We start from the raw sequence: 71,731 nt of genomic DNA, 5'->3' as shown, positions 1-71,731 counted from the left end.
ATCCAGAAACAGATCTAGATGTACCAAATCCAGCATTCCTTCAATGGACTAGGATAGACCAAACTGTGATTAGTTGGCTAAACACAACTCTCTCCCCATCAATCCTATGTCAAACTCCTGATTTCCAGACTTCAAAGGAGTTGTTCTCGTACCTCCAAGACACTTTCTCTGCTCAAAACAACGCAAGAAAGTCGCAGCTCATTCTTCAGTTGCAAACAATCCAGAAAAACAATTTAACCATGGCTGAGTATGTTGGAAAAATTAAAGAAACTTCCGATGCTATTTCAGCCTCTCATGCTCCAGTTCCAGACATTGAGCTTGTCCTTCATACCCTAAGAGGTCTAGGACCAGATTACTCGTCCTTCGTAACTGCAATTGAAACCCGTGAAAACCTTCCAACCTTCACCCAATTGCAGCCCCTTCTTTATACGCATGAAATGAACCTTATGCATCGACAGTCCCTCTCGTCTTCCTCTACTGCCTTGATTGCAAAATCTTCACCTCCGGTTAGTAACCCAAAACCTCAATATCGTCAGCAACGAGGTGGAGGTCGTGGCGGTGGTCGAGCAAATCAAAGGGGCCGAGGTCGTGGACGATCCCAAAATCAGTGGGGTTCTTCTACTCAAAATCAGTGGGGTTCTTCCACTCAAAGTCATTCTTCTCAGACCCCTTCTCTTCTTGGTCATCCGTCACAACAGAATTCTTCACAAGTGATTTGTCAAATATGTGGTAAATCGGGTCATATTGCTTATTATTGTTATCATAGGGACGATCAAGCCTATCAACCCAACGACATACCCCAATCTTTTGCAGCTTATCAACAGAACGAGATTCAATATGATCCACATTTTTATGCCGATTCAGGGGCATCAAATCACATGACTAATGACGCCTCCACCATGGTTACTAGAGGTCCATACCATGGCAATGATCAAGTGTCGATTGGTAATGGTTCTCTTCTTCCGGTTCATAATATTGGTAATATAACTATCGGTTCGCCCTCTGCCTCTGTCACTTTAAATAATGTTCTTCATGTTCCGTCACTTACCAAGAAGTTATTGTCTGTTTCTCAATTAACATCCGATCTTGATTGTTTTGTTATATTTGACAAAAGTCAATTCTTTGTGCAGGATCGACGAACGGGGAAGCTGGTCCTTCACGGTCTTAAGAAAGGCGGACTCTATCAATGTTCTGGGAAGGCACTTCATGATTTTAAGAATAGCTTTAGAGTTTTGAATTCATGTTTCTTAGGTACAAAAATAAAAAGTGATGTATGGCATATGCGCCTAGGACATCCCCATTTTCGTAGCTTTGATCAAATTGTTCGCAATAAATTAGTGTCCCTTTCTGATTCTTCTACAGTTACTAATTTATGTGAAAGTTGTGTTCTTGCGAAACACCATCGTCTCCCTTATTCGTCCTCTAAAAATCATTCTACATCTGCTTTATCTGTGATTCATTCGGACTTATGGGGTCCTTCCCCGATAGTCTCCAACTCAGGTTTTCGTTATTTTTTAATCTTGATTGATGAATATACCCGGTTTACATGGATTTACTTTCTACGTGAAAAATCTCAAGTTCTGAGTTGCTTCAAATCTTTCAAACTTTTAGTAGAAAATCAATTTCGAACAAAAAATCCAAATTTTCCAAAGTGATGGTGGGGGAGAATTTTCATCCACAGACTTCAAAGAATTTCTTTCAAATCAAGGTGTTTTTCATCAGTTTTCATGTCCCCACACACCCCAGCAAAATGGGATGGCGGAACGAAAAATACGTCATGTGGTCGAAACCGGGTTAGCTCTTCTTCACCAAAGCCATTTACCAAAATCATTTTGGCCTGATGCGTTTAACACTGCTACATATTTAATAAACCGTTTACCATCTCAAGTTTTGAAAAATCAGTCCCCATTTTCAATCCTATATAATCGGGTCCCCGATTATTCCTTCATGCGAGTCTTTGGTTGTCGTTGCTTTCCCCTTCTTACCCCTTATCGCAAAAACAAATTACAGTACAAGAGTCATCTTTGTGTTTTTATAGGTTACAGTGATAACCACAAGGGATATAAATGTTATGATCCAAAAAGCAAGCGAGTTTATTTGTCGCGTGATGTACTCTTTGATGAAAATCTGTTTCCTTTTGCTCTTCCCACTTTTCACGATGTTTCGCAAGAGATAACAGTACAAGAAGCTCCTCATTGGGTATTCCTTGATTTACCCGTCTCTACTCCACCTACACACATCCCTTCTTTGTCATCTACAACTAACCAATCCTCTTCCATCAATCCTTTGGTTTCACCTTCACCCTCTTTACCTACTGTACCTAGGACTCCCTTAGAAACTCAATCACTATCTTTAAATGAAAGTGCTACCAGACCAGATGATACTCCACCTGAGGTCGTATCGACTGATGCTTCCTCGCCGCCGATCCAGCAACAACATCAAATGGTCACCCGCTCCAAACTAGGTATCACAAAACCTAAAGTTCTTCCTTCCATGCTAGCTACAAGGTATGTTGTTCCCTCTTCTTTTCTTGCTTCAATTCCCTCTCTCCCACGAGAACCAAGTAACTTTACAGAAGCAAAGAAGGATCCACTTTGGTGTTCGGCAATGGCCGAAGAGTTTACTGCTCTTTTAAGAAACAAGACATGGTCTCTTGTTCCTATGAAACCGGGATTTAACTTGGTTGGGTGCAAATGGGTTTTCCGTATTAAGACAAAGGGTGACGGTAGTATTGACAGGTTTAAGGCTCGTTTGGTTGCCAAGGGCTATTCTCAAAAGCATGGCTTTGAATACGATGAAACATTCTCTCCGGTGGTAAAACCGGTGACCATTCGACTTGTTTTAAGTGTTGCCGTAACTAGTGGGTGGCCAATACGACAACTCGACGTTAAGAATGCATTTCTGCATGGTTTTCTTGACACAGAGGTGTATATGCAACAACCGATTGGGTTTGTAGACAAAAACTATCCGAATCATGTGTGTCGATTAAATAAGGCGATTTATGGTTTGAAACAAGCTCCTCGAGCTTGGTTTACTCGTTTTACAACTTTTCTTCAAGAATTGGGGTTTATTGGTTCAAAATCGGATAGTTCCTTGTTTACTTACCGTACTTCGTCCTCCATTACTATTTTACTCTTATATGTCGATGACATTCTTATAACAGGTTCGGATTCTTCGGTTCTATCGAGTATAATCTCTAGGCTAAATAATCAGTTTTCAATGAATGATCTCGGAGACGTTCATAATTTCTTAGGCATGGAACTCACAAGGAATGAATCTGGTCTCCTTATCACTCAATCGCGGTACACTCTGGATTTGCTTAATAAAGTGGACTTATTGAACTCTAAGCCGGTTTCAACACCCAGCCCTTCTGGCCAGAAGATGTCTCAAAATGATGGTGATCCTTTTCCGGATGTCAGTTTGTATCGGTCATTAGTGGGTGGGCTGCAATATCTTTCTCTCACTCGACCTGATATCACATACTCGGTTAATCAAATGTGCCAGTTCTTGCATTCTCCCACCACGACACATTTCGGCGCCGTCAAACGTATCTTTCGCTATTTGAAGGGCACACTGGGACGAGGACTTTATTACTCATCCAACTCAAATTTTCAGATTCAAGGCTTCGAGGCACATTTGTCGGCTTTTTCGGATGCCGATTGGGTTGGAGATCCGGACACTCGCCGATCTGTTACAGGTAGTTGTATTTATTTGGGAAGCCACCTACTCTCATGGGCCTCCAAGAAGCAGCCCACAGTGTCAAAAAGTAGCACTGAAGCAGAGTATAGGGCTATGGCCTACACAACGGCAGATATAGCATGGATACAATACCTCCTCCGTGATATTGGTGTCTTCCTGAAATCACCACCTACAATTTATTGTGATAATATTAGTGCTACTTACATGGCACACAACCCGGTTCTTCACTCTCGTACCAAACATATTGATCTAGATTATCACTTTGTACGAGAGAGAGTTCAACGTGGTGCATTAAAGGTGGTTTTTGTTCCAACTCAAGCTCAGATCGCTGACATTTTTACGAAAGGTCTCGTCAAAGCAAGACATAGATTACTATGTTCCAAGCTCTCACTCCAGGATCCTGCCGTTCAGCTTGAGGGGGGATGATAGAGATTAGGATAACCACCAACCCAGATTTGGTGGTCTGTTTGAATTTTTGAATTCTTTTGAATGTATATTTGATGTAATCTATATCTTGGATATGACCAAGTCATGTAACTGTATTCTTAAGTGATTATAAAACCTCTCAGGTCCTGGATCAAGTGGACTGAGAAAGATTTAAACTCTTTTAGGTAGTACGCACATGGGGTCTTGTGTTCGAATCCCTCCCATCAACTTTCTTTTTTATTTCAAATTTGAATGGGTAAAATTCTTTTTTCCCCTTACATTTTAATTGCCTATCATATTGGCCCTGAAATTCTTCTTTTGATCTTTTATTTTAAAATCACTTCTTTTAATTTGTCTTTTTTGTAAGTTTGATGTTGACCCCTATAACTTTGTTACAATTGTGTTTCTCCATACAAGTCTTTCCCTTTGTTTTAGGCCAATTTAGTATATATATATTTTCTGACTAATTCATCTAAAATTAGTACAGAGTTTTTTTTTCTCTCTCTCTCTTTCTTTATCTTCTTTAATAACGTAAATTATGACGACCACTTTACAAGATGTAAAGGTTTCGTTTATTTGAAAATAAAATTTACACATTATTTTTATATAATTTGAGCATGTATACGACTAATTATTTATATTGAGATACAGTCCATACAAGGCACAAGTTAGCGCTAGTCAAGTTAGTTGAGAATGTAACTATAAGATATAAGTCGCTCGCTTGAACATCATATCAAGATTTTTGAATGATTTACACCTACTTATTATAACTAAAAGTGCCCCCACAACAAAAATTTTCTGGGTCTGCCACTGAGAAGGAGCTGGGTCAAGTCGAAGGGCAAGAAATGAAGAAAATAAAAATAAAAAAAGGAAAAAAAATATTTTCCCTGACATTAGGACCTGCATCGAATTGTTTGGCAAGTTAGGATTTTTTTGAGTTTACCCCCAATTTTTGGACCCCTAGCTCAAAAATCCAAAAAAAAAATACTGAATTATATAAATTTTTTGTTGTTATATAACTAATGAAGCTAGAAAGACTTACAAAAAGAAAATTTGGAAAATAAAAAAAGTTACAAAAATAGTAAAGATTAAACTAAAGTAGTCATAACTCATAACTAATTAAACTCTTTCAAGTTTATCTCTTTTAACCATTGGATTAGCTTTTGCAATGGCCTCACGACCTATTATTTTGAAATCAAAACTACAACTATGTTTTTCTCAGGGTAACGGTGCACCGAACAAAAATTGTTTCCGCACCGACACGTAAATCCCAAAAGTCCGACCCGTTTTTTGGAACTACAACCGGTTATTCTCAATTTTATGATCTAATGATTCCAAATCAGAACTAACAAATGCGGGTTTTTCTTCGATTTTGAATTTTCAAAGGAATTCTGCAATTGTGATTCTTGTGAAGAACAACGATCTTTATAGCATTTGGAACAGAAATTCATGGTTGATTGAGAACCATAAAACCCACACCCATTGACACAAAGCTGTGGCTCTTCATTACTACTCCCTCCGTCCCATTTTGTTTGGTTGTTATTCCTTTTATGGATGTCCCAAAATGTTTGGTCACTTTCCTTTTATAACATTCATTTAATTATTAAAATGATGAAACTTCCAAGACTACCCTTTAGTTTGAATACCATTCAAAGGTTCTAATTGGTTCTACGCTTCTACCAATGTTGTATTTAATGAAATACTCTATACTAAATGAGGGTAGTTTAGAAAAAGTCTTTATATTTGTCAACACTAAAAACTATTCCTTAATAAGTTGAATTTCCCAAAACTACAAACAAAATAGGACGGAGGGAGTACTACTAGAAATCTTGGTCTGATTCTTGCTTATTGGATTCATCTTTGTTTGATTAGATTTTGGAATTCTTGAAGCTTTGAAAATTTGATACTTGAAAAGATCAACAAATTCCCTTTTTTTAGGGGTTTGGTGATTAGTTTTCTTATTGTAGTCTGTATTGATGTGCCGTTTGAGTTTCTAATTGACTTAGAAGTTAAAAGTTGAACAGATAAGGGTTATGGGAATTTGTTATTAATGTGGGATTTTGAGTTTCTAAAATTTTGAATAAATCTGGTCCAACTTTATTAGTGAAGTCCACTTTCTTGGAAGACTGGAAGTATACCAGGCTGATTCTTTTCTGGTTATAATATGGGAGAGAAAATGTCTTTTTTGTTATAATTTGGGAGAGCAAATTTTGACTCGGCGAACAAATTAATTTGGCAGGAAGACACACGTTTAGAGAGTCCAAAATTGATCTCGTTAAGGCCCTATATGATTTTATACAAAATTTGGCCCCCCAATTTATGTTAAGTCTGTCAATGAATATCTGAATATTCGACATCCGATCCGTATTCTCCGAAATTTCTGATATCAGATATGGATTCAGATACTCCTTATCGTATATTTGCTTATTGGATACGAATTCGAATATACAATTAATCATAATAAACAAAAAATCTCGACCGTCTATTTCATATATTAGTATTACGAGTAATAAAATTTATATTTTTATTATTTCTATCATGTCCTTGAGGAAGCGCAAAATCCAAAAGTTGGATGAAGAATTTATCACGTCCTTCGATTCCCGTAGAGATCTCGCTCACTAATTTGTGCCTTGCTCGCCTGGGTTGTTACCCATTATGTGTTAATATTATTTGGCCCCTAAACATAGCCAACTCACCACCTAAAGATAATCAACTCACCAAAACAGATCTGCAATGGTGATCAACTGCTAACATGACTTTCATTTATAAATTTCTATCATTCAACAATAGTTAATTTTAAAAGTTGATTTTTTATTTCACTTTTGTATCTTTATTTCATTAGTATTTCTCTTTTCTATCTTTTTCTTCGTCGGAGTATAGTCGCCAGACAGCTCGCTTTACAAGTTTTTTATCTTCTTCTTCTTCCTCTCTTCCCATCCTTTCTTTCCGCCACAACTACCAATATTGTTTGACCACCACTACCATCCTCGTTTCCTCATGTTTTTTTTATAAAAACCCCATCACACTTGACGGTGGTGGCGGCCAGACGGTAGTGGTGGCCAGATGGTAGTGGTGGTGTTGGTTATGGAAGGAGGAGAGAGATTGTCTAGGAAGAAAAAATATTTCTGTTGCTAAAGGGTCGTTAGCAAGTGATCAACTAGCTAATGGCGACCGTACTTCGACGAAGAAAAAGAGTGACAATTAGAGAGGCAAATGCTTTTGAAATTAAGGGTAAGAGACCAATTATTAATGTTACTAATGGTTGACTACCGAAAATTTACTGAAGAGGTCTATTTTGAAAGTTGATCACTTTTAAGAGATCATTTTGGTGAGCTAGTCATCTTTAGAGGGCCAAAATAGAACTAAATTAATTTTATCGAAGTGGAATGATTTTAGTTAAATGCATAGTAGGAACCAGACTTGTTTGAATCATCTTACTGAAGTAGACTAAAAGTTAGTGGAATCGGAGCCGATTTTGACTCGACCCGACTCATCAAACTCAGAAACGGAATGCGCCATTGCGTTCCTCTTGTCGAGTTCTTAAACTTAGAGCCAAAAATCACTCAAATCCGATTCCGGATGAATGAGAAATTTTTAAAGTTTGGGTGAAGATCGATTGAAATAGGGACTAAAGCGTCAAGTTGGATAAGTCAATTTGGGGGCCATTTGAAAGAAGCGAGCACGTCCAGAGCTGGACGACTCGCGTTCACTCCGCGAGATTTCGCGAGATCTGACGGTCGCGCTTTGAAATCCTCGGGACAGTGTTGGGACAAAGCCAGAAGCGTTGGATCAGCGAGACCCAACGGTGTGCGTCTTCTCCCTGTCGGGCCATCTTCGGGATTTCAACAGATCCCCCTCTAACGGTCACTTTCTTGGTCTGTTGGGACGAATTAGGGCTGCATCTTGCTTCATCCAATGGTGGGCGTTCCACCCGAGTAATCGAGCATAATCTAACGTCCCAGATTGCCACCGACTCAAATAATTAGTTATTTCAAGTTAGTCTGTCATTTTGGAGAGATATGTCCACTAACCCCAAAAGACACATGTATCTATACAATTCCTATATAAACAACCCAAACCCGTTCCAATTCTCATCCAATTCATTCTTTTCTTTTATTTTCTTCTAAACTTCAGTATTCTGGTGTGTCTGGAATATAAATCTGATTTTAGAAGTATATCTAGGATTTTGAAGAAAGAATTCTCTGAGTGAATTTCGTCTATTTTCTTCTTCTCTTCTCTTTTGGAATCAGTATTCTGGTGTGTCTGGAAAATAATTCTTAATTTAGGATTATTTTGGTGTGTTTGGATTCCAAATAGAGAAGTATCTGATTGAAGTTATAATAGTCAAGCGTCTAGAAGATCTATTCACATCAGTCCAAGAACTCATATTATTTACGAAGGTCCGTCCGCCTTCAGGATATAAAAGTACCATCTTAAATTCTTAAAGGATAGTCGTTGTATCCCGAATGCATACACCCTAACGATTGGTACTGTTACGGGGGTGTAAAATGTCTTAAGGAAAGAGATTTTAATCTCGCCTCGACTCCATTATCTTTTGTCTATCTCGGTTAATCAGAAAGAAGGAATTGATGATAAAGACGGTATTCACCTATCGTTTATCTCTCTATAACTTAGAGAAAGGAAGTTCCCTACTTCAATCCCGATTTTGTCTTAATCAAGACAAGACAGAGATAAAGTGAATTCAAACTGTAAGGGCAAAGCCAACGTGCATGGGCTGGGCTCCCAATTTGAATTTTGGGAGCCGTAGCTCAGCCCGTTGGCCGTCCAACCCGGGAGCCCCAGGCTTCCGGGCTCCCAACCCCAAAACATTACCGTTGGGAATCCCCAACGGCTGTAATAGGGGATCCACCCCAATACTAAATCTCACCTCTCTCTCAATTTTACTTCTTTCTCTCTCATTTTTTTATCTTTCTCTCTCAATTTCTTCCAAGTTAAATTCAAATTTTTCATCTTTCTTTCTCAATTTCTTCAATGGATAGTCCAAATCCCGATTTTAATAATTTTGGCTATGTAGAAATGTTAAACTCCGATTTCAATTATGATGAAGTTAATTTATCGAATGATGTGGTCGAAGAAAATTTTGATTGTAATGAAACGCCAACGTCGTCGGTAAAACCTAAGCGTTATACTTAAGTAGATGTTAGTGTGCTCGTTAATGCTTATTTACATATTGCCACCGATGCGATTATTGACAATGATCAAAGAGCGGGTACTCTTTGGAACAAGATTACCGAACACTTCAACGAGCGTACAAATCAAAATCGTGTAGCAAAGGGTCTTAAATGTTGTTGGAGCGAAATTAACAAGCAATGCGCGAAGTTTTGTGGGTATTTGTCATTGTTGCAAAGGAACCCAAAAGGCGGAGAAAATGATGATGATCGGTAATTACTATTATTACATTTTGACAACATTAAGATTTTTTTTACACAAATTTGAAATTAAAATTTTTATCTTTGCAGTTAAACTCCGCAAAACTATTGTTTAAACAAAACAATGGGAACAAAGATTTTAAGTTCGAACATTGTTATAAAATTTTGAAAGACCACCCCAAATGGTCATCAAACTTATCTCAAGCTTCGTCAAACAAAAGAAAAACTTCTTTGGACCAAGACGAAGGATCTCCCTCCACAATCCAATAAAGACCACTTGGAAGAAAAACAAGCAAGAAGGCTAGAGATAAATCCAGAAGTACTGAAACTTCTGCAACGATTGAGTTTTGGAAAGAGAGAAATGCGAATCAGAAGAGTAGAGATAAACTTCTCAATGACGCCATTAATTCGGAAAAAGAAAGTCGACTATTTCAAAACAAACAATTAGAAATGAAAGCAAAAGAATTAGTCGTGGAAGAAAAAAAATTAAACGCTAAAGTGATGCAAATGGGGATAGACTTGGTGGGCAAAGATACTTCTAACATGACTCCCGAACAACTTGTTATGCATAGGATATTGGTCTCAAATTGGATGAAGGCGAATGGAGAAACATTTTAGTTATTCTAATTAGATCCTTTTAATTATGTATGAATTTTAATTATTTATTAATTTTTAATGAGTTTAATTCTAATAATTTGAGTCTGCCACCACTATCTCTCTAACCGTCTCTCTCTCCCTTCTTTACCAGGTTCAGATCTAAGTTTTTTCCTCCGGCGAAGGGTCATCCCTTCGCCGGAACCCGTTTATCTTTCCCATGTAGTTTGTTTTTATCCATTAATAGTTTCTAGGGATTTCAATGTTGTAGAATTGTTCATTTTCACTCTTTATTCTCATCTTATTCCTCTTCCTCTTCCACATCTTCTTTTCCCCTTTCACCGAAAATTTATTTTCTTTCACCACCAATCATCAATGGAGAGATCACATTGAAGGAGTTGAAGGAGATGTCCTTCGACCAAGATGGCAATGCGAGCAATATGTCGGATAGGATAATTGATGTGGAAGATCATCAAGTCCGATTGATTTAGGGATCGTAGAGTTGTAGCTAGAGACCAACTACGATCGTCGAATTACGAAGTAATTCGCGGCTAACTTCGATCAGATCCTACAACGGGTTACACATAAGAGTGTCAAATTGATCTAGGATATGACTAGTGGGAGTGAGATATAATCATGGGAGTGTCCCATAAACATATCTCATAGGCCTAAAAAGGAATTAGGCAAAGATAGTACAAAAAGGCCAAAAACAGGGTTTTTGGGCCTTAGCCGATTCGGGCACTTTTAGGGCTCGGATTGGGCTGATTTTTGGAGGGACGTTTCCTTATGTTATGAAAATTAAATCTGCCAATTTTGGCTGGGTTTGGACGTCATCTACTTAGGGAATTGAGAAAATACCAATAGTTGCTATTTTCGACTATTTCCCTAAATCTTATTCTAAAGGGTGTTTTGGGAAACCTAAAAGGAGGTGGATTCTTATTAGGGTTCTATATAAACACTCTTAGGGCAGAGAATAAGGTGTGGAATTTCTCTCTAAGCTTTCTTACTCTACCACATCAAGTAGAGAGGAAAAAGTGAGCTAATTCCCATCAACTATCTATCTAGTCAAAGAAGGTGTTCTTCTATCCAACCACCATTGGTGTGCTAGCTATACAACAAGGTGGGAGATCAAATTGATTGCTCGTGTCCCAAGTAGAGGAGCTACACTTGAAGCTCTTGGTCTTCTTCAATCAATTCAACTAGTTCGAGGGAAAAGCGATTAAGGTAATCTACTATCTCCGTTAGTTTAATTACTAGTTTTGCATGTGATCCTGGGGATACTAGTGTAGACATTAGATGTCTTATTTCCGCTATAAACACTAGTAGAAGGGTGTAAATCCCTACACACATCCCTATTCCCTTCTTCATCATCATCTTCTTGTCTCATTTCTACTTCTCTTTATCAAGAAGAAATTCAACAGTTGAGGAGTTACAAATTGAAATTGGGATTTGGAATTTTTATTCTATTTGAATAGTTTGGGTATGTAGGGTTTGGATTGAAGAAATTGGTTTTTTTGAGTCTCATCAGTGGAGGATTTTGGATGAGTTTGAACAACATTATCAAGGTTTCTTTTGGTTCCAGAAAATGGAGATTTATAATAGGATCTGGGTATGTTCTTCTTTTCAAGTAGAAGCAATTCGGCTGAGTTAATTATGCTTTCCGATGATGACGGCGGATTTTTTCAATGGTGATGACGGTTTTCCGGCGATGGTTTCCGGCGACAATGGCGGTTTTCCGGCAAGAGCGACGGGGATTTATATTAGTTTTTTATTCTGTATTATTTAATATTTTGTATTATTATTTCTTTTTGTCGACCTTTAGGGTTTTATTCGCGACCTTTAGGGTCTTCTTATTCACGACCTTCAGGGTCTTTTCATTCTCGACCTTTAGGGTCATTTTATTGAGTTTGTGTCTAGTCCAATTTCTTTCTCTTCATGAGGCACTTTACATTTAAAGGTATGTAACTCTCATGAAGTTTTCATAGGAGAGAAATAAGAATGATGTATCATCCATGTAAACAATGTGATTTTGTCACTTTTAATGGAAATGGTTCCCTTGGTTTCAAAAAAAAAAAAAAAAATTCTAATAATTTAATGGGTGAAAATTAAAACACAAATCCCACATGCCGCACATACATATCATTTGGATTTGGGAGCCCCCACGTTGGAATTGAGACAAAGTCCCGGGGCTCCCAAAATTCAAGGGCTCCCAAAATTGGGAGCCCGAGCCCCACACTGGCTTTGCCCTAACCAGAGGAACAACAAAAATTAGTCAGACTTCAAACCTGACTTAAAAAAAAAAACAATTACCTTTCTAAAGACGGGTGAAATATTAGGAAAGCACCACGGATTCAAGTTTGTAGGCATTTTCCTTTTTCAGTTTTTTTTGTTTAAACATATAAGTTGGCTGCAGATGCTAAAAATTTTTGTTTAAACAACACAAATGTTTAGCAAAAGATAATATCAACCTTATAAAACTTACCTAATAGGCAGTGAGATTTTTCAAAAGAAGAATAGCAAGAAGAAGAGGAAGAGGGAGATGAAGTATAAGAGAGATATCGAGACTACAACTGACGACTACAACTGACAGTAAAATGACGAGTTTATTTTATTTTACCAACACTTGGTCAGTGTCCATTCTCCTTTCCAAAAGTAAAATAAAAGCGAAAGAAATAATGAATTCTATTACTACATCTTTGGAGTAACAACTTGTAAAACTAAAAGGAATTACAATAAAACTTAAACAATTATTCGATTATAATCTAAATTAACCATATCTAATTAAACTCTTTCGATTTTGTCTCTTTTGATCAACGGATTAGCCTCTGCAATTGCCTCACGACCCATTCTTTTGAAATCAAAACTACAACTATGTTTCTCCGGGTAACGGTGCACCGAACAGAAATTGTATCCGCATCGACATGTAAATCCCAAAAGTCCCACCTTTTTTCTACAACTACCACACCTGTTTTTCTCAAATTTGCGATCTAATGGTTCCAAATCAATACTAACACACACCGGTTCTTCATCGATTTTAAGTTTTTCAAAGGAATTCTGCAATTGTGATTCTTGTGAAGAACAATGATCTTTATAGCACTTAGAACAGAAATTCATGGTTGATTCAGAACCATAAAACCCACACCCATTAACACAAAGCTGAGGCTCTTCACTACTAATACTACTACTAGAATTCTTGCCTACTGGATTCATCTTTCCTTGATCAGATTTTGAAGTTCTTGACTCTTTGAATTTTTGATACTTGGGAAGATCAACTAATTCTCTTTTTATAGGGGTTCAGTGATTAATTTTCTTGTTGTATTAGGATTTGTTGTTACTAAATATTGGACAAATAAGGGTTTTAGGAAATTGTTATTCATGTGGGTTTTGAGTTTCTAAAATTTTGGATTGAAGTTAAAAGAGGAAACAGGATCTGACTTTATTAATGAAATCCGAAAGTAGGGGACTGATTCCTTTTGTTGATAACAAAAAGATTTGATGGTGGAAAACAAATTCATCTTCTCTTCGGCGGGAAAACACAATCTAGAGAGAGCCCTAAAGTTAATCTAGTTAAAGGCCTAATATGGAAGGATTAATTTGAATTTATCCCCAATTTTATGACCAACAAAAAAATTTGGCCTTCACTACCCTAACTTCGGTATTCAAACTTAACAGATAATATTTTACTTCAACTTTTACCTTTTGGTTTAAAACAAATTTACTTAGAATGGTTAATTTTTAATGGGTTATTTCCCTAATGGCCCCCTACTTTGTGACCAGCTTCCCGCCTGACCCCCTATTTTACGAGAAATACCCATATGGCCCCCTATTACCGTTAACTTTAACTTTCCGTCACTCTCTCTCCTCCATCTCTTTTTCTCTCTCTGCCATGTCACGCCACCTCATCTGTTAGGCCACCTCATCACCTTCTCCGGCAGAGGTCACCGGCCGGCGACCTTCAAACTTAAATTTTTTTTTTTTTTTTTTTATTTCTCTTCTCTCTCTCTCTCTAAGAACTCCGGCGAAGGGTTCCTTCGCCGAAGTTCTTAGAGAGAGAGAGAGGGGAGAGAGATAATCGCCAGAGTTCTTAGAGAGAGAGAGGGGAGAGAGATAAAAATTTTTTTTTTTTTTTTTTTTTTAGTTTGAAGGTCGCCGGCCGGCGACCTCTGCCGGAGAAGGTGATGAGGTGGCCTAACAGATGAGGTGGCGTGACATGGCAGAGAGAGAAAAAGAGATGGAGGAGAGAGAGTGACGGAAAGTTAAAGTTAACGGTAACAGGGGGCCATATGGGTATTTCTCGTAAAGTAGGGCGCCAGGCGGGAAACTGGTCACAAAGTAGGGGGCCATTAGGGAAATAACCCATTTTTAATGAATCAAAATAAAAGACAAATTCAAATAGAATCAATTTACCTTAGGCAAAAACCATCTGATTTCATGTTAAAAGATTAAAAATTCTGGTTATAACAAACTCAAGTCTGAGAATTTGAGAGGGTTTGGATCTTACTTCTCTACACTCATTGGTACATCTTTGCATTTATTATTTTCGAAACTACAAAGGTCATGTCTGGCATGTGGAAATAGATTTTAACTGACAAAACTGTACAACTTATAATATCATCAATATCAACATTACCCAATTTGGGTATGGAAGAGCTCACCATCAATCCTCCCATATTTTCTCCTCTCCTGCCCACATCAAACACCACCGTACTTAGTCCTTTCCCTATAATAACAATGCTCTTCCCAACTCCGGCAAGTCGACAAGGTGACTTATTCAGTAATGGCGAAAGTCTTCCAAGATCGTTTCGACAAAATGGGGTCCAACACATAAACCCAAGACTCGCCCAAACCAGTCAGTCTTATCTCTACACATCACATAGACCCAAGACTCGGACAAATTGTTTCATTCACTATAAGAGAACCATTCCGCGCTAGAAACTAGGTCTCTCCATCCCTTTGAGACACATCTAAGTATTGAATGGTACTTCCAGGGAGCCCGAGCCAAGCAGAAAAGAGCAATATCATCTGGAAGCTGCCCACGTATCAAGGGTTTATGAATTGGTTGTATTTGTGCAATGCTCTCTCAATGTGATTCCTAAAACAACTTGGAATAATAGATGCCTTGTATTTTGTTCTTTGCAACTTGAAAGACTTAATGCAGGGATTTCTGATGGTTATGATGATAAACTAGATAATGGAATCTTAACACTTCCGAAAATAGTTGGCTCTTTTCATATCATGAGAGATAGTTGGCTCGAAACCTTGGTGTTGATTCACAAAAGACTTAATAACAAGATTATTTTTGTTAATTTCATTATCTATATAATAAAACAGAAGGGAAAACGATGACTGGGACAAACATCCTTTTTTAATAAAGGATATTGTCTAGAAGCCTTTCTCAAAATTTAAAATTTAATCCTTCGTAGAGATAAAGTTACCTATTTAAAAAACAAATTGTCTAGAAGCCCTTCTCAAAATTTAAAATATAGTCCTTCGTAAAAATAAAGTTACCTATTTAAAAAACAATACTTCTTTCCTTCTTAGAAATAAAATAACTAATTTAAGAAAAAAAGAAACAAAATAAATTTCAAGGGTTAAAAAAAGAAATTAAAATCTATATCTCTCAATAAAATAATCTATATAATAAAACAGAAGGGAAAACGATGACTGGGACAAACATCCTTTTTTAATAAGAGATATTGTCTAGAAGCCCTTCTCAAAATTTAAAATATAGTCCTTCGTAGAAATAAAGTTACCTATTTAAAAAACAATAATCGTTTCCTTCTTAGAAATAAAAATTGTAATTCAAGAAAAAAGAAACAAAATAAATTTCAAGGGTTAAAATCTATTTAAAAAACAATAATCCTTTCCTTCTTAGATATAAAAATTTTTATTTAAGAAAAAAAGAAACAAAATAAATTTCAAGGGTTAAAAAAAGAAATTAAAATCTCTCCCTCTCAATAAAATAATAACTAATTTAAGAGAAAATAAACAAAAAAAGAGTCCATGGGTATATAGTCCAAAATAATGTTCAAAAAGGGTTTAGGATCCAATCTTCCCAAAAAATAGATTTTTAGTCCTTTTACCATATAGACATAAAAACCCTCACTTTCTAAAACATAGTCCCGTCAATGTCCCACCTTCATATTTCACGGGTTTTTTTATTTTGGGGGCAGAAAGAATCTGGAAAGGCAAGATTTGGACGTGATTTGGGGGTTTTTATAGGAAGTAACGGATCAAGGATATTTTCCAAAACAGATTTGAAAAATGGATATTTTCCAAAACAGATTTTCTCTCTCATCCTTTCAGATTTGGAAACGAAATCTATATATCACTTTCTCTCACTTAACTTTCAGATTTGGAAAGAGTATATTTTCTGAGATCAATTAGCGTGATTTGTGGGTTAATATTCAAAACATATATATCAACTTTCTCTCACTTAACTTTCGTTTTTACTCATACATAAATACACATCGAATACAAATTATGAAACAAGTTCGTAAATTATGTGTTATTTATGACGAGGAAACCATCGTTTGTCATGTATACAACGTAATTTATCATATGTATGTGTGGCATGTCCATTATGTACCATTGAATACTTAGATTATTTTCTCACATAAATTACTTGTGTTCTTAAAGTTCAAACGTGTATTTTTGGTGTTGATTCACAAAAGACTTTTCATATCATGAGAGATAGTTGGCTCGAAACCTTTTAATAATCTAAAGGGAAAACAAAAAAATATTACTTTAATGACAGTGTATCTCAAACACGTATCAAATCTTCATCTCTTTTTGTTTGTATTTTTGAAAAGGCCGCGACTTTGGAGAATAAAGAAATATCTCAAGGAAAGAAAGACTTCGTCAATTAAGATTGACTTAGGTTGCATATTTAATTTGTAGGCCAAAAATTCGTTTAATTGAAGTTTGCCCCTAAATCTTCACCACCTTCTCTTCTTCTCTCGATTGCTCATTCTTTATGTTATCTTTCTCTCTCTTGTTAATTCCTTCTCCCGGTCTCTCTCTATCTCACTCTCTTATGCTTTTTTTTCTCTCCCTCACTATTACTTTCTCTCTCTCGACTCTAGTAATAACACCCCCTTTCTAATTGGATTATTGCAGAATAGTAGTAGTAGTTTGATGATGGTGAAAATAATCTCAATTCCAACAAAAAATTCTATTCTAATTTCAATGCCATCTATCTCCGCAATCTGTTCTTCAATATCGAACTTCAACATTCACACTTCGTCATCAGTTCTTCTTCTACAAGGATGCCTTTGTAACGATCTAAGAAACAACCAAAATTAGGTCTCCTTCGATTCAGAAGACTTATGTAAATTGCTGCATTACAGAGATTGACCAGACTCTGTTCTTGAAACTGGTTCAAGTCTGAACTAACTGTTCTTGAGTTCGTCCCTGTAAGTATCAGTACTAGAATTATCTAGTATAGACCATCCACAAACCACCCAAACCCGAGAATCCTTTTTAGCTTGTTCTTTCAATTCTTCTTCTCTTTGTTTGGCATTCTCAATTGATTGCTCTTCATTTGAAATCGATCCTTCCTCTATATTTTTAACATTTGAACTTCCTTTCTCCAACAAAAGGGTATTTATTTATTTTTTGTTTTTTAATTAGGGTTTAAAAATTTATCTGATATAATCAACCTACCTAGATCTAATTTCTTCTATGACCCCTTTCAGAACTAAATCGAATAGAAACAATGTTTCAATCCTATAGAATCAATACTTTTCGTCTGAATTAAATTATCTCACCAGATGCTTTTGGGATTTTGAAAAAAAATGGTTGTTCCTAAAGAAGGTTTCAGTTCCTAGGTAAGAGTGCGATTTGGTGAAAATTAGTCAATTTGTGTGTTCCTAGACTCTCAATCTTCTGAATTGAGCTATCGAGTATAAAGAAATTTAACCCTAGATTACGAGTTTAGTAAGATAATCAAGTACAGAACAGAATGATGAATCAAATAGACGATTTGTAGCATGAGGTGATTAGTTCTAGACTTTATTCATTTTGATGTATCCCACATCTGTCCAGAGTTTTTAGAGGGAGAGAATGAGAAAGAGAGAGAGAGAGAGGGGGAGAGAAAGAATAAAATGGTGGTATTCGCAGTGCCCAAAAATTATGATAGTGGTGGTCGGAATTTGTGGGGGAGGTGAGGATTAAGACTAGAGGCTAAAATACAAATAAATTTGAATTTGGACCAATAATAAATATGCACCATAAGTCAACCTTAATCGACCAAGTCTTTATTCTCAAAAGATTTTTCTTCATGCTCCAAAGAATCCACCTTTTGAAAATAAATACTCCTAACACTTGTAGGACAAAACCCGACTGCCTTTATGCCATAGAAGAGTGCCTTGGTGTGACGAATGATTTTTTGTTTTCTTTTACAAGAAAAGGGAAATTAATGGTCTGTTCCCCAAAAAGAAGGGACCATTAAGACTTTTATAAAAATGACAATTCAGATTTCACAGCCCAAGTCTTTCACAACCAGTCTACACGCATTTGACTTCCAAGTCAAGCAAAAAATAGCCATCCTAAATTTTGGCCCATACTGATGGCCTCTCTGTGATGCCCATAAAACAGAGGCAGGATGCTTCACTAATATTGTCTAAGTAGAAAACATGAAGAGAATGATTAAAGACTATTTCCATGCAAATATGGTTTTCTTCTTCTTGTTTTCGAGCTTCTCATTTTTACCTTCGTCAGTGTCCAGGTCAACGAGGAACCCTCTAATACACTTATCTAGTCGATCAGAGTTTTTAAAATTTGCAGGTTACGGTGAAGAAAAACTTTCATCGGTCTTCGTGACTGGTACAATTTTTTGTAATCTTTGTTCAAGGAAAGCTCAAAACTATCTTGCATCACCTATCTCGGGTATGTACTTCTCTTCTACTAATTTCTTGTTTTATTAAGAAAAGAATCACTTCCAAGTTTACAAACTTTAGGACAATGTTTGAAACATTAGTGTGATTGTCCATGGCCATCAGAGACGTAAAGATTTCTCACTAAAACTAGGTCTGGAAAAGCATTTTGTAACAATAATTTGTAACATCCCATAGTCCATACTAGTTATCAGAGACCTCTTTCCAATTTAAAATGGGGATAATTTGACATTGATCCTCAAATATTAGTGATATTTGTCCTGCACCCCAAAATGAAAATCTTTATGGCGTTAATCCTCACTTGCTTGGTTTCCATCAAATACCCGTTAAATGGCTTTTGTGCGAAACACGCGCATGTATAAAATACTGTATTACTTTGGGGATGTAGTACAAATATCACGAAGTATTTTAGGGTCGATGTTTAGTCATCCCATTAAAGTAAGTACTCATATTTTTTCACAACAAGCGAAACTACTACTCCCTCCGTCTCATATTCATAGTCCATTATCGAAACTCACCCGATTCATTTTTGTTTTGTGTGTTCCCATATTGTCCTTATTAATAAGAATGTTAACAGTTATTGTCATTCAATCCAGTGACTTTTATTGGACAAATGTAGTACATGCATTATCTTTCCTAATAAATGCACTTGATATTGATAGAATTAAGGAGGGGTATATTTACCAAAATATTGGATATTATAGGCTATGTATGGTTGGGACTTTCATTTTGAGACAACCCAAAAAGAAATAATGGACTTTCGTATTGAGACGGAGTGAGTATAATACTGGAAAAAATGTATATAAGAGAACAAATCTTCTAAAGATCGTGATTTTCATGTAATAAACAAATAGACATTTTCTTAGTAAAGCTATTGCCATTATTCACTATAAAAGATTTTTTTTTTGGAATATGGACTACGATATACGTTAGTCATCACATTACATTACATGACATTGATACATCATCAAGATGTGATAAGCACGATAACCGTTTAAATGAAACTAGGAATGAAAGAGGCCTAAAGCCCAACAACATACTAAAGAGGCCTAAAGCCCGACAAACTTATTATTATTATTTCTATTATAACGACCGTTTTGAGACACTACTTTTTCACATAATTAACCATCTCAATTTTGTTATGCTTTCTTGTAGGTGCAATTGTACAAATTTCATGCAAACATAGTAACAGAAATGAATCAAAGTGGGAAGTAAAAGAAACTACGGACGAGTATGGAGATTTTAGTATTGATCTTCCTTCTCGCTTCCATGGAATCCCACACTTGGAGAGGGCATGTGTTGTCAACGTTCTCAAATTGCCAAAAAATTCACCTTGTGGATTGACCTTCTTTAGAAAATCACGACGGATAAGATTATCATCGAAGGAAAATGGCACTCGAAATTTTATAATCAAACAGATAAGATTAACTCAGGGTTGTGGTATTAGGATCCACCCAGATCATGGACCCGAACGGGTCCCACTTGACCACTCGAGAGCCCAATTACTTGGGATGTAGTTAGATAAACTTAGTTAAACTTGTTTAGATACTATATATCACTGATAGACATACCCAGATTCATTCATATATACCTATATATAAACACTTGTATTTCAAATTAAAGAAATATAACAGAGATAATCTATCTCCATCTCTACCTTTCAATCTTTTTTCCTACTCCATCTCTAGGCTGCTCTCTCTCTCTCTCGATCCCCTCTTTGTCTATTAATCATGATGTTAATACCTCTTCACATGGTATAAGAGCCAAAAAAATTTAATCCATAATGACTACTACCGACATTTCTTCTAAGACTAATGGCAGGGAATTTTGCGATAAAATCAATCTAACACGAAGATGAGGCATTCGTCAAGTTCAACTAGTGGAAGACCTTGATTAAGAAGCAGACTGGAAAATCAATCAGACATTTGAGGACTGAAAATGTCATGAAATTTTGCGGTAACGAGTTTAATAGGTTCTGTGAAGACCAAGGGATAATGTGACACCACATGGTCAGAAAGACACCGCAGCTGAATGGTGCGGCAGAACGTATGAACATAACGCTATTGAAAAGAGTTTGTTTTATGCTTTCGAACGCATGGTGTCTGAAGTGTTCTGGGCTGAAGCAGTGAACATGACAACATATCTGGTAATTTCTTCTTGTACATTTATTGAGTGTAAAAATCCGAATGAGCTATGGTCTGGTTATCGTGCAAAGTATGAGAACTTGAGGATTTTTGGTTGCCCTCTTATGCACATGTTAAAGAAGGTAAACTGGAACATAGGGCTAAGAAATGTGTATTTCTAGGGTATGAGCCTAGAGTTAAGGGTTATTGGTTGTGTTATTTGGATGGGAAGTCAAAGAAGTTTTTTATAAGTAGAGATGTTACTTGATGAGTTGTCAATGGTAACTCGGAAGGAGAAAGTAACGGTTGTTGATGTTCAGGAGAGTGTTCACAAATAGTTACAGAACAGGTGAAGTTTGAGATAGACACTTAAGAAGACGTCAAACCTCGAATAGATGAGAAAGTGTTGGATAAATATGAGCAAGCTAAGGACGATGACCTCAGATAGATCATCGCGTTATTGCCGCAGTGAAGTAGGTTTCACCAACTGAAGCACGTAAATCTCTTGTATTATGTTTGATTGTTTATTTCTTATTGTGTTTTTTGGTGTACTTCATTTCGTCATAACGAACCATACTCTACAACATTGGTTTTTCGAACACGGGGTCGTTCATCAATGCATTTATACTCACACCCCTCAACAAAATGGGGTGGTTGAAAAAAACATCGCGACATCATTGAAGTGACCCAGTCAATTCGTCTTCAAGCCCATCACCCTCTTTTCTTTTTGATGAGTCATGAAAACGTCTCATTTGAATCTCTTAAGTTGGGCTAGTTAGTCTATTTCGAGCAGTTACTCTGGTGAATTGTGTGTTTCTCTTTCTCAAGTGTCTTTTACGGAGTTCAGTATGGAAAACAGATAAAATCAAGAGAAAGACATACAAAAGGGCAGTTTGGTCATTTGGGTTTCTGCTAACTTGACCAATATCGATGATCGGGTGAAAAGTAAAATCAAAGACAAGCCCGTGGGTGAAAACAGAAGTCAAATCGGGATTCAGATGGTCTAATTAGAGCAAGTTAAACTTTGGGTTAAAATGAAGTCAACTTTGGAGATGTCAAAGACACGTGGTGAACAATAAGGAAATGGATCAACGGATTGGATTTATTTCAGGATTACTTTGGTCTGTGAAGGGTATATTTTGGGTGTGCAGGATCTAATGATCCAGTGCAACCTACCGCAACTCTTAACCAAATGGCCAACATCGGTTTGTTATGATCCAACGGCTTACGGTCTTCCAAAGCATGTGGCTAAATCTAAAGGAGTCACGTCCCACGCGTTTTACTCAGTTGAGATGCACCATATCGTGTTCACTTAACAATAAAGATACAAAACGGCCAGATTCATTCTTTCCCTCTCTTTCTTACGTCTCCTATCTCTTCAAATATGGAATGTGGTTTTAACAGTAGAGAGAGAGAAGGAAATAAAATTTGAAAAGATAGAAATGGCATTTTTGAACAGAGATAAATGGAAAGAAGGAAAGATTGATGATCTTTTCGGCTTTCCTTCTTGTCATATTCAGAGAGATTAAATGAAAGAAAATGGGAAGATGAGAGATTGACGGGTTGAGGATTACAGTGATAATCTGGACATAGAGAAAGAGACTTGAGATAAGTTTTTTATTTCTTTATCTCTCATCTCTATCCTCAAAAAATTTTAAAGAAAGAAAAAAAATAAGAGCTGGAGATATTTCAGAGATATTAGAGAGACATGGTTATAGATTGAATTGGAGATTTATCTCCATTACTGTTTTTAGAGGATTAAAACGATTCGGCTGGAAGAGATCTTTAGAAACAGAGATTCGATTCGGGGTGATGAAGGAAGATAATTTTAAAAGAAGAATGAAATATTTGATTGATGGTTGGAACAGTATTTTTACAGAGAGAGAAGGATTGAACAGATTGGGGAGTTTCTTTCTTTCACTATATTCTCTATCTTTTTAAACTAAAAGAGAGATAGATGGTGATGATGCATAAAATTTCCAGACGTTGACTAACGTCTGAAGAGTCAAGATTAGACCTGAAGTCTACTGGGTCAGCCCGGCTTAAGGCAACAGGACAGCTGAGTCCCTGATGGTCAACCAAATATTCCCCTAACTGAGAGGTCGGCCAGAAGAAATCAGCCCTGCAAAAGTGCCCTTGGCACTGACAGATCAGCCCTGGGGTCTTCAGAGGAGTAGGGGGGGGTTCTAAACAGGTCCGGCCAATGTCTTACGCCCAGAACTGGGGAGGCAGCATCGCTAAGCGATCTATCGATTTAATTCCGATCCAGAAAGATCTCAGTCGGCTACACATCTCGAAGTGTTTAAGTCAGCTTGAACTCCACGTAACTAAAGGAGGAAACTTCTCTCCTAGAATCTATCACATCGGCAAGATATCTACGAAGGATCCTTGAACTTAAGAACTTCCACTTATCAAAGATCTGAGATAGACTCTAAGGGAAACCCTGGATACTCAAGGGAGGAAACTTTCCTTTCGGATTGACGGCAACCGTCTCATCACCGCCGCTAACCACAGTCGGCCTAACATTGCCTATAAAAGGTCCCCCACATCGTCCTTCAGAGGACACGATCTCTTGCCCAAAAAAGATCACAAGAAACTCAGAGTTCCCATAACTCGCCCCCCAAAAGGATTAATCAACATTCATTCTTTTACTGCAAAGAGCACCCTGATTGGCTTGAGCTTCGGAGTGGTTTTCGCACCCTTTGCAGGTTTTCCCCCTCGGGAACAGACGAACAGGAGCAAGGAGAAAGGAGCAAGGAGCAGGAGCAGGGAGCAAGGACGAGGAGCTGATATAAGGAGAAGCAGAGCAGGAAGCAGAGCTAGAAGCAGGAACATCAGGCTGAGCAACACTCAATCTAACAGAACAATCAGACATAACGGAGGTTGTCATGCATCAACTCCCTTTTTCATGCTGATATAACAGGAAAACCATTTTTGTACATCAGCAGATGGCAATAGACCGTAGAAAGAGAAACAAATTTTACAACACTGCTATGTAAACTTTGGGCCTTGTACTTTACAAATGGGCCTAATATGTACAAGCCCAATAGTATGTCCCATCCAATTAGCCCATTAAGTATTGGGCTTAAGAAACTCTATATCTAGTTCATATACCACATATGTAGTTCAAGAATGAGTTGTGTTGTCTTGACACCTTATGGACTTGTTATTTGACACATAAGATGCACCTGTCTTGTTGTCTTTACACTTAATGGTTTGTTATCTTGACACATAAGAGACACAAGTCACCTAATAAAGTTGTTGTCTTGACAGACATGGGATGTTTGACACCAATATGAACACAACTTGTTGTGGTAGGAAAAACAAAATGCAATGATGGAAATGCATTTTGTTGTTGTATAAATAAGAGATAGATATGGATAGAAAATATGCTCTTGCTCATACAAGTTCAAGTTAGAATTTCCATCTCTATAGACTTGAAGAAAAGAAGAGAAAAGAGTATACTTGTTCATCTTAATCAAAGAAGAAGTTATCATCTATTCTCTAAACTCAACATGGAGAAAGGTAAACAACTTATCAAGAACTTCAAGTTTCATTTCAAGATATAAGTATTTTTGTGATGAACATGATGTCTCTAGGTCATTTTATGTGATGGAAAAAATTTTCAGTTACATGTTTTATCCCATGAACTCATTCATTGTATATGTTTATATGTTTGTCTATCATGTGGTAACAGAGCTAAGGGTGTAGATGTTCATGTTTGTCCAAAATTTTCATTGAATTTGAAAGATTCTTGACAAGAGTTTTTTTATTATTGGACTCTTAAAGCCATGAGTTTTGTAGTAAGATCAACATCATTAATGACTCTTTGATTTTATTGATGTATTATGAATATGTTATTATGGAAAAAGAGATGGTGGTTACCACTCTATCGGTCGTGGCAACGATCATAAATTAAATGAAAGAGATAGCAGTTAACACTCTATTTGTCGTGGCAACGATCATAAATTAAATGACAAGGATGGTGGCTACCACCCTAGTAGGCGTGGTTACGACCATAGAAGTTTTGGTATAACTTTCGAAAAGCATAAGAAAGATAAATAGTGACCATGATGTCCATAATCTGTAAGAATGTCACCAAAGTGACTTATGAAGTAAGTATACATATCAATGATGGCTCACCTTAATGTAATATTCTTATGCTATGAAATGGTCCATATAATTGCATTATACGATTCTTTTGGTGAATAATTTGTCCAAAGATGATTTATAAGTTAAAAGGATTGTAGAATTGAAATGCAAGGTATCATCTCAAATTAGTTTATGTTGCCCAAAGGTCATAAACATTTTCAAGTGAGATGATATACTTATGAACTTGTTTATATAAAAGAATTGATGTTATGTATGTATTAATTTAATCCCAAAGGAGAAATTTTGATATATAGTTTATGTGCTTATGATTTGGTTATGTTTGCAGTGTCTGCGCCTATATCTCTTCACTCGCAAGATGCGTCTGATCCAGTCTTTACCTGATCAAATTTTTCAGAATGGAACGAACATATCAAGTTCACGTTAGGTGTTCTTGATTTAGATCGTGCCTTAATGTCTGATAAACCTGCTACTCTAACTGCGTCAAGTAGCACTGATGAAAAGAATAAATTTGATATCTGGGAAAAGTCGAACAGACTTAGTATGATGTTCATGTGAATGACTATTGCAAGCAATATAAAAACATCTCTTCGTCAAATTGATAATGCTAAAGACTTCATTACAGCAATTGAGGAAAGATTTCGTGCAGCTGATAAGTCTCTAGCTGGCACATTAATGGCTCAACTTACCACCATAAAGTATGACGGTGTAAAAGGAATGCAGGAGCATTTGATTGAGATGACTAACACTACACCCAGATGAAATGGACTTGGAATGAATGTTGAAGAACATTTTCTTGTTCGCTTCATTATGAATTCCTTGTCTCCTTAATACGGTCCATTTTCAAATGAATTGCAATTCTCTTAAAGAACAATAGAATGTGAATGAACTCTCAAGTATGTTAGTTCAGGAGGAAACATGGTTGAGGCAACAAGAAAGTTTTTATACTAATCTTGTAGCTCAAGAAGTTAGAGGAAAGAAATGGAAACCCAAGAAAGGTAAGAAAGTCATTCCACCAAAGCATACTGGACCTGCTTTAGGTCCTCAGGCCCAAATACGAAAGAAGGACAAATTCAGATGTCATTTCTGTAGAAAGTTTGGACACATTTAGGTTGATTGTCCAAAAGGTAAGGCTTGGTTCGAAAAGAAAGGTGAGCAAATAGTTCTTGTATGTTTCGAATCGAATTTTATTGAAATTCGGGTTATTTCCCTAATGGCCCCGAACTTTGTGACCAGCTTCCCGCCTGACCCCCTACTTTACGAGAAATACCCATATGGCCCCCTTCCGTTATAACCGTCACTTTCTCTCCTCCATCATGTTTTCTCTCTCTGCCAACTCACGCCACATCATCTGTTACGCCACCTCATCACCTTCTCCGACAGAGGTTGCCGGCCGGCCAAATTTCCGGCCAGCGAACTTCAAACTAAAAAAAGAAAAAAAAAAATTTTCTCTCTTCCTCTCTCTCTCTCTAAAATTACTCCGGCGAAGGGAGACCTTCGCCGGAGTGGTCTGGTCTTGAAGAACAGACCGAGATTTGTTCTTCACTGAACAGACCGAGATCTGTTCTTCACGAACAGACCACTCCGGCGAAGGTCTCCCTTCGCCGGAGTAATTTTAGAGAGAGAGAGAGGAAGAGAGAAAAAAAAATTTTTAGTTTGAAAGTCGCCGGCCGGAAATTTGGCCGGCCGGCGACCTCTGCCGGAGAAGGTGATGAGGTGGCGTAACAGATGATGTGGCGTGAGTTGGCAGAGAGAGAAAACATGATGGAGGAGAGAGAGTGACGGTGTTATAACGGAAGGGGGCCATATGGGTATTTCTCGTAAAGTAGGGGGCCAGGCGGGAAGCTGGTCACAAAGTTGGGGGCCATTAGGGAAATAACCCTTGAAATTCTTTCTAATGCTTGGTGGCTTGATAAGGGTGTTAATGTTCATATTTCTAAAACGATGCAGGGATACCTTTCAAGTCGAACCCCAAGTGAGAATGAACGTTTTATCCTAAGGGCAAACCAAACTCCTTCTGAAGTTATATCTATAGGAACTTACCGTTTGAAACTAGATACTGGTTGTTTTTTAGATTTGTATAATACCCTTTTTGTACCAACCGTATCTCGTAATCTGGTTTCCATGTATCAACTAGATATTTTAGGGTATAAGTTGTCTTTGGGTAACCAATGTTTTGACTTGTACAAAAATAATCGAGTTTTTGGTTGTGGTGTTTTATATGATAAGCTTTATAAAATTAGTCTTGATGATCACTTTGCAAAGTCTCTTTTAAACTTGCATCCAAATGTAAATTTTGGAATTGAACACAGTATAACTAATGAGAACTCTAGCAACTTGTGGCATAAAAGATTGGGACATGTGTTTAAGGAAAGAATTATGAGATTAGTGAAGGTCGAAATACTTTCGAACTTAGACTTCATTGATTTTGGGGTTTGTGTTCATTGTACAAAAGGAAAAACAACAAAACAATCCAAGAAAAGAGCCAAAAGAAGCAAAGAACTTCTTGAGATCATCCATACTGATATTTGTGGACCTTTCTTTACTTCATGTAATGGTGGAGAAAAATATTTTATCAACTTCATAGATGATTTTCACGTTATGGATATGTCTACTTGTTACATGATAAATTTCAGGCTGTGAATGTTCTTGAAAGTTTTATCACCGAGGTAGAAAGACAATTAGACAGAAAGGTGAAAATCATCAGATCAGATCGAGGTGGTGAATATTATGGAAGGAATGACGAATCAGGACAACATCCTGGTCTGTTCGCTATACTCTTAGAAAAGCTTGGCATTTATGCACAGTATACAATGCCAGGAACACCTCAGCAGAATGGTGTAGCTGAAAGGCGTAATAGAACTCTAACGGATATGGTTAGGAGTATGATGAGCAACTCTACTTTACCCATTATGTTATGGGGTGAAGCCCTTAAAACTGTTGTGTATGTCTTAAACAAGTTCATAGTAAGTCAGTTCCAAAAACTCCTTTTGAGTTGTGGACTGGAAGGAAACCTAGTTTATGACATGTTCGTTTTTGGGGTTGCGCAGCGGAAGCCAGAATCTATAACCCTTAAGAAAAGAAATTGGATTCTAGAACCATTAGTGTTCTTTATTGGGTATCCTGAAATATATAAGGGATATAGATTTTATTGCCCTACCCATACCACAAGAATTGTTGAAACTGGTAATGCCAAATTCCTTGAGAATCATGACACTAGTGGGAGTACTGAATCACGAAATGTAATTATTGACGAAGTAAGGGTAACAGTTCCCATACCCTTATTCGAAAATTGTCATCCCGGTGATAATGAACAACAAGTCAATAACCCGCCAGTCCATGATCCAGTGGAGTTACGCAGGTCTCAGAGAATAAAAAAACATGCCATCTCTTTTGACAATCTGATATACCTCCAAGAATTTGAAAATGACATCGGGACAAACAAAGAAGATCCAATTTCATTTTTGCATGCAATGGAAAGTAATGATTCTTCTAGATGGATTGATGCAATGAATGAAGAGTTAAAATCAATGACACAAAACAAAGTCTGGGATTTGGTTCAATTACCTGAAGGATGTAAGAAAATCGGGTGTAAATGGGTCTTTAAGACCAAGCTCGACTCTAAAGGTAAAGTTGAACGTTATAAGGCCAAAGTTGTATCGAAAGGTTTCACTCAGAAAAAAGGCATTGATTATCATGATATTTTTTCACCTGTATTTAGAAAAGACTCATTTAGAATTATTATGGCATTGGTGGCTCATTACAATTTGGAGCTTCACCAAATGGATGTGAAAACCGCTTTTCTGAATGGGAGTTTAGAGGAAGAGGTTTACATGGAGCAGCCAGAGGGCTACTCTGAAACAGGGGTAGAACATATGGTGTGTAAATTGAATAAGTCAATATATGGAATTGAGCAAGCTTTTTGACAACATTCCTTATGCTTCTGTAGTAGGGAGTCTTATGTATGCGCAGATTTGTACCCGTCCTGACATCAGCTTTGTGGTGGGTATGCTTGGTCGTTACCAAAGTAACCCAGGAATGGCTCACTTGAAAGCAGCAAAGAAGGTGATCCGGTACTTACAAGGAACCAAAGACTATAAGCTTATTTTCAGAAGAACATACAATCTGGAAGTGATAGGTTATTCAGACTCCGACTTTGCTGGGTGCTCTGATAGTAGAAAATCCACGTCAAGATATGTGTTTCTCTTAGCCGGAGGAACTATATCATGGAGAAGCATTAAGTAGAGTATTTATGCGTTGTGCACAATGGAGGCTGAGTTTGTGGCATGTTATGAAGCCACAATTCATGCTTTATGGCTGCGAAATTTTATCTCAGGGTTTGGAATCGTCAACTCTATTGCCAGACCGCAGAGAATTTAAATTGTCATAATAGTGTTGCAGTCTTCTTCCCTAAGAATGATAAGTATTCTAGTTATCGAGGGAGCAAACACCTTGAGCTCAAATATCTTATTGTCAAAGAGGAGGTCAGGAAACATACAGAGGTTGTAGAACATATAAGTACTATGCTTATGGTTGCAGATCCATTAACTTAAGGATTGATAGCTAAGACATTTAAGGAACATGTTGCATCTATAGGTCTTAGTTATCTTTGTAACGTTATGGATTGAATGAACATATTAGTTTCTACAAACACTATAGAGATCTCATAATATTATGTTTCCTTATTCCTGTGTACTCAAGTGTACAAAATAGAAATGAGTTGAAAAGTTACAGGAATAGTCTTGGCAAGACTGAAACTGTCTTGGAAGATATTCAAACTATAAGAAACAAAATCAATTATGTGAATGATTTTGTATCTAATCTCCTTAGGATGAGCGTATTAGGTGAGTTCAAATGTTGTGGTACATAGAATTAACTATGTCGCTTTAAGATGTATAACCGCTATGACATATTAATAACTTACTTGTTGTGGTACACTAGATTCGGATTGAGTTTCTTAAATGCGTGCGATATTGTTTAAACCCTTAATCGATTTGCAATAATAGAATCTTGCAAATATATGATTTTAATTGTATGGGCCAAGTGGGAGAATGTAAACTTTGGGACTTGTACTTTACAAATGGGCCTAATATGTACGAGCACAATAGTATCTCCCATCCAATTAGCCCATTAAGTATTGGGCTTAAGAAACTCTATATCTAGTTCATATACCACATATGTAGTTCAAGAATGAGTTGTGCTGTCTTGACACCTTATGGACTTGTTATTTGACACATAAGATGCACTTGTCTTGTTGACTTTAAACCTAATGGTTTGTTATCTTGACACATAAGAGACACAAGGCACCTAATGAAGTTCTTGTCTTGTTGTATAAATAGGAGATAGATATGGATGGAAAATATGCTCTTGCTCATGGAGAAAGGTAAACAACTTATCAAGAACTTCAAGTTTCATTTAAAGATATAGTATTGTTGTGATGAACATGATGTCTCTAGGTCATTTTATGTCATGGGAAGAATTTTCGGTTAAATGTTTTATCCCATGAACTCATTATATATGTTTATATGTTTGTCTATCATGCTACTTGATGATGCATAAAATGTCCAGACGTTGACTAACGTCTGAAGAGTCAAGATCAAACCTGAAGTCTCTTGGAACGACTCGGCTTAAGGTAGCAGGACAGCTGAACACCTAATGGTCCACCATACGTTCCCCTAACTGGGAGGTCGCCCGGAAGAAACCAGCTCTGCATTAAACGCCCTTGGCATGAATAGATCAGGCCTGGGATCTCAAAAGGAATAAGGGGGGTCTCCACGGGTTCGGCCCATATCTTACGCCCAAGACTGGGGAGATATCAGCGTTGCGCGACCTAATGACTTAATCCCGGACTTTCTAGAAAGATCTCAGTCGGCTTCACATCTTGAAGTGTTTAAGCCCGATTGGACTCCACGTCTCTAAAAGAGGAAACTTCTCCTTTAAAGTCTATCACTCCGGCAAGATATATACAAAGTATCCTTGAACTTAGGAACTTTCACCTATCAAAGATCCGGGATAGACTCGAAGAGATACCCTAGATACGGAAAAGAGGTAACTTCCCTTACAGTTTGACGGCCACCGCCTCACCACCACCACTAATCATAGTCGGCCTAACTTCGCCTATAAAAGGCCCCCCACTTCGTCCTTCGCAGGACACGATCTCTTCACTCCAGAAAAGATCACCCCATACTCAGAGTTCTCATAACTCGCCCCCCAAAAGGATCGATCAAGATTCATTCTTTTACTGCAGAGAGCACTCTGGCTGTCTTGAGTGTCGTAGCAGTTTTCGAACCCTTTGCAGGTTTTCCCCCCTCGGGAACAGACGAACATGAGCAAGGAATCAGGAGATGGAGCAAGGAATCAGGAGCGGAGCAGAGCAGAGGAGTAGAGCAGAACAGAGAAGCAGAGCAGAGGAGCGGAGCAGAGTAGAGAAGGAGAGCTGAGCAGAGGAATCTCCCCTCTCTAAACAGAATATACCATCATAACGGAGGCTGTCATGCATCAACTCCCCTTTCCATGTTGATTTAACCGGGAGCCAATTTTCGACATCAGCACTACTGTTCTCTTCTATATAAACAGAGGTCATAAAACATAGAAGATCATCTCATCTTTGGGGGGTCGAATCCTCTATGAAGCTCAACTAAGTATAAAGATCAGAGAGAGATAGAGAGAGCATTGTTCTTATTTATCTTTTCTTCTTGATCTCCTGTATTCCTTTTGTGAAAGAGAGAAAACAGAATAGAGATAGATTTATAGAGGAACAAAGTCTAGAATTGATAGAGATTTGTATAAAGAGAAAGGATTGTTTTATTTCTTAATATTATATGAATCTTCTCTTTCAATTGAGTTTTGATTTTCTGATTTGAAGTAAAATAAAAACAGTAGTGATGGGCCTAGAAAGATTCCTAAATAGGTCTACACCCGCAAGTGCACGGGTGTGTCAAGTTGTAATAATTCCGGTAAGACCAGTTCGTTCCTCAGAGACTAGTTAAACTTATTTTAAAACTAGGAAGTAATAAGATTTTAGAATAAAATGATTTGGTTTTGGTTTTAAAATAAAATGAATAAAATATTAAAATAAAATTACGGAAATGAAAATGAACTCAAATGGGGGGATGATCTAAGGGAAAGAGACTAAGGTTTCTGAATTCACCACATAAAATTATTTTTAAGAACAAATACTTAGACAAATTGAAGTACTCTTTTTTTCATAACTCGGAATTCAAGATAATGAACTACCCGAATTCCGGAAAATGTTTTCGTTAAAACCCCGATTAAAATTTTGAATGTGGTTTCATCCTAACCCTAAATTGATGGGTTAGTTAATCTTAGGGTTATTTCCCTAATGGCCCCCTACTTTGTGACCAGCTTCCCGCCTGGCCTCCTACTTTACGAAAAATACCCATATGGCCCCCTTCCGTTATAACACCGTTACTCTCTCTCTTCCATTTCTTTTCTCTCTCCTCCAACATGTTTTCTCTCTCTGCCACCTCGTTAAAACCAGCCAACTCATCATCTTCTCCGGGAAGGTCGCCGGCCGACCAATTTTCCGGCCGGCGACCTCCAAACCTAAAAAAAAAAAAAAATTTATTTCATCTCTCCTCTCTCTCTCTCAAGAAAAAAAAAAAAAAAAATTTTTTTGACTTCCTCTCTCTCTCTCTAAACTCCGGCGAAGGGTAACCCCCTTCGCCGGAGTTTGGGAGACCTTAAAGGTCTGCCGGAACAGACCATGAGGTCTGCTCGGAGGTCTGCCCGAGCAGACCTTCATGGTCTGCTCGAACAGACCATGAAGGTCTGTTCTGGCAGATCTGGAAGGTCTGCCGGAACAGACCTTCAAGGTCTGCTCGGGCAGACCTCAAAGGTCTGCTCGGGCAGACCTCAAAGGTCTGCTCGGGCAGACCTAGAAGGTCTGTTCCGGCAGACCTTCCAGATCTGCCGGAACAGACCTTCATGGTCTGTTCGAGCAGACCATGAAGGTCTGTTCCGGCAGACCTTTAAGGTCTCCCGAACTCCGGCGAAGGGTAACTCCCCTTCGCCGGAGTTTAGCGAGAGAGAGAGAGGAGAGATGAAATAAAAAAATATATTTTTTTTTTTTAGGTTTGAAGGTCGCCGGCCGGAAAATTGGTCGGCCGGCGACCTTCCCGGAGAAGATGATGAGTTGGCTGGTTTTAACGAGGTGGCAGAGAGAGAAAACATGTTGGAGGAGAGAGAAAAGAAATGGAAGAGAGAGAGTTACGGTGTTATAACGGAAGGGGGCCATATGGGTATTTTTCGTAAAGTAGGGGGCCAGGCGGGAAGCTGGTCACAAAGTAGGGGGCCATTAGGGAAATAACCCTTAATCTTAATATGACATTAAAATAAATACGAAGAATAAGAGAGAAAATGGAAGAAGAACATAACTTTTCTTAGCTGGAAATGATTTCCTTCTGATTTTCCCGTCTATCCTCCAAACGCGCCTTAAGGGAAAAAGATTTTCTCATCTTCTCGGAAATATTTTCTTCGTGAGAAAATTATTTTCCACTCTCTTTTCTCGTCTTCTCCAACTCTTTTTCTCTCTCTAACTTCCTGTTTCTTCCTCATTCTACTGTATTTTCTCTCTCTTCACACTCTCTCTGTTTATCTTTCTCACTAACAGGAACAGTAAAGCAAGAACAAGATAAATAACAAAGAAATTCGGATTTCTTCTTTTATTTTCTGTAATTTCTTTCTCTCTCTGTAATCTCTACAATCTCTCTTTCTGTAATCTCTCTCTAAATTCTCTCTATAAATCTCTCTCTCTCACAAAGAAGGAAGAATTATATAAGAAGAGAAAAAGATGAATGATACATGGAAGTAAATAACAGTGATGATTTATAGAAAAATGATGATCCCTGTCTCTCTATCTTTTCTCGGCCGAGCTCTCTCTCTCTCTCTCTAATCTTGTTGTTCTTTTGAGTTCGAGAGGATCAACCCCGAAAATCCGAGAGTCCCCCCAAAGATGAGATCCAAACCGAGATAACTTGCTCCACTGCTCCATGTTTTCTTTTTGTAGTAGAAGGAGTTAGTTCTTTAACTGAGAAGATATCTCTCTCTCCCTAATATCTCAGTTCTTTCTCTCTCTTTATTCCTATCCATTTCTTATTTTCAAACGATAAGAGAAAGAGGCGAGAGAAGATTAACACAAATTTGGGCATGAATCAGTCATTGACGCGCTGGCTGTTAAAGGGAACTTACTCGTTGCATCGCGGTACAGTTAAATAAGCTGTATCCATCCATCCGGTGAAGCCGCATGACGCAGACTAAAATCATCTGTTAGATCTCAGCGTGTGTGGAGACGAAGGCATGGAGTACCCAGGACTATAGTAGCAACCTGCGTATGGATGTACTGGATCGGGCCCTCTTGCACAATCCCGAAACTAGCCCAACACAGTACCGAATTTGAATTCCCTCTATGGATTTGCGCCACGTGTGACAGATAGATTTGATTTTTGACGCAAACTTTGACTTTGTCTAATTCTTCCATCCGGACTCCGATTTGACTTCCGTCTTCGCCGTTGAACTCGTATTGGACTCTACTTTCATCCGAGCATCAAAAATTGGCTTAATCACCACACTACAATAATCTCCAAATTATCAAAATGCCCCTAGGTGTGTTTTTCTCCCGTTTGTATCTGTTTTTCACACTGAACTCCATAAAAGACACCTGGAAAGAGAAAAACACAATTTATCAGAGTAACTGCCCGAAATAGACTAACTAACCCGAGTTAAGAGATTCAGATGAGGCATTTTCATGACTCATCAAGTAGAAAGAGAAAGATAAATTTTGTTGGAGAAGAAAACCATGTTTGGTTAGGAAGTGCTGCTGGAAAATTATTTTCCTTAGGGGTGCGTTTGGTTGCCAAAGGAAAATCAGTGAGAAAAGCCTAATTCTTCCTCAATTTTTATCTCTTAATCGTCTTACTAGTTTAATCTCGTTTCATGGACAACTAATCTTCTATCTAGGCGGTTGATGATGAAACCATATTCGATCTTTTAGACGACATATAATTATTTGATGAATTCTTTTGATCGTGCTTCAACGTTTAAGTTATTTTGTTAAATCGGTTATCTTTTCATTTTCTATGCTTTTAGGTTTGATACATCATGCTTAGGTTAAATCCTTTGATGGTGTATATTTATCAATTGATAGATAATAGTTTAGAGGTTTGTTTTTCAAAATAAAATGATTACCAATCGGGGTTTTAATGAAAACATCTTCCGGAATTCGGGTAGTTCCTTACCTTGAATTTCTTTAGTATTTTATCACCAAAACCACTTTCAAAAACAAAAACCGTGCTACTTCTAAGTCTTTGATGAGACATGAAAATGTCCCATCTGAATCTCTTAACTCGGGTTAGTTAGTCCAGTTCGAGCTGTTACTCTAATTTTTTGCTTGTGTTTCCTCACTCAGGTGTTTTCTAAGGAGTTTAGCGCGAAAAATGGATAAAAGAAGGGCATTTTGGTCATTTTGTGACAAAGGTAGCATGTTAATGTTGGATAATGTTGATGCTCGGATGAGAAGAGGGGTCCATGGCGAGTTCGTAGGAGAAAACGGGAATCCAAACAGAGTCCGGACGAGCAAGATAGACTAGGTTAAATTCTGGTCAAAGTCAATTGACAAAAGACCAAGATGGACACGTGTCGCTGACCAGAGGCGCAACGTATTCGCGTGCGGTATTCACTCGGGCAGAGAGGTACAAAATTCGGGATTCTTAGGGGTTTGATCAGCTAGAGCCGCGTCTAACTGTTTTGTGGATGCTCCCGCGAGATCCAATGGCCCGGTTAGCTTTCATCCATGTGGCAAAAATCCAAACGCCTGTTGCAAGATCTTAAATAGCGCCGAGAAGCACTGAATCCTCCGTGTTTGACATTCACGTGAATGACCCAAAAATCTTGGGAAATCCTTGCATCTTCTCTACTGATAGTTTAAGAAAGTTTCTCTTTCAATATAGAGAGAGAGAACAAAGAACATGAACAGAGAGAAGAGAGGATTTTTATAGAGATTCTATTGTGGGCTAATTGAAGAGGAAATCTAGAGAATAATCTCAGAGAAGGATAATATTTGATCAAGATGGAAGAAGAAAAATCGAGAGAGATAGACAGAGATGGACCCGGCTGGATTTAGATAGAAATCATAAAGTTAGAGAGATAGAAAGTATTTTTCTTTCTTTCTTTAATGGAAAGAGATCACAAAGAGATTAGGATGAACTTGGAATGATTTCAATTACTATATTGAGAGAGACAGAGAGAGAGATAATCTTCTCTTAGGGAAATAAGAAATACTTTACAGAGATGAAGATCAGGGTTTCGAAATCTCTCTCTATCTTATCTTCTAATAAATGGAAAGAGAAAGGAGATTCTTAAAACTCTGATTGTGAGAGAAGATATCCTATCTCTCTTGAAATTCAAACAGAGGATCTCGGCTGGAGTTGCAGAGAGAGAGAGAGAGAGAGAGAGAGAGAGAGAGAGATTTTCTTTATCTTTAAAACCGAGAAGGAAAGAAAGGAGATTGATAGAGATAATCAGGAAGATGATTGGTGATTGCTTTGAGATGGAAAGATTAAGATTGAAGAGGATTCTATTGATATTTTTTAGAAAGAGACAGCAAGCTCGGAGCTGGGATTTGGTCTCCTCTGTTTGTATAAGACAGAGAGAGAACAGAGTTATTGGGCATCTCACTTTTGGGGGTCAAATCCTCTCAAAAAGCTCAACTAAAAGATAAATATCAGAGAGATAGAGAGAGAGAGAGAGGGAGTCTCACGGCTAAGAACAGAGGGAAGTCAGTTGGTTCATCAATCATCTCTGATTGTCACTTTTGTTTTCTTATTCTTGTTTTGTTTCTTTTAGTGATAGAAAGAGGTAAACAGAGAGAGTGAGAAGAGAGATTTGTTATTAGAGAAAGCTAGGATACAGAGAGTTGAGGGAGAAATCAACTTTGTTATCTTTTGATGTATAGAGAGAGAGAGAGAGAAATCATCATCATCTCTAGCTTGTTTCGATTATTTGTTTTCTTTTCAATTTTTCTTGTATTCTTTTTATTTCTGTTTCTTAGTGAGAGAGAAAGAGATTACAAAGAACAGAGAGAGATTGATGTTACAAAGTTAGAGAGAGAGAGATGTAATGATTTAGTTTTGAAATAAAAACAGAGAGTATCTTCATTCTTTCATACTTTTGATTTTTGTATCTCTTTTAAGTGAGAAAGAGAGAGATTAACAGAGATTATAGTGAGAGAAAGAGGTTAAGAGAAAAGAAACAGAAAGTTAGAGAGAGATAGAGAGTTGGAGAAGGTGAGAAAATAATTTTCCCACAGGGAATCCGTTTCTGGGAAGACGAGAAAATCGTTTTCCCTAAGGGTCTGTTTGGCAGAAAACAGGAAAAACAGAAGGAAATCACTTCCTAAGGCTCTGTTTGGCTACAAAATCAGTAAGAAATCCAACTTTTCTACTTTTCTTTCCTTTTTCCATATATTTAAGCTTCCATCCTTTATCATGAAGAACTAATTTTCTATCTAGGGTTTAGATGAAGTCGTAATAATCATTTTCTCGACAATTTATTAAAGTTTTTACCATTTTAACGATAAAATCTTCCGGGTTTTTAGACCGTTCATGGACTAAAAACCTGAGTTATATAAAGAACTATCTAATCAGACCAAAATTAATTTGTCGTTAGAATTGTTAGGAAGACGGATTCAGAAAACCCTAGGCTCTCCCCCATTTGAGTTCCTTGTATCATTTGTAATTATTTTCTTTCCGTAATTTTATTTTAATATTTTATTTATTTTATTTTATTACCAAAACCTCATCAAAACCAAAAACCAAGTTACTTCCAAGTCTTAGAATAGGTTTCACTTAGTCTCTGAGGAACGAACCGGTCTTACCGGAACTATTACTTGACGCCCGTATACTTGCGGGTGGTGACCTATTTAGGAAACTTTCTAGGCCCATCAGTCTTAAAATAAGTTTCTCTGAGGATGGATCCCGGTCTTAGCGGGTTATTACTACTTGACGCCCGTATACTTGCGGGTATAGACCTTTTAGGGTGTAACCTTTTTAGGCCCATCACTTTTAGGGAGAATGCGTATTAACTACCGTTTATTTAATAAATAAACTTCTCAGTCCCATTCTCAACGGTTTGTCACCTCATGATAAACTCTTGGGCTCTTCTCCAGATCTTTCCCATCTTCGCATTTTTGGTTGTTTATGTTACGCGAGAATCCCCATAGTCAAAACAAATATGGATCCTCGTGCCTCAACCGACATTTTCATTAGCTCTCCTTTCGGCCAAAAGGGTTATCGTATCTACGATTTTCAAACTCGTCGGATTTCAACTTCCCGGGACGTCATCTTTCTTGAAAATCGATTTCCAATGGCCAACTCATCCTTCCTCTCACCACCTATACTTCCGCCATATGCTCCTTTTGTTTCCATCTCCAATGATGGTACCTTTAATATTTCGGAACCACCTCTTATTCATCCCTCGACCATTGTTTCTCAGTTGGCTCGGTCATCGCTCTCAGACCTGGTGCTAGAGGTTCTTCTAGCATCTGATCTCACTGTCCTGGCTTCAGAGGTGCCTTCAGCATCTCTGATGGGTCATGAAAATGTCCCATCTAAGTCGTTTAATTTAGCCAAGTTATTCGGTTTCGAGTCTTTATTATAATAAAATGGTTGGTTTTCTTGATTAGGTGTCTTTTGCAGAGTCAGGTGTGAAAAACGGTAAAAACGAGGAAAAGATGCATGAAGGGTATTTTGGTCATTTGGAGTCAAGGACATTCTGGTAATTTGGCCAAGGCCAGTGCGTGGTTGAAAAGTAGAGGTCGAGACGAGTCCGTAGGAGAAAACAGAAGTCAAATCGGAGTCCGGACAAAGGAATAAACAAGGTCAGAGTTGAGTCAAAGGTTGTTGACCAGGTGGGACACACTCGGTAGACATTCGGACGTGCGGGATTGTTCGGGACACGTGGCGCAATCTAGTTGTCGTCTCATCTAATTCCCGTGTTTCCGCTGGACATCGAAATGGCCCTTATAAGCCTGATCTAGTGTGACGCGCTCTAACTTGCTTCTGTACTCCCACTCCCACGTTTTAATCGTGGCCGTTACCCTCCGCGTTTTCAAGATCTAACGGCTCCTGTGCATCTGCTCCTTTAGGCTTACTTTCATGTTACCCGATGCTACTTAGAATCATGCTCCCGGACACGTGGCCCCTTCTCAAACCATCCAGATCCGCAACTCCTTTAATCCGACAGTTTATGTTACCGTTCCACCGTGCTATCTTGCACACAAAGCACCATAGCTTCCGATTAAAAACCCTAACACCAAAAACCCTACCCAGCCGCCAAATGCATTTGGTTATTTTTAGGGTTTTGCAATTTAACCCTTATAAATTCCAAAAGTAACCCTTTTTGTTTCTTTTTTACCATTTTAACCATACCAAACCCTAACCCTATATAGAAACTCTTGCTCCTCCATTAAAACTTAGACTTGAAAGCCCTCTCAACCTCCTCTTACCTATTTCTTTCTCCAACCTATTCTCTCTTCTCTACTACTAAAAATCCATCTTTCTCTACTACTACTACTACTACTACTACTACTACTACTACTACTACTACTACTACTACTACTACTACTACTACTTCTTCTCTACCACTATTCTTTCTTCCATTAGTAGTCTTCTCCTTCTTCCTTCCATATTCATCTATCATCTCTACCTCCCTTTTCATCTCTTCTTTCCAACTTCTTTCTACATCTAATTTCTTCCTTCTCTTTCTTTTTCTTATTTGGGTGCAATAAAATAGCTATTACTTGGAATTCTTGGAGTAAGATTCTTGAGCACAAATGGAACAAATTTTGGACAAATTGGAGATACATGGGGATATGGAATTTGAACATTCTTGGTGATTTCTTTCCATTAACTTCTTAGTGTTTTCATTTATTTTACAATGTCAATGAATGTTACTCTAGATTTCATGTATAGTTAACTTAGCAATCTAAGGTTGTGAATGAAACCCATTTTGGATCTTTGTAACACTTGTTCTTGATTAATTAAATCCCTTGATGTGCTTTAATGTCTATTGATTGTTTATCTATATGGATTGGATTTTCTTTCCATTACTCATGCCTCATAATTAGATATTTCATACTTTCGTTAAGTTGTTAGATGGAGTATGCATTTTAGATGATGAATAATAGTTAAGCGATCTGAATCCCTATAAGGAAGACAATTAGAATTAGTAATTATAAAATTGTTTTATCTAGAACATCATCTGGAATCCAAATAGTTCATTATATTGGATCCCGAGTAAATACAAAAGAGATTTAAGTAATTAAGTGCTTGTTTTATAAAGTGAAATTATGCTGTGGATTTTATAACCTTAGAGATCCTCTTACCTCTCACTTAGATATTTTAGTTAATTTTATTTATTTTCTTATTTCTTGCAAATCAAACATCAAATATATGAAGTGGTGTGTGTGTGTGTGTTTTAGTCTAAGTAGTTATTAACATCTTTATTATTGGGTCAAACTCGCCTTTAATATCCGAAGTTGCCTACCTATCCCTTGGGACGATTCACGAATTTACTAACTTACTATAACTTGACCCCGTATACTTGCGGGAATAGACTTATTTTAGGCCTATCAATCTCCTCTGTTCGTCATTCCTTCCTCGGTGTCTATAGCACCAGATCATCCTGACCCTTCGTCGGTCATGGCCCTTCCTGGCCCACCTTTTGATGTCTCGGCCATGGAATCTACAGACACCTTTGTAACATCCAGCAAGGTTGTGGCTGACATTTTAGGGGCTTAATGACAAATTTTAATCAGAATCCCATCATATGTAAATTTAAGAAGTAAAAGGAATTTTTTAAACAAAGGTAATCAACGATCTTTTGGGTTTAACTATGAGAATATAATAAATCAATGATGAATCTAAACTTAATGTATGTCGTTGATATTTGATTGGCTTAATACTTTTCTTGATAAAACGTTTCTGATTTGTACAAATATTTGCTAACAAACATTATTTTGGAATTTAAGAAAATAAAAGTAAAATCCCGAGATAAAGACATAAAATTACTTCGTTTAGCTTGTGTGACAAAAATTAAATGAGAATCAATGAAAAGAAACACAAAATTTTTGATGAGATAATTATATATCGGGTAAGGTTTCGGTCAGAAAAATTATACTTTCGTCTCATCTCTCTCCATAATGAGTTTAGTCGGAAAGATAACTTTTTGATGACATCATTAATTTTTTTTATGAGAATCAATCAAAAGAAAAAGTTCAAACGCATAGAGAGTTTCAACTTTTACAAAAAAGAAACAAAAGCTATCAATAGGAGTCAATCCTATGACATTTAGAAAGGGATATAAGCTCCATACCAATTGATTTGTTTTAAACCATTTTTGGTTAAAAAGTGGTCGGTTTAAAAAAGTAAAATCTAAAGAGTTCAAAACATAAGGGGCCTTTGTCGTGGGGGATTATGGATGATTTTCTTGAAAAAGTTGAATTTTTTTTCTAGAAATAATTCTATTTTGGCCCCCAAGGCTAGTTCTGGAAAAAGTTGAAATTTTTTTGACTCTTGGGGGCCAAACCGAATTGTCAGACATTTATGGAAGTCAAAATGGTGAGTTGGTCACAAATTTAGAGTCTAATAGAATTAACCCATAACAATACCAAGTACTTTCAGTCTCTCACTATTATTAGGAATTGGCTCAATAGAATTCACTCCATTAGGGACACTAATGGGGATTGGGTTTTCAGGAGAATGATATCTCCCAAGTGTTCACGACTCATCTTCTTAATATCACCACCACCACTAACACCTAAACCGTTGAGCACATCCGTAACCTGTTTGAACCTACAATCTCAGACTCTCAAAACATATATCTTTCGCCTACACCAACCACAGAGGAGATTGACATAGCTATCAACAGTTTAAAAGTTGAAGCAGCTCCAGGTCCAGATAGCTAGCCTGAAACTGGGATATATTTAATAGATACATGATTGATATGATTTATGCTTTCTATGAATCAGCTACTTTACCTTCTCATGCGAATCATTATCATATTTTCTTACTAGCTAAAACTCCCACCCCTCCCCCCTTATAGGCCCAAAATGAGTCTATTGCCGCAAGTATACAGAATCAAGTTATAGTAAATCCGGAAGAATCGAACCACACGGATAAGTAAATTCGGCTTAAATCTTCAATTAATTCCTCTTACGTAAAGTTGTTTTTGTTGTTGAAAACTATTTTAATAGGAAAAAGATAATAAACTACGAAAGATGAAAGCAATAAGAGAAATGGCCTAGGATTTTCGATTCCACCACATAAATTCACCACCTAAACACATGCAATTAATTAACTAATCTTTTCTCCATAAAACTCAAAATCTAATATAATAGACTAATTAAATTTTGGAAGATATTCTTGATAAACTCATTTCATAATCATGTATTTCTAATTGACTATCATAGAAAGACTATACTCTTTAACTATTATTCATGATCTAACAAGCATATTTCATCAAACAACTTAACGAAAGTATGCGACATCTAATTATGAAGCATGAACAAAGAAAAGAAGATAAGATCTAAATGGAAAGACAATTAGTAGACATAGCTCCGTTAAAGGATTCAAACAATCAATAATACATCTCAAAAAAGATCAAATATGGATTTTCTCTACAATCCTAGATCTGAAATTAGCTACTCATTGAATTTTAAATGAGACAAACAAAAGAAGTCACCAAGAAATCAAATCCTTGCTCCAAATATGATCTAGATTATGGTCCAAATCTAAATAATAGCTTTATTGGTTGAGAATATGTGAAAGAAGAGAGATTTAGAAGAGAAGCTGAAAAATTATAAGAAGAGAAGAAAAGAATTAAAAAGATAGATAGATTAGAAAAGAATTGAGAAGAAAATATGGTAGAAGGAGTAATAGAAGAGAAGGATGGGGGCTAGGGTTTTTGTTGTTAGAACTAAAAGAAAAGAGAAAGAAGAAATAGGTAAGAGGGAATGGATAAGAAGGAATTGAGAGATATCAAGTCTACTCAAGAATCAGAAGAAAATGATGTATTTATATGGGTTAATGGTTAGGGTTTTAAAAGATAAGGTTGAGAGGGCTAAAATGAAGATATTTAAGTTGCTTTTAGTGCAAAGGAGTCTTACTGGTTGGAAATTAAGTGGGGACCAAAAGGAAGGGCAGATTTATAATTTTAGGGGGCTTGTGGTGAAAATAGGGCCACTCGTCGACTAACGGGAGAGGTTGGCCGTCAGGGTTTAGGTTCAGCTGTTTGTTATAATACACTCAAGAGCATGTTTATACGCTGGGATGAGATTCTGGCCGTTAGATTGGAGAAATCACGGATCTAGACAGATGTAAGAGTGCCACGTGGTTGGGACTACGGTAAGACGGATGCTCTGCGCTATACTAGATCGTACCTACATGGGACAGTTTCGGTGCTTCGCGCGTACACATAACTAAGTTGCAACACCCTCTTAAATTGCGCCACATGTCTAACTTCTTCAAATGGATCCCGAACTTGCCACGAATGTTGACCCCAACTATGACTTCACGTATTTTACCCGCCCGAACTCCAATTTGATTTTCACCTACAGATTCGTCATGGACTCTACTTTTAATCCATATGCTGATCTTGATCGAATTCCTAGAATACCCTTCACCCAAATGACTGAAATGCCCTTCAAAGTATTTTTTTCCATTTTAACCTTTTTCACACTTAACTCCACAAAAGACACCAAATAAAAAAAACCAATCATTTTATTATAATAAAGACTCGAAATGGACTAATTCGCCTAAGTTAAACGACTCAGATGAGACATTGGTTGAATGGTCTTTTAGCAGATATTATGACAAAATTAGGATTCGCTCAACATTGGATCAAAATCGGGCGTGCATTTCCACGTCGTCCATGACTGTCCTCATTAATGTCAGACCTTCATTCAACCCCAGTAGAGGTATACATCAAGGAGACCTACTATTTTCGTTTCTTTTCACCATAGTTATAGAAGGTCTAAGCAGACTCTTGGAGAATACTCATCTCCTCATCACGCTCTAGTTATTAAACACCTTCTCTTTGTTGGTGGTTGCATTATTTTCGGAAATAACTCTCTCAAGAAAATTACAACCCTATGAACAATCTTGATAATTTCTACAAGTCTCCAGGTCAAATGATTAATTATGATAAACCCAACATATTCTTCTCAAAGAACTCGCACTTTAGATTTAAACGCATGATCATTTGTAATCTGAAAGATAAACAATTCTCACATTCTAATAAATATCAAGGGGGTCAACTTTTTCTCGGAACTAATAAAAATAAAGTGTTTATTACTAATCGATCTGATTCAAATGAAACTATCTCGATGGCAGCTTAACTTTTTGTCTCAAGCTGGTCGCACTGTGGTTGCCTCTACAATCATTGTGGTCGTCCCCCGATACCATATGCAATATTTTCCCATTTCCAAAGACATTTACAAACAAATAGCCACTACACAAAAGTCCTTCTGGTGGTAAAAATCTAAAGACGTATGTACCAAATCCTAGTCATACATATGCTTACCAAGGAAAAAAAGTACCCTGCATATAAGAAACCTCCATCTAGATAATCAAGCGTTACTTGATAAATTAGCCCGTTGACTTCAAACAGATCCCACTGCTATATGGGCTAAATTCCTCAAAGCTAAATACTTTCATCGGTCCTACCAACCTGATCGCGCGAGACAAGAAAATTTGTGGATATGAAAAGCCATTCGTAAGCAATTAGATATCATTACTCCATTGGCCCATCTGGGAGGTGCACAATGACAACTCAATTAATATCGGGACAGATTACTGGATTCCTAATACACTACCTCTACTTCATAATCAACATAATTCGACTCTTACTTAAGTCTCCCAGCTAATTCACAATAACAATGGAACGAGCGGATACTCAATGAGAATTTCGATCAAAGCATATGTAACCTCATCAAATCCATTGATTTGCCTTCAGAAGGTCAGGATACTTTATGTTGGTCCTTCAGTCCGGCAACTTCTTAGTTAGCTATATGTACCATCACCTGGCCAATGTCCAGCTCTCCAATAACTCTCAATATGTATAATGGAATTTTATATGGAAAAATCCATGATATTCCTGTATATCTTTATTCTTATGGAAGTGTTGTAGATGAGCTTTACTTGCTCGTCAACGTATTGATGAATACATTAATAATCAGCTTGAATGTCCATCTTGTAACTGTACGAAAACTATTGAACATGCCCTCTTGCACTACACATTCACCAAAAAAATCTGGTTTTACTTCAACACTATTTTCACTAATATATTATCTCTATCGCAATGGATTCTTCATGGAAAGACCCTAGTTATAATAATAACAATAATAATGTGACTCAATTTGCTACAGTTTTGTGGTTCATTTGGAAATCTAGATTTCACAAATGCTTCCAAAGTACGAAAACATCAACAAATCAATTTATAGAACAAATGTAAGCATTTCTGCCATTAATTAGTAACACCCACATATCCTGTAACATTACTAACCGAATTAAATGGTAACCTCCTGCTTATCTTTATCTCAAAGTAAACACAAATGCCTCATTCACAAATAGTATGGACAAAATAAGGATGAGTTTTATTATTCATGATCACCATGTTAATTTCATTGTGCTAAAACAATCATCCTTCCGGTAAGAAGAAACAAAGAAAGTGAAGCTAAAGAAATTTTATAGTCGGTTCTGTCAGAAAAATCTTTCGTTTTAGTCGGTTCAGATTTGTTTAATCAGTTACGGGTTGTTCTCTCACCCTCCACATGAAGTAAAGTAACCTTAAAGAGGAGAGCTAGACTCATGTCCATATATTGAGTTGAACAAGTCGGTATTAGATTCATTTGTATTAATAAACAAAATTGAATAAATCTTCAAAGCGCAAACCTATATATTTTTTTGGTACAAACGTAATATTAATAATAGAAGGTTACAAAGTTGAGACCAGCGTTAGACAACTCAATTAAGAAGCGACACATAAGGACTAACGTGTAACACTATTTAACATCAAAAGCACTATACCATCAAAATGGAACTAGTCTGGATGCAAAGCCAAAGCGGCAAGATTGTGTGTCGCGGTGTTGGAGTTTATGGGACAGTATCTCAAGGCTATAGATGATCCACCTGTCCTCTCTGTTAAGTCGTTGATTTCCGTAGTTAAGCGCCAACACCTCTTGATCGACGTCCGAGATCAGCTCAAGAACTACCCTTGCATCCCCCTCTAATATAAAATCGTTGATGTCCATTTCCGCCGCTAACTCCACCCCTAGTTTAAACCCTAAAACCTCACTATGAATCATACTTTATTATATCACTAATCTTCTTCGTCCCTTTATCCTAGATATATTTTTACGGGTTGAGATTAAACTCACAAACTTATCTTCAATAGTTAAGATTATACCTCTAAAACTTATCTCAAAAGGTTGTGATCGTAGAACTGTATGTGAATACGTTCGTTTCCTTATATAGAAGATGTGAAGAGGGCATTTATGAACAGAATAACGAGGGGCAGATTGGGAATTAGCAACGGAGTCTTTAAAAAAGTTGAGAGAGATAGAGAACGACGGTTTTGGCCTTTTGTTTTGTTATACTAGATTAGGTACTTGCTTTTATCTCACACCTTTCCCCCCCTCTCTCTCTTCCACTCCTTCACTTCCACTTCTCTCTCTCTCTAACTCTCTAATGGGTAATGTTAGTGTTAGAGAAGATGGAACTAACAACCAATCAGAAGTTAGGGTTGAGGAAGGTAAGTTTCATGAGCAGGAAAGGCAACTTATGGATGAAGTTACCCATGATAGTGCTCATGTTAGCTATCATTCCCCAGACTTCCCAGAATTGATGGGTCAATCTCCTCCTCTTAGCCCTATAGCAGTTCGCTCACCATTGATGTTCAATCCACAGGTCTAGTCTTCGGGGGTTTTTTGTTCATTTACTTATCTTTCATTTTAGTTCTTCAAAATCCCTTCTTTTTTTCAATTACTAGTTTCAGATTAGTGGGTAGCCTGAATTTGGGTTTAATAGTAATTAGTTTCTGTTTAGATCTTTTTCTTGTTTTGTTCAAAAAATTTTGGAGTAATTTTAGTCACAGATGGGTTATTTTGTGGGATGAAAGTTCTACATGTAGCTGTTTACCAATCTTTATTTATTGATACTAGATGAATGTTAACACTTACTAGCATTTCATAGGAGAAAAGGTGTGGGTAATGGTGAAATTATGTGATTTTCTTGCTATGGGAAATCCTCACTAGTTGTGGGATAAAAGTTAACAAATAGAGATAGTTTTACATGTGAGTCTTTATTTAGCTCGATCCGTTCGAATTAGATAAAAAAGGAATGCAGAAAAGGTCTTTTTTCTGTTAAGGGAATAGAAGAAAGCTATGTAATCTTAACATGTGCTTCTTTCATTGAGAAGTAACTAATGATTTTGTAATCTTTGGTGAGAATTGTTAGGATCATGTTAGTGGAAAGTTCCGACATGGAACATAATGCTTTTGGATGAATGGAATGGGAATCACATTCTTGAGATGTGATATCTGGCTAATGTTGAGTCCAGTTCCTTGTTTAAACGGCAACCCAAAAATCAGTCTTGAATTGAACAAAAATCGGAGTTTATATTAATTTCCTTCATCGAAGCACGACCTTAGAGTCAATTGGGTGAACATAGATATGGGTTTGCCAAGGGCTTAACATAGCGGCATTCATAAAAGAAGTTTTCGTTGTGATTTGCTTGGGTTTCCCTGGAAATGTGTTTCAGTTGTTTATGCCTTTATGAGTCGATCCTTATTTTATAGTAGTGGTTCTCCAACCCTATGTCATTTTTTCAGGTTCCTATGGTCCCATTAACTAAACCAGATGAAATGCCCATACTAAGTGATGCATGTCTAGATGATATACAAGATGATGACGAGTTCTATGAGCAAGGGATACCTACAATGATAACATGGAGCTTGGGTGGCAAAGAAGTAGCTGTGGAAGGATCATGGGATAACTGGAAATCAAAGTAAAACCAAAGCTGTCGAAATATTGTCTATAATATTTTAGTTTCGGATCTGTATTTCGGGAACATGCTCTGATATTACTTTTATCTCTTTTATTGCAGAGAGCCTTTGCAGAGATCAGGAAAAGATTTCAGTATTATGAAGGTGCTTCCCTCAGGCTTCTACCATTACAAGTTTATAGTTGATGGAGAATGGAGACACGCCCCTGACTTGCCGTGGGCCAATGATGATATGGGCAATGCGTACAATGTCCTAGACTTGCAGGTAAGGGTCTTCAACAGGAAATTCAAACTTTTTTGTTTTTCATGTTTGCTCATCCATCTAGTCCCTTTTTGTTCTGTTACAAAGAAAAGGTTCTGCAGCAGATGAATTTCCTGAGTTCATATGCAGGAATCTTTCACTTCCGCTTATATGTTATAGACTCTATTATGGACAGATTTCTAGAAGATTATACTAGGACAAAGAATACTTTTTAAACTTTCATTACGTCTGTGTGAAAAATCAAGTTCAATGTTGATACTCTTTGATTTCATCTCTGTCTCCTTTTTTTTTTGAAAAGTTTGAATTAATATTGATGAGGAAAAGAATGTACAAAAGAATTGGTTGTATCACACGCGAAGATGTTACTTCATGATAGCCTCCCAATTAGAAATAAAGTCTAAGTATGACACTTCGCCCAACTCATGTTTCTACTCCAATGGAAGAGGAAACCCAGGACGTCTTCCACTTCGACCACTAGACTCCTAGGAGAATCATTGAAAATACCTAAGTTCCTAGCCAGCCAAATGGACCAACATATTGCTACGGGGATCATCACCCACAACTCCCTCCTAGGCTTGTTGTGTGGTATTTTCCTCCATTGGATTAGCACCTTAGGCAGCGAAGAAGGAGAGCACCACTGTACTCCTGCTGCCTGGATAAAGAAAACCCAAATCTTTCTAGCCTCCTCACAATGAATAAACAGGTGATTTATAGACTCCCCACTCGATTTGCATCTCGCGCACCAATTGGTGAGATTCATACCACGCCTCTGCAAGATATCCAAGGTTGGCAATTTCCCCAAGGTTGCAGCCCATAGGACAAAGCTCACTCTCGGAGGGATAGAATTAGACCAAAGCCCATTGAAGTTTACCAATTCCTTGTCGCTCGAGCCCTTAGCTTTGATCCTACGATAACAATTCTTCACCGACAGGTCGTCCTTGTCTTCTGTAATCCAAATCTTGGTGTCAACCTCATTATTCGGCCTATGTTGTTCGAGCAAATCCATCAGGTTAGCAAACACCTCAATTTCCCAGTCATTGAGGTTCCTTCTAGCCTTGATGTCCCAAGTATCATGGTCCCAATCGAACACATCATGTACTGTGGACTCCTTGGACACGGCAATATGGTATATAGCTTGGTATCTCTTTTTGAGGGGTACTTGCGTACACCAAATGTTGTGCCAGAATCTAATGTTACGCCCATCACCTAGCTTCCACTTAATAAGTTTTTCAAATTCCTTTGCAATCCCCACAATGCCTTTCCAGACCCCACATCCGAACGAAGTCTTGATAGGTTTATGACCCCAGCCCCCTTGCACCAGACCATATTTCTCTGCGATAATATTCCTCCACAAAGCTGTATCCTCCTTGGCCAGCCTCAAAGCCATTTGGATAATAAAGCTTTGTTCATGTCCTTTAGGTTCTTGATGCCTAAGCCTGTTTCTTCCAGGTCTCTGTCTCTTGAAGACTGTCGTGCTTGTTTTGTTACTCTATAATCACTTTGAAATATTTGTTGCCAGATTTATGAGTTTTAGAGATTATAAGCATGTAGATAGTATGTCTGTGTACTGGGTTGAGGATCATTGGGTGTGAATGTAACTCCTTTAGGTCTTATTGTGACACAGTTTTACCTGAATATCAGATAGATCCTCTATTAAAGCATGCACTTTGTAGAAAATATCAATGCTTCGGTTTTAGCGTGCATAATATAAAATGTTAATAGAATTTATCTTCAACCAGAACTAACAAACCTGGCTTTCCTCTATGAACTGAAGAGTCATTTTATTTGAAATTGACATGATATTTGCAACTATCCTTCTATGATTACATTAAAGCCCAATCTTCTTTATCAACAAACTATCTACTACAATAATTTACGTATTATCTGAATTCCGAAACAGGATTATGTACCAGAGGATCTCGAGAGCATTTCTGGTTTTGAACCTCCTCACTCCCCAGAGTCAAGCTATATCAACTCACACCTTGATTCAGAAGATTTTTCAAAAGAACCACCATTAGTTCCCCCACACCTGCAAATGACGTTGCTCAACGACCCAGCTTCTTGCATGGACAACCCTTCTCTACCAAGACCTCCTCATGTTGCTCTGAATCATCTCTATGTTCATAAAGGAAAGAGTAGTCAGTCTCTGGTTGCGTTCGGTTCAACTCATCGTTTTCGAGCTAAGTACGTGACAGTGGTTCTCTACAAGTCTCTGCAAAGGTGAATTATCTGTTTTGAATGTCCGACTTAGTTACTTGTTTTCTCATGTAATTATAAACTATTAAAATGCCCAATGACAAAACATGGAAGAAAAAGAGGCGATGTATGAACAAATGCAAGATTATCCTAGTTAGTAACTATGTAGTGTAAATTACTGTTCATGTGTTATCTTTCCTCTTTGGAGTTGATATAAATGATACTATGTTACTAATGTTGGAGAATTTTAAATGGTGCTGAAAGTGAGAACGCAGATTCACAATCATTTTACTGAATTGAGTTTGTTATTACTGCTTACTGTAATTTCTACATATTTAGACTGGAACTTCGTCCTATTTTACCAAGAAAACACATATTATCCCCAGCTCCATGTTTCATGTGGTTCATCTGCATTTTAATATTATACTGCATTTCAACTTAAATAGTAAATACTAGATTCATACTACATTCGATCGTAGAATAACTAATAAGATTTGCAACACTTCCTTTGTCCGAAGTTACGACTCTTTATTTTCAACCAGCTCTTAGGTCTTGTTTCAGCTTCTTTACCATTTCCCACCTCTGCAAATCTTGTAGAAAATCACCCATGAAGTCCGCAACTTCCTTACCGGAAAACTGGACACCCTTTAACAAAAATTCCGGGTTCTGTCGGACAAGTAGCTAACGGTCAGTGATCGAGTTTAGTACCCCACCACTTTAGATTCTGATTCTGATTTTGAAGTGCGAGAACAGTAGAACACCCATAAACGCCGTTCCTGCATCTAGTGCCGCTGATAGAATATAATTATATTTTTGCCACCATCTTTTCCGATGCTGGAAAATGAAGTAGTTAAAGATAGTTCCAGTGACAAGCCAACTAGTTATATTTGTAGGAGTTGTGGGAGGTATTCCAGCAAATCTATAAGAAATAACGGGTATATTGATCAAAGATATCCATTTTTTGTTAGGGAAGATTTTGCTCAACGCCCATACAGGTACAGGCAGAATGGCTCCTAGGAGGAATAACCAAACCAAATTTCTGTACATTCCCCCTGGTCCAAATAGTCTTTTAGGCCCAATTAGACCCCAAATTACCTAAGCATCAAAGGTAACTTTGTATTTAGGGCAAGTCCATGGACTGTCTGGGTGAAGAGCTTCGACGTCACAGATGTTTTCGATACTCTCCAGCATCCACCATGCAACAGAGAGGTTTACTACGCCAGAAATTATAGTTCCAACTAGCTGCAAATGTGAAGATGTCTGATTGAGTATGACAACGAGTTGTATATATATACAGATTAATCTGAGAAGTTCTTGAAGGGCATACCTGAGCTATGAACATGCATCCTGGTGGGATTTTCATGTGACCAAGTTTCAGATCTGATAGAAAAGAGAGTGCATGAACAGTGCTTATTCGCCCGTAAATCTTAAATAGAAGGTTTGCAATTGGTTTTCCTGGCAGGACATGTCCAATTATGAACTCTGCTATTATATCATATCCAAGTTGCTGCAAAGAAATTCATCAAATTATATATGATCCTATTAATGGATCTGCAGAACTGAAAATTTGCTAAGTTGGAGAGAGTTTTAGACATTTGTGCAGCTCATGTAAACGCCCGTGCGGCCTGTTCTCAGTATTCTCCTCGTTGGGCCACCCGACCAAGTATAGGGTTAGTTTTTTATTGTGCTTTCATGGATTCTTTAGAGCCGGTTACTAGAACCCCAGTTTTGGACACTTACACAGGTGATGGGAGAATTGCAGCTTACCTGATTAGTAGTTGCTTGAATGATTCCAATAGGGAGAGTGACAGCCCAAGCCAAGCCGGAAGCAAAGAGCAAACCCCACCATGGAAGCTGCAAATCTTTTTTCCAAATGAACGACATTAACAGAGAAAGTCCAACGCTGCCTACTAGTAATACGAGGAACCACCAGTTAGGAACGTCTTTATAATTCTTCATTAATCTTGCATGGATATCGAGGTTTGCATCTTTCACTGCCGATTTGCTCCGTTTCAGAATATCACTGCACAGATTGTTAGATTAAAATGAAATTTTCTCAGTTGTTGCAAAGAGGAAATTTTGAGCTAATCTATAGTTTCTAAAGTGAAGTTTGTTGATGTACAACACAAACCTGAGTGAAAATAAGGTGGCGGACTGGCGGCCCTATATAATATATTATCGGAGACGGGATTCCATTTTTACTATGCTCGACTGTTCTCAAATGTCTCATCACTTGTGGCTGTATTTATGTGTGATTGTTGAATCTATCATGGTGGCTGCCTTGACCTGATACCATGTTAAGTCTGTGGACATCTAACTCAAAATCAATTGGATAGGGAGTGAACACGAGTTATTTTGGTGTTGGTTAGAGATTCCCTTAAGAGTGCTGAGGGACTATTCTCACATGAACAAAAGCAACTTTTTTTTTGCTGCAATACAGAAGCAAATTACCTGCCATGAAAAAGTGCTACATGAGTCATGGTTGCTGTTATCCTTACAAACCCTGATCCAATTGAGAGAGCAAACAGAGGACTAAGATAAAGCTTCCCATAGCTCCCATAAGCTGCAATATTTAGATCATACTGAGTCAAGATTTTCGTGGTATCGTAAATATGCCCATCGGAAGTAAAGAGTTTATTCGAAAATATAGGGAATTTTCGAGCATCAAAGGTGTTAAATTTCCAGTAACACAACGGAACAATAATGTAGATAAACATGATGAACCCAACTGCTATGTTCAGAATCGAAAACCATGGTGCAACTAATGTGCTCCCATGGTAGGCCGATATTCCAGCCCAATCGAGTGTGAATGTGCCGACTCCAAGCCCATGATAACCTGATCCAATTTGTTGAGCTGTTATACTTTTGGGCCATATCCAACATACCCAGGAGAAGAAAGTCAAGATTGGTAAGAGATAACCAGGTAAAACATAGTAAATAAAGCTTGCTACCATGAAAACAAGAAAGAACTTCATCCTTGTTAATCCTTTCGATCTTGAATCCTTCTCGTGTAGTGCCCTGCAACATCGAATTCTTTGTTAGTACAACCAAAGAACATTCTGAAACTAAGAAAAGATTGAAATTCGATTTTATTTTTTGTTAGGTTAGAAAGTGTTTAATATGTTAGCATGTATTGTCCATTGAAACCAATAACAAGAGTAGGAAAAATTTCAGTGAACTCTGTTCACTATTTTATGAGAATAGTTTCTAGTGGGAGGTTCATGTTATCTTGCTTTGACATTCTATTCTTTTAGTTCCATTCAAAAGTTCAAGTACAACTTTTTGAATTGAACACCACCACCATTACTAGAGACAAGATGACCTCAAACTATGACCTCAAACTTAACCTGGTATAAGAGTACGTGCATGACATTTACTGGTCCGACGACATTTACTAGTCCAACAACTACAAGTGATCCACGTCACCCAACAAAAAGACAAAAAGATATATTACGGCTTTAAAAAGCCCCATATATGAAGGAGAGTGTGAGAATGGGACCACATAGGCAGAGGCTATTCTCATCACCAATAATATAGCATTTACGCCATGTCCCATGATTGCCAACTGATTTTGAGTTGATGAACACAAACTTAACAAAGAAGAGAGGGAGTAGAAGACCTGAATAGAGAAACCTGAGCAAGGTTAGAAGGCCACCACATTTCTGCAGGATCAACCAAATATCTCCTTAGAATTCCAGCTCAACCATACCCCAATATCTTCGAGTATAGAAAAAAAAGTAAATCAAACAAATATAATGAGACACCACATAAAAAGGAAACATCTAACCACCCAATTAAAAACAACCCACATTATATATATATATATATATATATATATATATATATATATATATATATATATATAGAGAGAGAGAGAGAGAGAGAGAGAGAGAGAGAGAGAGAGAGAGAGAGAGAGAGATGTTTGGTTACCTGGGTAGTCAAGACAATAAGAAGAGCACAAAGAAAACTCAAGCTTTGTTTATAACACCCTTCCATAACAGTAATAGCACCAATAGAATAAGCATCACCAGTTCACCACCACCATTAGAAACACCACAATTAGCAAATATAGTAATAATAACATGTTCCTTCACATTAAATGGCCCTGGATTCAAACTACTCATGTTGATTGTCGGGTCTTGCATGGTGGAGGCGCCTGTAGACAGTGGGCCCTGGTTAGGTCGTTGCTGCTCAAGAAGGCTCAACAAATATTGGTACTGTTCAAGGGACATGGATGTTGCTAGAGGCACCGCCGTGTCCGGAGCAATGCTAGTGACAAGAGCATCTAATGGGCCTGATTTGTTCGGTGGACAATACGTGGACAACCGTTTTTCTTATATGGACAACTATCTTATGCGGACAACCAAAATAATTAATTTTTTTATATGGACACCAGTTTTCTAAGGGGACAACTCTCTATTATTTTCACTCAAGTCCTCTTAGAATTAGATGTATTATTTCAACACCTCCCTCTTTTCTCATAAACCCTAAGTAAGTTTGGTCTTCTTCTACTACTTCATCATCAACCCAAAATTCTAGAGAGAGAATTTTTTTGGAGAAGATTATGACATCAAACAAGGGGAAGGGAATTGTTGAAGGATAATTCTAACCAGAAAGATCAGATCTAAAAACCCTAAAACCCGTTAAACTTTTAAAACCTAGAAATCAAAAATTCCAAAACCCTAGATTTTTTTATAAACAAGTAGAGTTGCTCGTGGAAAATCGACAAAACACGAGAGACCTTAATTTCTGAGTTTTTGTAAAAAAAAAAAAATCAGACTTGCCAATTTCGTAGATTTCCTACGAAAATTTGGCAAGACAGAAGGAAACTTGCCACGAAAATCTAGCATATTTTCGTAGATTTCCCACGAAATTCTGGGAATTTCTTCTTCACTTCGATTTTTTGCCTTGAAATCGTTTTGTATTCTTTCAAAACCCATCAATGTAGGGTTTGATTAAAACTCATCTAGGGTTTGATAAAAAACAAAGGGAAGTAGTAGAAACTATAGTTCACTAAAAAACAAAGAGAAGTGGTAGAAACTATAGTTTACTAAAAAAATAAGAGAAGTGGAGATTGATGAGTTTTATCTTCTTCATTCATCTAGGGTTTGATAAAAAACAAAAGGAAGTGGTAGAAACTATAGTTTACTTTTAGTAGCAGTACAAGAATAAGAATAAGACTAAGAAGAAGGAAGAAGAAGATGATGAAGAAGAAGACAACTTAGGTTTTCTATTTTGAACTATTATTTTGTTAATGGTCCACAAGTTAGTAACTGTTAGTATTTAAGACTTTATGGAGTTGTCCCCTTATTAAATCAAAGTCAACTAAGTCTAGCATAATTGACTCGCACCGGGCCCGAAAATAGTTGTCCATATAAAAAAAACAGTTGTCCACGTATTGGCCACCATTTGTTCTTGGGTGGGTATCCATGCAACTTGTAACAACTAGATTGAAGATGTCCATGAAGTTTACAAAAGTCACAAAACGGACGGGGTCGTTTTGGTCGTGTCTAATTGATCATGGCGATTTCCAAATCTGCCATTATTATGGCCGACAACTAAGGAGGCAGCTTCAACGTCAATGATTGAAGAGTTCACGATATTTTGTTGTATTTCTTCTTGTTTGACAAGAGAATTGATCTTTGGAAGGGATGGGAAAGGATCCATTAATAATATTTGGCTTCGAATAGCCAAGAATCGGTCGTGAAAACCTTGAAGAAATTCCATGGTACGATATTGATTAGTCCGATCAAGAATCGATTTGCCATGGCCATAAATGCATGGGTCAACAGCCATTAAAGAAAGTAATTCGTCTGAAGAGATTTAAGATGAGTGAAATGGGACGAGACATCAAAACTTTCCTGTTTGAGTGACGAAATCGCTCGTTTAAGTTGAAAAACTTTTGAAGCGTTCGTCTGGTAAAAGCGATCATGGAGATTTCTCCATATGTCAGCCGCAATGTCATCATAAAGAACAAATTGATGGAGATTTCTCACTTGGTAGTGCCTTCATATTTAATTTTACTAACTATCTTGTCTTGTTTCTAACATTAAACTTTAATTTTTTATCACTAGATAATGACTTTCTCTGTTTTTATATGTACTTGGGACATGGAGATTGCTTTTCATCGTGAAAAAGAAGGTTCTTTATCCGAAGAAGAAAGAATTGCTTTCTACCAGACCATGAAGGTAGTGGTAGTCCAAGTGCGATATTTTTTGGACAGCGGAAAACTTTTGATTATTGGAGGGCTTAATATGAAGGATAGAGGTTATATCATGACATCTGGAAATGTTGTTGAGTCCAAGCAAAATACTGAAATATCCATCCGTCAAGCAGATGAAAGTGAATGGTTGAAGGTTGAGGTTGCTCTTTTTGAAAGAAAGTTAGGAGTGGCTATTCTGAAAGTGAAAGATAGTCAAACTAAAAAGATACGCAGTTGGAAATATGCGAACATGAGCGAAGAATTAGACATAAATGGAGGACTAGATGTCATAACAATTCATCACCCGAATAAACTATATTACACTATTTCTTTTGGACAAATTGTTTATGAAATCAGAAATGCAGAAACTGCATCAGATAATTACGTTGGGAGAACCAAACCCGCTAAGGATGAAACTCCACCGACAAGATTTCTTGGTGACATAATATTTGATAAGGTGGATAGGCGCAATGATTGATACTCTTTAGTTGGTGTTTTATGATGTCTTTTGTTGATGCAGGCAACATTCCCTTTTCAACTAAGGCACGTTTTTTGTTTGGTGTTTGTTTATGTTTAGGAGTGGTAATGGGGTGTTTGGAAAGTTTAGACATTGTCTGTTTTATAAATTTGAAGTATGTTTATGTGGTTTCTTAAGATTTGGGTTGTATGTAGTTTTTTTCCTTTTGAGCTATCCTCCCGATATTACAATGTTTTCTCTCGGCATTTTCACCTGATTAAGCACCGATTGATTCGATAAGTGGGTGAACTATAGCTCCTAAACTCATATTCACTTAATTCTTTCAAGATCACAAGATTTTTGGTTCACCCACTTATCGAATCAATCGGTGCTTAATCAGGTGAAAATGCCGAGAGAAAACATTATAATATCGGGAGGATAGCTCAAAAGGAAAAAACTACAAACAACCCAAATCTTAAGAAAACCACATAAACATACTTCAAATTTATAAAACAGACAATGTCTAAACTTTCCAAACACCCCATTACCACTCCTAAACATAAACAAACACCAAACAAAAAACGTGCCTTAGTTGAAAAGGGAATGTTGCCTGCATCAACAAAAGACATCATAAAACACCAACTAAAGAGTATCAATCATTGCGCCTATCCACCTTATCAAATATTATGTCACCAAGAAATCTTGTCGGTGGAGTTTCATCCTTAGCGGGTTTGGTTCTCCCAACGTAATTATCTGATGCAGTTTCTGCATTTCTGATTTCATAAACAATTTGTCCAAAAGAAATAGTGTAATATAGTTTATTCGGGTGATGAATTGTTATGACATCTAGTCCTCCATTTATGTCTAATTCTTCGCTCATGTTCGCATATTTCCAACTGCGTATCTTTTTAGTTTGACTATCTTTCACTTTCAGAATAGCCACTCCTAACTTTCTTTCAAGAAGAGCAACCTCAACCTTCAACCATTCACTTTCATCTGCTTGACGGATGGATATTTCAGAATTTTGCTTGGACTCAACAACATTTCCAGATGTCATGATATAACCTCTATCCTTCATATTAAACCCTCCAATAATCATAAGTTCTCCGTCGTCCAAAAAGTATCGCACTTGGACTACCACTACCTTCATGGTCTGGTAGAAAGCAATTCTTTCTTCTTCGGATAAAGAACCTTCTTTTTCACGATGAAAAGCAATCTCCATGTCCTAAATACATATAAAAACAGAGAAAGTCATTATCTAGTGATAAAAAATTAAAGTTTAATGTTAGAAACAAGACAAGATAGTTAGTAAAATTAAATATGAAGGCACTACCAAGTGACATGAAGCAATTTTTTGGTGAATACTGTATCTCAAGAAAATCTTAGCCTATAAATACAAGGAAGCATTTGCAGTATTGATCAGATATCTTAGGTTAATAATACAAAGACATCACGTAGCATCATATTCCATGTTAGACATATATATAACTAAATAGTACAAGATATTGCATATATCTCCTACAAATTGAAAATACAGAGGTGGTTGTTTTTCTTAATCCATGAAGCAACACTGAGCTACAACTAAGGAATCCCTTCAATTCACCAACCTCACATTTCTAACTCTGAAAATCAAGTTACTGCCACCTAAAACTACACATCAATAGTAAACACCCACAAATTCGACAAGGAAATTGTAAATACATAATATGTGAAGTTGCATAAGTGTTTCAAACATAGGGATCACTAAACCTTAACAAAACACATTGCTTCAAAATCTCATTGTGAAATCAAAATTTACCTTGGTTTGTAGATGAAAATCACTCCCAAGCTGAAGAGAGAGAGAGAGAGAATTAAATCCCGAATCAAAAAACAGTAATGAGTTTATGTGAGCAGGATGGCAATGGGAGGAGTTAAAAACCGGTCTCGTATATATTTGGGACTCTCAGAGTTCATCTTCCTCCCTAGAGAGAGAGAGAGAGAGAGAGAGAGAGTGATGTTGGCCAGTCTCATTAATGGCATGAGTTGTTGAAAGTAAATAGTAGTACTAACATAATAGCTACTACCTCGTTTTTACTGGTCTTCATAATACCCACCATTTGATCTCCTTACTTTTTTTTTTTGTGAATGGTTGTGATGAGAGGAATGGTGAAAGGACAAAGGACGTGTTAGTTGGGATGGTGACAAATTGTAGTTGAGGAGGTAAATGTGCATGGTTAATGGAGTTAAAAGCAACCCAGACTTATTGAAAATTTGCACAAAAGTTGGAAGGACATCTTTTATTACTCCACTAAATTCAACCGAAAGAGAGAGAGTGAGGGGCTGTTGTGGTTAGAATCATATGACAGTTTAATAATGTCTCAGTAAAAAACATTAAACAAATATGGAAACAAAATTTATCTTATTTTATCCAATAATGATAGGGAGGTAGAAACCAGCGGCAGACCCTAGGCAGAATGCCGACGTGGCGAACACGTCGGCATTCTGGCCCGCAAGGCGTCTGACCGCTCATATCTTCCTCTCCTATTGCAAAATAACCCGCCATTTACGTTAGTTTTCAGTTAGGTCCCTCCATAGTTTTAATCTGGATCGTTGAATTTATCAACGGTCCAGATTACATGAAGCAAAAACCCTATGGCCAATTTTTTTTTCCCGGCGATTCTCTCTCTAGCTGCCGTGATCTTCATCTTTTTCCCAACCACCAGGAACAAGCTTATATTTCAATTTAATCTCTCCTATTGGAATATCTTATATTTCAATTTCCAAACCACCAGGAACAAGCTATCTCCTAATTTCATGTTCAATTCCAAAACATTAGATTTCTTTTTTTATCTATTTTTTCACAACAATTTCGAAGAAGCAATAGAAATTTCTGGTAACTTCTTAGGGTTTGTTCAAACAAGTTTTATTATGTGTTTATGTGGTTTAATGTTTTCTTAAATTTATTTTGGTGTGTTATGTTTATGAAATTTGTTGCACTTTGGTCTCTTTGAAGTATTATAATTTGCTCTCTTATTCTATTTTCTCTTTTAGGTTGAAGTCGTTTTGATAAAAAAATGAACTCGGGAGATGAAGATTTCGATGTTTATGAAATAACATCTGAGAATGATGAAAAGAAACATATAAAATCGGAATCATCAGAAGTGGAAGTACCCAGAGTAGGAATGGAATTTGACACTGTTGATGACTTATACGACTATTGTCTTAGTTATGCGAAAAAAGTCGGACATCCAGTGAAGAAGACAGGTCGGAAAAATATTAATGATGTTCTTCGTTATGTATCTGTAGCATGTGGTAAGAGTGGAAAATATAAACCGAAAGGACAAAATTTGGTTTGTCCCAAACCTAGTGGTATAACGGGGTGCAAAGCTAAAGTTTCCGCTAAGTTACAACCTAACGGGAAATGGGAGACTTCTATTGTCAAGTTAGAGCATAACCATCTCCTTAGTCCTGGGAAAGTTCGTCATTACAGGTGTAACAGGAAAATCGATCCACATGTGGCTCGACAACTTGAAGTTTGTGATATGGCAGGAATTAAACCGAGTCGAAGTTATAGACAACAGGTGGTGGCAGCCGGTGGACATGAACATGTACCATTTACTGAAAGAGATGCTAGAAACCACATAAGAAATGCGAGAGTGTTACGTCTTGGAGAAGGAGACAGTGCGGCGCTTCAGGAGTATTTCTTGGCCCAACAAAGAAAAAATAATGGTTTCGTCTTTATTATGGATTTAGATGAAAATTGTCAATTACGTACTGTATTTTGGGCAGACAGAAGGAGTAGAGAGGCTTATAAAGAATTCGGAGACGTTGTGACTTTTGATACAACGTACCTAACAAACAAGTATGGCTTGCCTTTTGCTCCGTTTGTTGGAGTAAACCATCATGGACAGTCTATTCTTTTGGGTTGCGGCTTATTGTCAAATGAAGACATAGATACGTTTGCTTGGTTATTTAGAACATGGCTTTCTTGTATGGAAGGCACCGCTCCGAATGCCATTATTACGGACCAAGATAGAGCTATGCAAAACGCAATTGCAGAACTATTCCCCAACACAAGACTTCGATGGTGTCTTTGGCATGTCATGAAGAAAGCACCGGAAAAACTCAGAAGTTACAAAAGTTATGAAGAGATAAGTTCTACTCTTAGTCAGATTGTTTACGAGACTCTTTGTCCGGAAGAATTTGTCAACAGGTGGAACTTAATGATAGAAAAGTATGGTTTACAAGAAAATAATTGGTTAGAGTACTTGTTCCAAGAGAGAAAACGGTGGGCACCGATTTATATGAAAGATAAGTTTTGGGCGGGAATGTCTAGTACACAACGTAGCGAAAGTATGAATGCTTTTTTTGATGGCTTTGTTGGCGCCAAAACAAGTTTAAAACTTTTTGTGGAACAATATAATTTTGCATTGAAAGAAAAGGTGGAAAAAGAGACACGAGAAGATTTTAGATCATATAACTTACAAGTCCAATGTGTGAGTCCATTCCCGATAGAAAGACAAATGAGAGATAAGTATACTCTTATAAAATTTCAGGAGTTTCAGAAAGAAATGGCTGGAAAGATGGCATGTGAAACAGTAAGTTGTGTCGAACATGGTCTGGTGTATGATTATAACATTTCAGAGGCAAAAGAAATAGGCGAAGGCACAAAGATAATAGTATATAAGGTTATGTTTGACCCCGTTGAATGTGATGTGAAGTGCAACTGTTTATTGTTTGAGTTTAAGGGGATGTTATGCCGACATGCAATAACTGTATTGTGTAGGAACAACGTTAATGTCATACCAGATAAATACATCCTAAGGAGATGGATGAAGGATGTAACAAGATCTCACACAAAGGTTAATGTCAACTATGGGAGTTGGAAGACAACACCAGAGCAAAAACGATTTGATGATTTGTATCGTTCTTTCACTGAACTAGCAAGTGTTGCTTCTAGGGATGAAAAAAGTACTGAGGATTTACTAAATTACCTCCATAAATATAAGTCAATATCTTCTTCTCACAAGAAAGTTAGTAGCTCTTCAGTAATTAGTAAGCCCAAGGGTTACACGGTCGACTGCGAAGATAATGCACAAGAAAACATCCTTGATCCCGTGTCATGTAAGGCCAAAGGAAGGCCTCGAGAGAATAGATTCAAAAAACCCAAATACAAGCCAAAGAAGCGCGTAAGTTGCTTGAACTAATGGATTTTTTTCTTCTCGTTTTCATCCTACCAAACTAATATTGTTTCTTATATTTAGTGTAATACAACTCAAGGTAGTACAGTTGGTAACAATACGCAAGAGGGCATGTCTAACACCGAGTCCACACCTACGATAACTTAGACTTAAAAGTTTATATATGTTGATTACTTTGAGTTCCTTCTTTGTAAATATGTCAACTAACTTAGACTATCTTTTCTATCTAGTGTGGTATTTCTGCAACGGCTACATGTGATCTGGCTTGGAATGTTACAAAAATACAAGAAAATTCACTTGGTGGTCATGTTACGCAAGAAAATATGCTCCTCACAACCACACAAGAAAGTAGTGTTATGCAAGAAAACAAGTTTATCGCGCCTCCCATGCATATGGTAATACTACATAATTTATGTTTAATATATCACAAAATATGTATATGAATACTTATTAGTTTTTGTGTTTTTTTACATTATAGTCACATATGCAGTTATTGACGGGCATGTATTACCCTCAATATTACGTCCAACCGGAAGTATATAGTGGAGACGATGGACATGGAGTTAGCGAACATGGAGAGAGTGGACAAGGAGATAGTGGACATGGAGATCGTTTCAAAAAGAATAGTGGACATGGAGATAATAGATTTTGAGAGATATAGCACAATGGAGTTTTTCTCTGCTTTAATAGATTTGATGTTTGTTTATAAGATGATGGTCTTTGTTTCAATTTCTGCTTTAGTAGATTTGATGTTTATGTTTAAAAGACGATTTAAGGATTATATGCAATTTGGACAACATTTTGGATAAAATTTTGTCGAATTTTGGTCAACATCATGGTTATTTTGAGCTACTGCCAATTTGGACAGCATTTCGCTTCAATTTGGGCAGCATTTTGCTGCAAATTGGGCTACAGTACAGCTGCAAATTGGGCATCATTTCGCTGCAAATTGGACCACAGTACAGCTGCAAATTGGGCAGCACTTCGCTGCAAATTGGGCTATACAGTATAGCTGCAAATTGGGCGGCATTTCGCTGCAAATTGGGCGGCATTTCGCTGCATTCACAATCCTGTAAGCATACAGAAAAGATTTACATACCTGCGATCAAATCTAAAGCATTCAATTCCAGAAAAAGAGCATTCGATTCACAATAAGATTTTTCAAAATCATAATTCGGTACACAACAATTAATTATCGAATTACATTACTAAATTTCATTACAGACATTCGATATTACCACGGAATAACATCACATTCAATTTTACAAATACATAATTCATTACACAACAATTGTATTTCGTAATACTTCAATGCCATCTAAGTTTACGACACGTTTTCAGAGAGGAGCGATGAGATATTCTTTGCTTGTAAACGCCTCTTTCGCAACATTGTCACTTTTTCAGAAGGTAGCTCAAATATATCTTCCTCGAAGATATGGTAACCTCAACTCCTAGTTTGAACTTGTAGCCAGTTAATGCCCCGACAGTTTGAACTTGTAACACCAACTCCTAGTTTGAACTTGTAACACCAACTCCTAGTTTGAACTTATATCTTCCTGAGAATGTGCAGTCTCTGCAACATAAGGTGGAGCTCCATGCATGGCCTGTTAATTTCAACAGTTGTGAGTATAGTAGGTGGAAGTAGTTAAACGGAAATAACCCAGGTATAAAGAAGCTCACCAAACCTATTTCGAGCCCGTATAGAAGCCTTCCTGCTATGAGAACACCCGAACCTATTTAGAGCCCATATAGAAGCCTCTCTGCTATGAGAACACCCAAGTCTGGAGCTAACCCAGTGATTAGAGCACCAACCAAATATAGAGCAGCCGCTATGAGAAGGAGTAAAATTGTAGACAGAAGAAGTAAAATTGTAAATAGATGCCTAGATATAAAATCGAGATTTCAATACTCTACAAGGTTGCAGTTCACTTTATTAATGAACTCGAAAAGTTTGAACTCGAAAGATTACACGGATAACTAATAAAAACCTAGATGACTTACCAAGAAAATCTGCAATTAAGAAAAGCTCCATAAAGAGAACCAATAACCTGAGAATTGGGTAGACAAGAATAAAATAAATTGAACTACAAAATATCATGGCCACTAAAATACTAAGAATTTCATTGCTACGTTATAAAGCTTACCACAAATTTATCAACTGCACAGACGAAAGATTGAACCATGTTGTCCCACTAAACTCTGGTGACTGATAAAATCAATATCTAAAGACTATGACAACATAATTTAGTTCTCTTCTATCAAAATCACATGATCCTTGACCTAGTTTAACTAAAAAAAAATTAATCTAGAAGAAGTTAGTATGAAATGCAAGAGCAACTACGATAATTCCACATCGCACGTGAGAGAAAGAGAATGAGAGAACAATTAAAAAAAAAAACTTGAAAAATCTTTGTAATCTTGTTCTTAATACGCAGGGGAAATAATAGGCTTAACAGAAGCACGTAAATTTTGTGTCCCTTTGTGGTTCTCAATTGTTGTTTTTCTGCTTTTATTGTGCTTCGACAAAACATTAATCTTGTGATTAAGATTGACCAACTTAATATGTAACTAGCATTGATTGATTTACCTAACTAAATTTGGATTTCATGTGAAGCTAATGTTTTAGCAACCTCAATAGGTCCAAAGGAGAAACAAGTAGGGTTCTATTGTTGGATTAGAGAATGCTATATCTCAATCACTACCAAACTATGCACACATTCTCTCTCTATGAATGTTTTGTCGAAGCACTTTATTAATGTTTTGTAGACAAAACCCTAGATATAAAATCGAGATTTCAAAACTCTACAAGGTTGCAGTTCACTTTATTAATGAAAACCCTAGATTTCAAAACTAAATTTTGGTCTCAATCTATTAACAAAAATGAAAACCCCAAATTTCAATATTAAATTTCAGCATGAAAACCCTAGATATAAACAAGAAGTGATTGAGCTACCTGTTGGAGGTGTGAGTTTCTCTTTATCTTTCTTCATGTCCATGTTTTAATGTTGTATCAGTTGGTTTCTTAGAATGAAGAACGAAGAAGAAATAGATAGAGAGAGGAGATCGATTTGGGTTTTGGGTTTTTACTTCTCTCGGTTAGACTATTAGACTTGGGTTTTTTGCTTCATGTAATCTGGACCGTTGATAAATTCAACGATCCAGATTAAACCTATGGAGGGACCTAACTGAAACCTAACGTAAATGGCGGGCTATTTTGCAATAGGAGAGGAAGATATGAGCGGTCAGACGCCTTGCGGGCCAGAATGCCGACGTGGCGAAGCCTAGGGTCTGCCGCTGGTTTCTACCTCCCTATCATTATTGTATTTTATTGAGACGAGTGGTCACCCTTTCGTCAAGACAATCATGTCCCCATAATAGTACTAATGGTTCTATAGACACTTGTCTCCTAAGATATAACAATTGAGCCGGATAGAAAGAAGTACTGCAAATTTATACGTTCCAACGATTTTTTTTAGTTGTATACTCTCATGGACGACTCTAGTTCCGACATTTTGTCTTCAGAAATCTAACTATATGTTGTCCAAAAACCTTATCCAAAAAGAGAAATCAAATTGAGAATTTGCGGAGTTAGTCTGACTCTACAAATCCATAAAATGTCTCTCTATTTGGATTGTGACAACCCATAACTTATGTGTTTTCACATGTAACTATTAGACATCATTTGGGTTGTGATTACCCATAACTTCTGTCTTTAAACAAGTAACTATTAGATATAATTTCACTCATTATAATTACTAGGGTATATCCCGTGTCCTAGTGTCACGTGCATATTCTTGAGCATGCATATGACGTGACGAGTGCTAGGAGAGCACGTACGAGCATATAGGCTATAGGGCCGAATATGAGGTCGAAGTAGGGCAAGAGTGCCAGCAAGCTTCCTTAGGCCATGCACGGGGACATCCGTGGCATTCAAAACTTTGTCAAGGATACGAAGGGTCATTTGGACGAGAGTATGCCTGGTTAAAAGGATTGATGTTTCCTTGTGGAAATAGGCAAAACAAGAAGTTTGCACCTTAGGAGGGGGTGGTCTCCCTTCCTCGTGGATGGGAGCTCGCCCATCTTAGCATGGTATGCACGAAAGTGAGCATCCTCGTGGCGCAACCCATGAGGCCGGCCTAGCGTATGCGAGAGAAGCATATTGCACGGGTTCCCTTGTCATAGGAAATGGCTCGAGACAGTACCTGGAGATAGGTTACTGCGGGTTCCTTTGGAAGGCGTGTTACATGTATTCATGCCTTGGCGAGGCGTGCGTCGTGCTAGCATATTCAATAAGGAGGATTGAGCTATTCAAGGGGCCAAGCCTTGATGTGCTATGTTGGGCATGAGGTAGCTTATTAGAGATGGATGCTCCCATGCCCAATGTCCGGATGGTAAGCCGAGATGATAAGGTGACGGATGCTTGAGACTAGATGGCAAGATCCGCATATGCGGCTTGGTGTGCTCCGCACATATGTTGGTATCCTTTATAGTGGGCGAGAGTCTATGACTCAAGGAAGCGTTATACGGGACGGCACGAGCTATGCTCGTAGGTTGGGACACGTTGGTGTCATGCCGCATTATTGGTTGGGAACCAAGATGACTTGATAGTCGAGATGCTCCGAATATGTTCGGGAAGGCTGGTTATGTACTAGGAGGGAGTACATGACGCCGCACGGCATGTTAGGATTTGATATTCCGCACTATCGACCCGTGTCTTTGAGCATAATATGCCGGGTCGACCTAACGGGACAAAAAAGCCGTGACAATTGGTATCAGAGCCTGAAAGTGTACAGGCCGAGAAGTATAGCACTCTGATACCTATTTGACAATTGGTATCAGAGCCTAGATGAAATGCTAAAGATATATTACCCTCTGATACCTATTTGACAATTGGTATCAGAGCTTGATTGGTCAAGCTAAAGAGTACTGTGCTCTGATCCCATATGAGAGTTGTGATCAGAGCCTATGTGATAGGCGAGAATAATACTACGCTTTGATCCCATTTAACAATTGATATCAAGGCAAACGAGTATGTTGCTCTGGTCCGAGTGATGGATGGACTTTGAGCTTGATAGCTACGAGATATGTTCCAAGAGCCTAGTGATAGTGGCAAATGGATATGTTTTGGGAGCTTGAGAAGACAAGCATGAAGATATGCCTAAGAACATGTGGTATGTTTGAAAGCATACTTCTAGAGCCTGGATGGCAGATTCAAGAGATGGTATCTATGCTCGAAGTGTGTGACGAAGAGCTTAGTGATTCTTCCACTATGGTATGTGGTATACTGGAGTGTGTATGAAGAGCTACGTTGAGAGCATGATTCCGAGAGAAGGCTTTCAGAGTGAGATGCATTCAAGATGGTATGGTCTCTGAAGCTATGGTGCTAAGAAGGGACCTTGTTAAGGGATGCATGGTGCATATGGTGACGAGAGTTCCGATGGAAGGAATAGGCCGTGTGCACGGATGCTACGGTGGTAGCTATACTTGGGTCTATGTTCCTTTGAGATGAAGGACATATGTGAGATATGAGATGGAACCGTATTGGCACAAGAAGTCATGTGCAAGCTCAGTGGCAAGAGTTCAGTGTGACTTGGTGTACAAGAAGGTACCGGAGAGGTAAGGACAAGTGCAGAGATGGGATGAACCAAGAATGGCACGGTGAGTTGTGTGCGAGCTTAGTGCAGTAATACTCAGTACGATTTGGTGCGCATTGGGTACATCATGATATAGAGTCCTTGAAGTGGACAACATGCTTGGTATGAAGTTTACCGAGATGGCAAGTAGAGTCAGACTGAGAGCTTGTGTTAAGCTAGTCTGAGTAAGCTTGTTGGATTGGCATCCAAGAGTGGAGCTATGTTGATCCAAGTGATACTTGAGCGTTAGAGCAGGGTATGGCAACAAGGTGTTGAAGGATACTCTGTTATGCTTAAGCCGAATGTAGCATCGAGTGACTTGTGATGTTGTGAGTTCAAGATACTTACGGAAGACAGGGGTCGAGAGTAAGATAGATGGACAGAGTACATCGTTGGGCAAGTTGGTGCTAGATCAAGTTGTGCTTATGTGGTATGGTGCACGATAGAGTTCGGCATTGTGTATTGTTAGCGCATTTGAGTTCCAAAGAGAATGGACTCACTTGAGATGAGACATGGATATGCTAGCATGGTTGTGTTTGGCATGTCGCATGAGTGCTATAAGCTGAAACCAACATTGAAGCTTATGGTCATATTGGTGTGAAGTCCAGATGACAGATTCACGAGACCAAGTACAGTACTGATGGTAGTTGGAACCGAGTTCAAGCCGTCAAGTAATATGAGGGTCGTTGTATCTGAAGTGGATCGGCCCATGTTTGAGTTATGCATTGGAGGTAAGTTGGGACCAAGTTCAAGCCTACAGTGTGCAATGAGTACGTGGTGACTGAGAAGAGATCAGCTCACGTTATGGGATTTCAGGATGGTGTGTCGTGGTGACATTAAGCATCGTCCAATTCTGGTGATAGTTGGAACCAAGTTCAAATCGTCAGAGATCGAGTGTGACAGTGTGTTGTAAGCCGTATGGTGCTGCATGAGATGTGTTGGAACTTATGCGGTGGTACGTTCGGATGTCTTCAAGAGGGACACGAGCCTACCAAGATGCTCGGGTTAAGGAGCATCGCCAATGATTAAATGGCAAGTGTGTGTCTGGATGTAGTCAAGAGGACGTTCCCAAGAGTATGCCAGTGGTGGATGGTTTGGTACCATATAGTTCTCGCAGAGAGAAGCTACCGTGCTCGTTTTAGTGGACATTGAAGACAACACAACAATTTCCCAAGGAAGGGATGGCATGGAGAATGCCGAGCGCACGTGGCGCAAGCGCGGAGGCGCACAAACAGAGGCTTGTTTGAGTTGCATAGAGGTGCAGGTGCAGAGGCACAATCGAGGCAAGGGTCGTCGAGAGAGGGGCGACATTGCGAAGAGTTCAAGTGGTAGACACTCAAGGGTGCAAGTAGTGATACTTAGGTACTTGAGTGCACTTGATGTGAGAAGCCGGAGGGCGTAATGAGGGTCTCAATGAACAAGCAAACCAAGGAGTCAGAACGTGGAGTACATGGGTACGTAGGGTCTGATCCAGAGGTGAGTGACATTGAAGACGAGTTGCTTTGCGATGGTAACATTGCAGGCACATGGCAAGACGCAGTGGCGTCGAGATGCTAACGCGGGGGCTGCAACGGAGAAGCAACATTGAGCATGGATGAATGGTAGAGAAGACCATTATCCTAACGCATCGGAGGATGCATTGCAGAGGATTGAGTTAACCCGGAAGGGGAACCTGCGCGACGAGACTGCGTAGTTGAGTTTGCATGGAGGTGCGGTCTGCCGCAGACACGAAGGTGCAGTGGTAGCATCGGAGTTGGGGCAGAAGATTGAAGTACTCCAAACTTAGTCGACGAGGATGTCGACATTACAAGTGGGGGAGTATGTCACGTGCATATTCTTGAGCATGCATATGACGTGACGAGTGCTAAGAGAGCACGTACGAGCATATAGGTTGTAGGGACGAATACGAGGTCGAAGTAGGGCAAGAGTGCCAGCAAGCTTCCTTAGGCCATGCACGGGGACATCTGTGGCATTCAAGACTTTGTCAAGGATACGAAGGGTCATTTGGACGAGAGTATGCCTGGTTAAAAGGATTGATGTTTCCTTGTGGAAATAGGCAAAACAAGAAGTCTGCACCTTAGGAGGGGGTGGTCTCCCTTCCTCATATGCATCCAGCATATGCCAAGACCTCGTGGATGGGAGCTCGCCCATCTTAGCATGGTATGCACGAAAGTGAGCATCCTCGTGGCGCAACCCATGAGGCCGGCCTAGCTGCTTATGCGAGAGAAGCATATTGCACGGGTTCCCTTGTCATAGGAAATGGCTCGGGACAGTACCTGGAGATAGGTTACTGCAGGTTCCTTTGGAAGGCGTGTTACATGTATTCATGCCATGGCGAGGCGTGCGTCGTGCTAGCATATTCCATAAGGAGGATTGAGCTATTCAAGGGGCCAAGCCTTGATGTGCTATGTTGGGCATGAGGTAGCTTATTAGAGATGGATGCTCCTATGCCCAATGTCCGGATGGTAAGCAGAGATGATGAGGTGACGGATGCTTGAGACTAGATGACAAGATCCGCATATGCGGCTTGGTGTGCTCCGCACATAAGTTGGTATCCTTTATAGTGGGCGAGAGTCTATGACTCAAGGAAACGTTATACGGGACGGCACGAGCTATGCTCGTAGGTTGGGACACGTTGGTGTCATGCCGCATTATTGGTTGGGAACCAAGATGACTTGATAGTCGAGATGCTCCGAATATGTTCGGGAAGCTGGTTATGTACTAGGAGGGAGTACATGACGCCGCACGACACGTTAGGATTTGATATTCCGCACTATCGACCCGTGTCTTTGAGCATAATATGCCGGGTCGACTTAACGGGACAAAAAGGCCGTGACACTACGGCACGGACACTACTATCAATCAAATGTTACGAAATTTATCATTATATTTTATTGAGAAAGAGAGATTTTTATTAGTTATTATTTTTTTTGTTTCTTTTCTCTTAAATTAGTTATTATTTATTGAGAGAAGGAGATTTTAATTTCTTTTTTTAACCCTTGAAATTATTTTTTTTCTTTTTTTTTTGTAAATTAATTCTTTTAATTCTAAGAAGGAAATGATTATTGTTTTTTAAATAGGTTATTTTATTTCTACGAAGGACTATATTTTAAATTTTAAAAAGGGCTTCTAGACAATATCCTTTATTAAAAAATTATGTTTGTCCAAGTCATCGTTTTCCCTTCTGTTTTAATATATAGACTAGGCATAATCCCCGCCCTACGGGCGAGGAAATGCCCTTTATGTTACATGGAAAAGTGGACGTGTTATTAGATTATTTAGTTTTTTATTTTACGTTTGGTACTTTGTTATTGTAGTTTTAATTTTTCAGATTGATACTCTCTAAAGATAAGTGTGGTATTCTAGAGGTATAAGATCTTTTATATACTGATCTGGTTTACATGTCCCTTATCTATACCACGATATTAATTTAGTACCAAATAGAAGAAAATGGTTATGTTAATGTGAAACTTAGCTCTTGGAAGG

The 71,731-nt window shown here is 37.8% G+C and overlaps 4 protein-coding genes, 1 long non-coding RNA gene and 2 pseudogenes across 10 annotated transcripts; 3 read left to right on the top strand and 4 right to left on the bottom strand.

Moving 5' to 3' along the window:
* Window positions 1-5,244: 5,244 nt before the first annotated feature.
* Window positions 5,245-13,319, bottom strand: LOC147549372 (putative zinc finger A20 and AN1 domain-containing stress-associated protein 8 pseudogene; annotated as a pseudogene).
* Window positions 13,320-18,766: 5,447 nt separating this feature from the next.
* Window positions 18,767-20,613, top strand: LOC147549371 (major pollen allergen Lol p 11-like). Its single transcript, XM_086670594.1, has 2 exons — window positions 18,767-18,998; window positions 20,162-20,613. The coding sequence occupies exons 1-2, from the start codon at window positions 18,782-18,784 to the stop codon at window positions 20,521-20,523; spliced, it is 579 nt and encodes a 192-aa protein (XP_086526720.1). The 5' UTR covers window positions 18,767-18,781; the 3' UTR covers window positions 20,524-20,613.
* A 26,196-nt stretch (window positions 20,614-46,809) lies between these two features.
* On the top strand, window positions 46,810-51,059 carry LOC147549370 (SNF1-related protein kinase regulatory subunit beta-2). The gene is made up of 4 exons (XM_086667945.1): window positions 46,810-47,219; window positions 48,143-48,318; window positions 48,418-48,580; window positions 50,478-51,059. The coding sequence occupies exons 1-4, from the start codon at window positions 47,001-47,003 to the stop codon at window positions 50,799-50,801; spliced, it is 882 nt and encodes a 293-aa protein (XP_086524071.1). The 5' UTR covers window positions 46,810-47,000; the 3' UTR covers window positions 50,802-51,059.
* Window positions 51,060-51,171: 112 nt separating this feature from the next.
* LOC147549369 (oligopeptide transporter 3-like) lies at window positions 51,172-55,499 on the bottom strand (annotated as a pseudogene). Its single transcript, XR_015237350.1, has 6 exons — window positions 54,704-55,499; window positions 54,393-54,490; window positions 53,225-53,791; window positions 52,541-52,796; window positions 52,101-52,280; window positions 51,172-52,015 (listed from the first exon to the last, which is right to left on the bottom strand). The product of XR_015237350.1 is annotated as an oligopeptide transporter 3-like (transcript).
* Window positions 55,500-57,905: 2,406 nt separating this feature from the next.
* Window positions 57,906-59,486, bottom strand: LOC147549368 (uncharacterized). The gene is made up of 2 exons (XR_015237353.1): window positions 59,231-59,486; window positions 57,906-58,657 (listed from the first exon to the last, which is right to left on the bottom strand). It is a non-coding gene; the product is annotated as an uncharacterized LOC147549368 (long non-coding RNA).
* A 999-nt stretch (window positions 59,487-60,485) lies between these two features.
* On the top strand, window positions 60,486-62,618 carry LOC147549367 (protein FAR-RED IMPAIRED RESPONSE 1-like). Its single transcript, XM_086668286.1, has one exon. The coding sequence runs from the start codon at window positions 60,486-60,488 to the stop codon at window positions 62,616-62,618; it is 2,133 nt and encodes a 710-aa protein (XP_086524412.1).
* A 1,118-nt stretch (window positions 62,619-63,736) lies between these two features.
* Window positions 63,737-65,688, bottom strand: LOC147549366 (uncharacterized). Of its 5 annotated transcripts, none has more exons than XM_086667946.1 (6): window positions 65,566-65,688; window positions 64,757-64,841; window positions 64,614-64,660; window positions 64,293-64,441; window positions 64,148-64,216; window positions 63,737-63,991 (listed from the first exon to the last, which is right to left on the bottom strand). In XM_086667946.1, the coding sequence occupies exons 2-6, from the start codon at window positions 64,793-64,795 to the stop codon at window positions 63,921-63,923; spliced, it is 375 nt and encodes a 124-aa protein (XP_086524072.1). In that variant the 5' UTR covers window positions 64,796-64,841; window positions 65,566-65,688; the 3' UTR covers window positions 63,737-63,920. The 5 variants fall into 5 exon arrangements, 4 of the variants coding, with proteins under 4 accessions (XP_086524072.1, XP_086524074.1, XP_086524073.1 ...); XM_086667948.1 differs by having other exon boundaries at window positions 64,757-64,834; window positions 65,566-65,645; XM_086667947.1 differs by having other exon boundaries at window positions 64,757-64,811; window positions 65,566-65,587.
* Between the last annotated feature and the right edge of the window lie 6,043 nt (window positions 65,689-71,731).

This window comes from Eschscholzia californica, unplaced genomic scaffold (genome assembly GCF_041429995.1).
Source record: "Eschscholzia californica isolate CP2 unplaced genomic scaffold, dmEscCali1.0.p SCAF_3, whole genome shotgun sequence".
NCBI lineage: Eukaryota > Viridiplantae > Streptophyta > Magnoliopsida > Ranunculales > Papaveraceae > Eschscholzia > Eschscholzia californica.
The sequence above is the reverse complement of the archived record's forward strand: the minus strand, read 5'-3'. Positions and strand labels throughout refer to the sequence as shown.

Bases quoted from the DNA above. Each gene is read 5' to 3' on its own strand.
- LOC147549371 (XM_086670594.1), top strand. From the start codon at position 18,782: ATGGTTTTCTTCTTCTTGTTTTCGAGCTTCTCATTTTTACCTTCGTCA. The intron at 18,999-20,161 runs GTATGTACTTCT...GCTTTCTTGTAG, and splicing joins TCTTGCATCACCTATCTCGG to GTGCAATTGTACAAATTTCA.
- LOC147549370 (XM_086667945.1), top strand. From the start codon at position 47,001: ATGGGTAATGTTAGTGTTAGAGAAGATGGAACTAACAACCAATCAGAA. The intron at 48,319-48,417 runs GTAAAACCAAAG...CTTTTATTGCAG, and splicing joins TGGGATAACTGGAAATCAAA to AGAGCCTTTGCAGAGATCAG. The intron at 48,581-50,477 runs GTAAGGGTCTTC...ATTCCGAAACAG, and splicing joins ACAATGTCCTAGACTTGCAG to GATTATGTACCAGAGGATCT.
- LOC147549367 (XM_086668286.1), top strand. From the start codon at position 60,486: ATGAACTCGGGAGATGAAGATTTCGATGTTTATGAAATAACATCTGAG.
- LOC147549366 (XM_086667946.1), bottom strand. From the start codon at position 64,795: ATGGTTCAATCTTTCGTCTGTGCAGTTGATAAATTTGTG. The intron at 64,661-64,756 runs GTAAGCTTTATA...CCCAATTCTCAG, and splicing joins GTGCAGTTGATAAATTTGTG to GTTATTGGTTCTCTTTATGG. The intron at 64,442-64,613 runs GTAAGTCATCTA...TCCTTCTCATAG, and splicing joins CTTAATTGCAGATTTTCTTG to CGGCTGCTCTATATTTGGTT.